Genomic DNA, 72089 nt, shown 5'->3' with positions numbered 1-72089 from the left:
CTAATAGGAGATGAAGTACACTGTGTAACTGCGACTGGTACCACAATTTCAAGGCTGGGGTAAGAGTCCTCTTTTTTTAATTTTTTTATGCGAATATGGTCACCCTAGTGTAACACATAGTATCAGTATTAAAAATGTCATTGTTATGATAGATTAATAGTGAACAAATCTGAAGAAAACAAAAAAGCATATACTCACCATGACTCATTCCATGTGTTTCATCATCATCATTCTCTTCATGGCAAGCACGGAAATGCCTCAGCATAGACGATGTGTTGTTTTTGTATGACAATTGCTTAGCGCACAACAAACATTTCAACTTGCAATGCAAATGACGTGAATTTTTACGCGTGTCATTCCATACTTGTATATTGTGTGGAATACCTTATTCACAGAGATCTGCTCATAGTGATGCCAAACCGGGGATAACCTTGTTTTTCTAGCAGGCTCCATGACAAAAGAAAGCGTGTTAGTTACGGGAAAAATTTCGTCACGCAAAATACCCACTGACACGCAACTTTTGTAGAGAAGTATTGAGCTTTAAATACTGTGCGAAACTTTGCAAAAGTCGAACCACTTCCTGAACCCCTGAAGTGTCACACGTCATTGGTGACGTCATTTGCCTGGAATGAATCATGCTTCGACACGCACTTTTCTTCCTGGATTACTCGCCGCATGCTCCGAAGCCTTGCGACATTATGTCTCATCACTACGTAGAAGAAGAGCGAAGCCATGAAGGCTCCGAAAGTTGCTTCGTCTCAACCTTCCATGACAGCCCGTCTCCATGGCAACGAGGGTCAGATTTTAGAAGGCTGGATTTTAAGGCCGCTTGAATTTGGACAACGCCAAGCGGTCGCCATATTTGCTGTGTCGGAGGACGCAGCATATTAATTTGTACACAGCTGTTCAAATTCGCCAGGGTTTACGTGGTCCGCGGAGGCTACATAAAGAGGAGCCTTCGAGGGCTTTGGAGGACACGGCCTGCAAATTGACTTTCGGAGGACCCAGCCTATGAATGTGGACACACCTAGTGTGTAACTAGTTATTAGTTGATTGAAAACAGGTGCTGTGTGGCTTGGCGTGTGCAGGTACTAGTGGGAGCGTGGGAAAAAACACTACTCAGGCAAAAAGTGTTCTTAAGCCTTCATTGGCAACCGAGGAGATCGGCCAAACATCAACTCATAAGGTGTGAATCCGGTCACTTAGTTTTTGGTACAAACGTACACATGCACTAAAGGTTTGACATTGTCCCTCCATTCCAATTTTTGTTTAGTCTCCAGCGTTCCCAGCATGTTGAGTAAGGTTCTACTAAAGATGTATTTATTTATTTATTTTAAATACATCTGCAAAACTACAGTAAGTTATGGCCCAGCCAGGAGGTGAACCCGCTACTGCCTGCACCTTATTCAAGCTAGGTAACCACCGCACCACCCACAAGTCATGTTTTAATCAGTGACGCTTTGACCTTTGGTTGAATGTAAATGCAATATAATTTTGTCCAGCAGATGTCACCACAATGAAATGTGTCAAATGCCTCGAAGCACTGAACCATTTCAGCACATTTGCTTCAGTGGTAGAGAGAGTAGTGGTGAAGCAGTGCCGTGACTCACCACACTGATTTGTGGCAAATGCTTCATAACACTGAACCATTTCGACACATTGCTTCATATTAAATCACTGCTTAAGAAAACTTTGGTTTCTCCATCACTAACAGCTAGTGATGGCAGTGCGACACTGAAGCTTCGATACAAGCTTCAAACCCTGAACTACAATTCCATAGAACCACTGCTTCAAAGCTTCTTTTGGTGCGGAAAAAATCACGTGACATATGTCGTCCGAAGCAGCGACTGATTCGTTGCCCGAATGAATCACATGCCTGGTTCGCGGTCCAATCACGTGATTCTCGATTCTGACAGGTTGAAACCGTTTTGAATTTGAGGGTCAACCCTTTATAACCGCTCTAAACAATGTACTATTCGTGGGTTGTCTGTGTGTTGTTGGTGCTGTTGAATTGTCATTGCCTTGCGTTGTTACATTAGGTCATTCATGGAGCCAGCCAGGAAGAGAGGTCGTTCTGAAATGTGGGAACATTTCATCAAGACATGCACTTTGCTTTGCCCATTCTCTAAATTTAGTGGTGAAGAAGTCCCTTGATTTAACTCTTGGCCTGCAAGACCTTCGCACAAGGGCACGGAAAATTGTCACTTTGTTTAGAACCAGCACAACAGCAAAAGAGAAGCTCACAGATGTGCAGGAGCAGATGCAGCGTCCAGTGATGAAGCTTATCCAGGAGGTGGACACACGCTGGAACAGCACCTTCCTCATGTTACAGCGCCTTTTTGAGGAGAGACAGTCAGTAGGGGCTGCTCTTGCAACGCTGAAAACAGAAGTAAGACCTCTGTCCTCTGAGGACTATGAAACAGTTGCTGCATGCCTCCAATTGCTTGCCCCCTTTTACCAGGCAACAGTAGAATTGTCAGAGGAGAAAAGAGTCTCGGGGTCAAAGGTCATCCCAATGACAAAAATGTTGAGGCTATACTTCAATGAAACAATTGGTACAATAAGCCACAACACTGCTGCAATACTGGGACAGAACTTACTGTCAGGGATGCAAAAGAGGTTTGACCCTACAGAAACCCAAACAGCACTGACGCTTTCAACGCTGCTGGATCCAAGATTCAAAACAATTGGATTCTACAATTAAGTACAGGCACAAGCATCAATAAAACGACTGACCGCACAATGCTCACAACTGATGAGATACACACCACCTGACACACTTACAGAAGAACAGCCCTCCACATCAGCTCTACCAGCACCAGCAAATCCATCATCCACTTGTATTTTTTTTTAATTAGTTAATTGATTAAATGCAGGAAAAATAAGTACAAGTAAAAAAGGATATGGATTGAAACCTTACAGTACTGATGGTTACTGTCATGTTTGTCTTTCAGATATTAACCTTTGGCACACACTGGACAGAGATGCTTATGAAGCAAGGAAGGCAAGGAATGCTACAGCAGACGCTATAGTGGAGGTGCAGCGTTATTTGACTGAGCCACCCCTGGACCGATCAGAGGGTCCACTGGTTTACTGGCTGAACCACCAAAATGTGTACCCTCATCTGTTTCAGCTTGCAAAACAATTTTTATGCACGCCAGCATCGTCGGTCCCATGTGAGCGAGTTTTCTCTAAATGTGGAGAAGTTGTGAGCAAAAAAAGAAACCGGCTCAATCCAAAAACAGTGGAAAAAATAATGTACCTCAATAAAAATCTTTGAGTGTCCCCCATGACCCCCTGTCAGTTACACAAGCACACCCAACCTATGCCATATTTTACCAGCACTTTCTCCTCAATAACAAAATACACACATTCATCAGTCTTTATTTGTCAATAGAACATGCTATTCGGTCTTAGTGTGAGTCCATCAAAGAATTTTCAAAGCAAAGATGCTTTAAATTCACTGCAGCCTTGCAGTTTACCAGTAGAGGTCACTGTAACTGAAGCTTCGAGTAATTAACCTATTTTCAAAACAATTGGCTCAAGTGGTTCAGTGCTTCACAAAAGCTTCATTTGCCCATCACTAACCCTGTTACTAACAGGGTTAGCTTTCACTAGGTACGCTGGCATTACAACCAGGACCTTTCCCCGCCAGGCCTGGGGTTCAGGGCTGCCGCCCATCTCCCGGTAATTACAAATAGTACAGTACTGTCATACTGTGTTAATTAGGGGTGTAACGTTTCACAGAAGTCATGGTTTGGTACGTGCCTCGGTTTTGGGGCCACGGTTCGGTACGAATTCGGTATCACAGGAAGAATGACAAAAAATCCAAAAAGCTGATATCTCAGTTTCTTTTCATTTATTTTTTAGCAGACAGTAGAGCAAGGTAACAGTTTGTCCAATATAGCGTCATTTCGAATTTTAAAGTTTAAACTTGGTATAAAGATGCAAATTACCACTTACTCAAGCTTTATTTAAAATGTTTTCCTTCAGAAACAATCAAAAACAAACAAATCAAAACAAAACTCATCTTCATTGTCAGAGATGGCTTTCAGTGGCATGGGAAGATCATCTCATCATCGTTCATCCATCCACCCATTATCTACCGCTTTTCTGTGATTGGGTCAGGGAGGTAGCAGCTTTAGCAGAGAAACCCAGACTTCCCTCTCCGCAGGCACTTCAACCAGTTCCTCCAGCGGGATCCCAAGGCGTTCCCAGGCCAGCCGAGAGACATAGTCTCTCCAGCGTGTCCTGGGTCTTATCTTGGGCCTCCCACTGCTGGAACACGACCGGAACACCTCTCCAGGGAGGCATCAAAGAGGCATCCGAACCAGATTCAGAAAAAAATGTGTCTTAAATGTGATGTCTGGATGTGGCCATGTTCTTGGAACTTTTTCTGGGTTTAGGAAGCATTTAAACACCAAATTGACTGACAGTACTGACAAGTTTACAACGACAATGTCAGTGCAAGCACCTCAGACCATGGTGATTCAGGAGACCTGGTGGCAGCAAATTTAGAGGAAACGGCTACATCTGCACCACTGTCCAAAAGCACTTTAGATACTGTATGTGTGCTCCTGCTGTCGCACAACTCAAAGCAGCCGGATTGAGTCAGTCTAATGTTAAAAAGTTTGTCTCTTCCATGCAAGAAGTGATTTTTCTCGGTCCACAGTCAGGCTTAGAATGCAATTTTACTGTTTCCCTCAACATGATTCAGAAAATTGGAACAAAATTGAACAGTCCTTCCAAATGTTTCAAAATCAATTTACATTGTTAAATTCAACGGGGACTTGTTAAGCCGGTTCAGAAAGTACTTGGCATCGGATTCGACAGCAGAAGAAATAAAACTGTATTTCCAAGTAATTTGTTACAGATACGTTTGAAATCCCCTGGAACCTAAAAAGTCCTAACTTAAATTGGGTGCTATGTATTTTACTCTCAGAAACTTCCCCCTAATTTTTAATTCCTCTTTAATCAATATTAATTTGTGTGCTCTTTTTCATGTGCAGGATATCGAGCAATACAGCTTTGATTTGATACTTGAGCCTCTTGTTAATGATTTGAAAGTTTTTGAGACAGAGAGACTTCAAGTTTCAAATTTTGAACATGCCATTTAGCCATTCGTAATTCAGGTGACCGGACCATCTTGGTTTGCATGGTCTGTTTGGTTTTGTGGAGGCCTTCAGGACTCAGTATTGTTTCTGCCTGCTTGAAAAACACAGTTTTCAAACAGTTTCTGTGGAGATTATGCTGAAGTTGTTTTAAGATCTTTTGATACACATACACAGCACTGTTGGACTGTACAAACAGATCCTTGACTGCCTCATGTAAAGGGAGTGAAGCATACTTGTCTGTTGAATTCACTATTATTATACATAGTATTTCAACATGGCCAACAACTCTGTCAACATTATGCATGATTCTAAAACATGCTGTTGGTCAGTTTGAAATGAAACTCATTCTGAAGTACATTCAAGTCAACTTCCTAAGAGTTGAATAAGCGGTTGGTCGAATACATGCCTTTGACTATGGTTTAAATCAGCAGCGAAACCGTCCATCTCTGACAACAGATAAATTGCTATATGGAAGTAAAGATTTGGGGATGAATGACATACAAGCTTGGTGCTTGTTACGCAACATGCCTTTGCTATTTGGTGATTTCATCAAGACAGACAATAAACACTGGCATCTCCTGCTTTTGCTTCTGCATATTGTGTTTTCACCAATCCTGTCAGAAGGCATGATAGTATACCTCAAACATTTAATCATTGATCATCATTGGATGTTCAAACAATTATTTCCTGAAATTAATCTTCTGCCCAAAGCATCACTTCTTGATACACTATCCTCGTAGTATAAGGCCACATTAACCCACACCACTTTGCGGTAGGAAGCCAAAAAAAAAAAAACAATTAAAAAACTTATTTGAAAAGGTCAATGCACATTAATGAACAACAAATTAAGTTGTAAATATGCCAGATTCTAGCAGCTAATTTGCATCTGTAGTCCACTATACATAAATACATTAAAATTCACATCACAAAAAACACAAAGTAAATATAAAACAAATAAGAACATTGCAATGAGCCACAAAGCACCAAAGTTGTATGGCAATGTATCAGGAATCCTCGAGTAATCAAAGATTATTTTTAGGTCCAGGGAAAATGGTCACACTCAGTGAGGTAAATCAGGGCACGGTGGTTGCTGCACAATTTGGAATTGTATTGTCGACAAATGTGTATTGTGCCTAGTAGATAAAATATCAAGGTACAGAGTACCGTCGTGATATTGTTATCTGTACTGAGGTAGCAACTATGCCTGCATTTTGTAAGATTGGGACAATTGCTGTAAAAGATTACTTTGTTTTGCTCTGTGCAAAAATAGTGGAAACCATGTGTATTGATTAGTGCTGTCAGGTGATTAAAAAAATATTTTAATTAACTGCAGGATTTTTAATTAATTAATTTAATTAATCTATTTCAATCTCAAGGTCCCCAAATAAATAATTTGAATTCTAGGATATTACAAAATTGTTTTGCGTGACTTATCTATTGAATACACCAAGAAGAGAAGATTTGAAAGACACATTTTTATTGTTGAAGTGTGCTTCATAAATGAAATTAAAAAATAATAAGTTTAAGCACATTAACAAACCAATTAGGCCAGGCATTATTTAAAAAAATAATGTAAACTTCAATTTTGTTCAAAAAAAGCTTGAAATAATGGATTGACAATGACAAAATGGTGTTAGGCCATCGGCTACCTCTCAGAAAGTGCTTAGAAAATGACTTTCGTTCCAGCGTCTGGGAAATACTTTTTTTCTTTTATTATCTTTTAGTATCAGCTTTCAAACGTAGTCTCTTTGGTGAAGGACCGGCAGTATCTGGAAATGAAATTGCGTTACAAGTTTAATTTAAACTCAAATTAAAATAGTTACATTTTAAACAATCCGGAAGTATCTCGACTTGTTAGAATAGAACTACTGGTAATCAAACATTATTATCAGCCCATTATCAGCTGATATTGTAAGGATCACCTTTTAGAGCAGAGGTGGGCAATCTCGGTCCTCGAGGGCCGGAGTCCTGCAGGTTTTGGAGGTTTCTCACTTCCAACACAAGCTGATTCGAATCAGCAGGATCGTTATCAGGCTTATGCAGAGCTTGCTGATGAGCTGATCATATATCAGCTGTGTTGGAGAAGGGCAACATGCAAAACCTGCAGGACTCCGACCCTCGATGCCCACCTCTGTTTTGGAGTGTCACAGGTAGTCAGCAAAATGTGTAACATTTAGTAACTCTTGTAATTACTGAATTAGATCATGGATGACTACCAAATTACTACCACCCATCCAACCAGCAACCAACCCACAGGTTTTTACCAATATTTGGGTTAGCGTACGAGTGATGACTCGTTTACATCACTTTTTCTTCTTTTTTTTTTTACCAGGTTTGGTGAATGGTAGGCAAACAGCTGAGGCATGTAACGCTGTTTGTTTTATATTGCAAATCTGCTACAGAGCAAAGGGATGCATTGCTATGTTGGCAAATTTTTTTTGCCTATTACAAACTATAATAATCAAAATAATGTTGCCTATCACAGCCCCAGGACGTGACAACATTGCAAACGCTCGTATTTGTCTGGTCAACTATATACGGTCACAAATAAGAATGTATTCACCAGTAAGAGATGAAGGTCGTTGATCTTTCTGTTTTTGGAGTCTTTGCTTTGCATAAAACAGCTGATGTTAATGGTCAGTGATACGCTTGTAACAAGACGGATGGTAGCTTGGGATGTTTCCAGCTCACTGTAATCATTGTCCAACTTGTTGAGCAGTGGCACCAACACATTATACTCTCTCCCTTTCAGCGCTATCCACTCTTTCGCGACCTTCCTGAATGTGTCCAATCTCACTTTAGTCAAAACACATATAAATATAAATACAGCATTCCATTTTTACGCACGAACGCATAACACTGTGGGCTAAAGAAAAATCTTTCATGTTTTACAAAGGAGAACCAACAGGAAATTAAATAGCCCTCGTTGGAAAGATAAATACAGAACGTGAGCAGGAAAAAATCAACAGTGTAGCAGGGGATACACTTCATCTCCTAGAGCTATGTGGTCAGGGCACCATATCATATCTACCTCCTTTCTTATTTGTGCATGTGCACGCAATATACTATATCTGCAGGGCCCTGGTGGGACTCAACTGCGTCGACAAGAGGATTTTTATTTATTTTTTACCTGTCCAGCTTGCCTACTTATAAAATGCTGTCATCCCTTTTAGGGCAAAAGATTAAAAGGAAGCTTTCAGGGTGAGCACTAGATCTAATTTGTAATGTCATTGGAAAAAATGCCTACAGCTTGACTGCACAAATTTATACACAAATATAGATAACAAAATGGTAGGATATAAATATAGTTGAACAAGGGCAATTCTTGGATCCATGGAATAGGGATGCTGAGCTCATGGCCATGCAAGATAGATTTCACTGTTGGGTACATTTTAACACTAAATCATTACCACTTCTATGAAAGAGTACACTTTAGCGATTAAACTATCACATTTTATATAGATGATTTAAATGTTGAGCCACAGCAAAAGAGATATGGATTTGATTTGTAAAGCAATGCAGAAAATGTATTTTGATAGAGCAGCAAGTATATATATGCACACACGCGCGCGCACGCGTGTGTGCACGCACACACACACAACTAGCTCCTTATATTGAGTACCAATGTCACGGTTCAACTTGCTTCCGGATATAACTGGCTAACGTTTCCAGCTGGCGCCTTAGATGCAATGTTGTTGTTTTTTGTCTGCAAATTCGTCACACAGCTACAAATGTGGGATGTTTTAATATACATAAGAGGCAGTGAGCTGTATAATAAAATGTTTGGAATGGATCACTTTTGATTGTAATTTGTCAGGCGGAGAGACATTTATTTTACTTTTTTATCTTTTAGGGTATGTTGAGGATGATATTTGAGAATTGAAAAACAGGAAGCCCATGATTATTTTCCTGCTAATTTTTCCATGTGTCAGGATACACCATGCAAAATTTAAAGTTTTCTGACCATTTACGCAATTGCTGTACCTTGACATTTGCAATTACACAATTTTGCCAGAGGCTTTTCCCAAAAGGTGTGTTTTTTGGCCGCTGTGACCAAACGGCCCCGAGTTGGGGGTGGTCCCTATCAACTTGTGATGGCCCAAGAAGCGGGTTCTTCTTGGGGCATAAGATAAAGTGACGTAGGAGCTGCCTCGCCAATGTGGCAGTAATGCACTTTTTTTAATATATGTATATATGTTTAATTAGTAACTCAGAATATACAAATAAAACTGTAACAAATATAGAGGCAAAGAAATATATTGCAGAAATATGTGATAAAGCGTCACACTTTATCACATATTTTAACAGCCACCGAAGGACCCCCGATACAATCTTTCACATTTGGTACCCACACCACCCCTTTCCTTCATTATTTGAACATGCACACATCACTCCGCCAGTGTTTAGCACTATTTTCGACTGCGGTGTAACATCGGCTAACTTCTGTTACAACTCATTTATCATGCGTATATCACTCCGCCTATCCCAAACTTTTTGTCTCATGAAGGGACAGGCTCTTGTGCAGCTGGAAAATATCTCCACAGCAGTTTTGCCGTGATTGTCTTTATTACTGCAGTATTTTTGGTAAGTAAGAAATATTCTCACATTTTTGTATCGGCTTGTGGTTTTGCATTCAAAAGGCAGGGTATCTAGTGTTTTGCCTTTTATTTTGCAAAGCGCACTTTGTAACGCTCTTATCTTGACATTCAGTTTGACGGGAAGTAGTCCGGCAGCCATTTTAGACTTGCAGTTCACGAGTCCTCCTCATAGTTAAAGCAGCATAGAATACATTCTGCTTGCCACCCGTTATCAGCTATGTGTTTTTTGTACCTTCGAAAGCATCGTCTGTGAGTGCTATATTCATGATAGAAGGTCATTTAGCAGTGTGAATTTGTACTCTGACATGTTGTAACAAATTGTGAAGTTTGTAAACTTTATTGTAACCACTTAGAGTTAGCTTTATGTTTCATGTTTATCCAGAACTTTCAAGGAGCTTGTGCTGTAACTAATTTGCATAATAAGATGTTTACAGTTATTGTGCTCGTTTGCATATAATATGCTTATACTTTGATTTAATTAATAATTATGCAGTCATTTATTGATGCATATTTGTTTATTTTCTTTAGTTTCACTCTGGTTCATACTGTATATGCTGCTCAATAAAGCACTTGGAGTTTGGACGCTACAGATGCTCCCCTACTTACGAACATTCGAGTTACGAACAACGGTACATAAGAACATGTCTGCGCGCATGCGCGCATGTCAAAAAATGTTTGGAAAGAGATGCTGTAAGTTAGATTTTGTATTGCGCACCTTTTTCCGAGTACTGTAGTGCTTCTTTCCGCCGCTAATACCGACGCTTGGCGCTGTGAGAGCTCACCCAGCATTGGAGGCTCAGCAACGTGTCGAGGAGGAGGAAGAAGAAGAAACGCCTGTCGCTCATAGATAAAGCCATCGCACTCTTCGAGCAGCAAGACCCAAATATTGAACGTTGCACAAAGGTTGCAAATCAATTGAATGATGCCATATAGTGCTACCGCATCATTTATGATGAAAAAAGAAGAAAACTGTGCAATCGTCGTTAGATCGCTTTTTTCGGCCAGTTTCTAGTAAATCCTCCAAGGAAAATACTCATCAACCCTCATCTTCTTCTCCTCGACCCTCAACTTCTTCCTACATTGAAGTTACGGAGGAGGAAGTAACTTTTGAAGCCCATTCCAGCGACGACGAAGAACCTCTCATGATATAAAATCCTCCTCTTCCTCCTCCTCCATCAAATCCTTAAGCATCGAGTACATCTTCCAAAAGTAAGTTAAACTTCATTTTATTTATCTTATTACGTACATGTACATACTGTGTGTGTCTCTCGCTCTCTCTCTCTAACATACGTAGTACAGTACTGTACGTATTCTCTTTAAACATAAATTATAATACAAAATATAGCACTGAAGCAACTTACGAACAAATTCACCTTACGAACGATCGCTCGGAACGTAACTCGTTCGTAAGTTGGGGAGCGTCTGTACTTCCTGACTCCTGTATTCATTTTGAATGGAGTTTGGCTTGCTGTTGACTTATGTCCACCTACACACGCAATAGCCTGGACAGGCGTCCATAAACAGCGATTCGGCACCGGCCGAAAACAGGCCGGGCCAATCTAATTTGTCTATTTGCATGATGTCGGCTTCGTGAGCAACGTCACTCTTCACTCTTCAAGTTTTTCCCGCAACAACAACATAAGCCATTAATACTGTCACTCGCGGCCGTATGTTGGATTTTTACTAAAAAAAACATTAAACGAGTCGCTTTTCTGATGTCACTCCGCTCTTCGCTCATTGGTTCATTCCAGCTCAGGTTTTCCCCGCCTTAGAAATGCGACTGATAGGACAGTTGACCAGACTCACTCTCCGGCAAAGCTGCAAGTGAGTCTGGATTTCCAGGCTACACACGCAAGGGCAACGGTACACTTAGCTTAATTGTCACATTAGCTACCCGACGTTAGGCTATTTTTGCAACCTCACTATATATTAGCAAAAAGATCCTCCGCTACAGTGGGAGACTGAGGTGCCCTATGAAGAAATGCCAGTCTAAAGCGTATGTCCGGCTGGACAAACACCTCATTTCTTTCCATGGAAAAACACTGGTATATACACTTTACACAACAACTTTGTAAAACACACACTGTGATCTTACTTGATATTTCATTCAATCATTTCATTATTATTCTACAGGGAAAGAGGTTGACCAAAATTATGGACAAGGCCAAAAAAGTGGCTATTATGGGCCAACTAATGAACTTAACCAGAACACCACCATCGTCACCACCTGTGCAAACACCCCCATATGTTCCAATGACACCTCCTCATAGAGCATCTCCATCCATACAAGCTCCACCGACACCAGGGAGGAACTTCTTCCTACTGTTGGAATTTATTTCTATATTAATATAAACTTAAGTTAATAATCTGACTCCAATTTGTGACCTTACCAAACTATCACTCATCCAACAATAGCATGCTCGTTCTGCAATAGAAAGGTATCAGGAAGCCGGCATTTTCACACACGAGTGGATTTATTCCTAACATTCAAATCTAATACAAACAGCTGGGGTCCCGGGTCCCTATCAATACAATTCTATACGCCTCTGTCTCAAGCAGCAGACGTAAACTCATCTGAGACGCCCCAGCAATGAATCGAAACACAATATGCAAATCACACAAGACAAAGACATCCTACCATAATTCTATTGGCTATGTGTTACTGCAGTTTTAACTTTAGCTCTCTATGATTGGACGTCCTTTCTTCGCCAAGTTGTTTTCGGGCTGCTTCTGGCTGGAATCTCCCCCAGACTTCTGGCCTTCGGTCTTATCTCGTCCTTGAAGCTGGCTCCTGTTTACTCTGAAGCACTGCATTCTTGTACACCCTTACTCAAACCCTTATTTCCTTTATTCCCATCTTTACAAACTCTTATATTCCTTTAATCCCTCTCATGACCTCAGACGACTGAGGTCATCACTCACATACCTTATTTTATTATTAAAGACGAGCTAAAAAAACACTAGCCATTAAGCTAAAAATCTATTAAACACGAGCTAAAAAAACACTAAACAATCAAAAATGAATAAACATCAATAAAGATTTCACTCTTATAAAAAATCTATAAAAAACTTCACTTCTAATAAAAAATTACTACAAAACTTTCACTTCTAATAAAAAATTTATATAAAACTTTCACTCTCTCTCATGGCCGCAGGTCCCTGAGACCACCTTCACATACTTACATTCCGGACTCCCGGAGGGCGACAGCTGTTTCCTGGGGGTCCATCTGGGGGATCATCATATACTGACCACCCGGGGGAAGTGGCCCCAACGTGCGTTCGATTGTCCTAACAGTTAATGATCTGATACATGGAATAAAACAACAGCCGCATAACACCATAATAGCGGAAAACATCGCGATAGACATCAATACTGATGCAATCAAGCTTTTATATTTGCCAAAGACGTTTAACCAGTCAGAGTACCAACTGGTGTCCACGCCTGAATGCTCTTTCATTTTATTACTTAGCGTGCGCAGACCCTCCAATGCCTTAGTCAGGCGACCATCAGGAGATGTATTGTTGGGAATCAGAGTACAACACTGCTCCCCAAAAATACCACACACTCCTCCTCTTTCAGCTAACACCATATCTAAGCTCATTCTATTTTGGAATGCCATAAGGGACGTGGCTGCTAATTGCTCGTGCACTGCCTGAAATGCCGAGGTGGTAAAGTTCGCCAATCGTTGGACATTGTAGTGGACATAATTTATTCGGTCCACATTTTTGTTTACTGTAATGAACAGGAAAATGCTCTCAAATCCTGCTGCAACTTGATCCGCCAATTTATATTCATCAGGGACCCCTCTCGGAACTCCAATTGCATCGATATACGTGGGGTCTCCTGCACTCAACCATTCTTGCATGTCCCTTTTCTTTCTCCCAAGGACGGGGATTTTTCCCCACTGTCTAACGCCTTCCCAATTTATTCTGGCCATGTCTAATGCTGTCACACTAATTGGCATGATCAGCGTTACTAGGGCGCACTTACCTGAGGCATTGGGGGGAAGCCTATCATACAACACTTTCGTCCCACACCACAGCCACACGTCAGCCCGAGCGAGTGGGATTCCTGCTGGCAAAAACACATTTTGATTACACCATGACTCCTGGATGTTTCCAATCCCAGGGCCGTTCCCATGTAACTTTAGGCAGGTGAAATTTTGTTGTGCAACATGGACGTCAAAAATGGGCTTTTGCTTTTTCATATTTGTCAGTGGAAAGGCCGAATCCAATTGGCTGCACTTTCCTTGGAGAGTTTTGTTATACAGGAAACCAAAGAGACAGGTTTTGGGTACAGCAGTTGCTGCCATGATTTTCAAAATTGGTCTTGCACCTAAACATACTAAACAATCCTCGTTAGTATTATTAGCGGCCTGTTCAGCCATCAGGAGCCAATTATTAGTGACCATAGAGATACCTGTGTCGGTTGTTTACACTTCAGATTTAACAGTAATTGTTGTGTCTGTGTCAGCGTCTTACCACCATCTTGCTCTGCTTCATACCATACCGTTCCATTACAGGAATGATACACCATCACTCGTTCTCCTTTCGTTCCATCACTTCTATCATCCCGCACCATATGTTCAAACGCTAACATAGTCCACACAAAGCACAAGCCTGCAAACAAAATAGTCAATAAAGTTAAACATTTGCATCGTCGTCGATTTTGTTCAGACACTTCCGAGTCCGATTTAGTCCGATTTTGATCCAATTCTTGCCATCGTTACATTCCCTCTCTTGACCTGCCCGTCCGGGCAGTCAATCTTTAAGCTCACCATTGGCAGGCACAAAGTCTGGGGCCGGGCGCAACTGTAAGTAATGGTACCACTTTTGTCCTTTAGTCTCAATTCACATAATCGCTTGCACCTCATTTGGGAGGCCGTTCAGCATCGCCGTCCTGAACATCATCTCAGCTTCAGGGTAGCTGCCTGGGTGTTTACCTGTGGTCTCAATCCACAGCTCCCATGCCTGAGCATAATGTTGCTCTTTGTCGTACATCAAATTTCTGTATTTTTAACGCTGGTTTCTTATTATAGCAGTGTAAATCATTTAACAACAACATCATCTTAACTCAGAACTATTCATGTCCGGCCGGGCCATGAACAGTCTGAGAAGAGATTTATACTTATACCTTAAATAAACACTGCAGTTCATTTTTAACAACTTGTCTCATTAAAAAATGTCACCCAGGTGTGTCAATGTTCCTTCCACACCTAAATGGCATATACCATGGGCTCTAGAAATTATACTTTTCAATTGTTTCTGAGATGGAACATACTTACCGTATTTCTGCTATAAGGGTCGTCTTTTGTCATCTTTGTAGAACTTATTTTTCCAACTCCCATCTTCTTCATTCGCTGCCTGTAAATTCCTCACACCAAACTTCATTCTCACATCAGACTTCCTTTTCAACCATACACAGACAGACCAGTCATTCTCACATCAAACTTCCTTTTCAACCATACACAGACAGACCAGTCATTCCCCCATCTGATAAAGATAAATTTTGATCATTTCAGACCTGAATGTGAAAACTGCAGCCGCTTCCAAATTGCTGCTTCAAAGAGGAAAAACAGACACCTTGTGTCCTGTAGATTAAAAAACAACCAAATTGTGACAATTTGGCCAACACCAGAACTATAAAAAGATCTCCAGCTGAGCTAGCCAGGAGCCATAAAAACAAAAGCCTTTGAGGCAAGAGTTTGTAATGTAAATTTGAATCCTGTAGATTAGAAAAACAACCAACTTAAGCAGATGTAAATTAAGATACTGCAGCGGAGGACTTTTAGGGTCAGGAAGAGATAAGAAAAAGATTTAAAATAACCCCATTAATCTATTGCAGGTCACGAATCTTCCAAATATCTGCCATCTCAACCAATAAAAGAAATGAGTTATAATCAGAAAAACAAAACAAAATCCCTACTTTACACCAACCAAAAAGTATTCTTAAAATGCTAACTAACCTCACCTCTTCTACAGAGTAGTGGGGGCTTTGTAAAAACACAGCAGGGAACTTTGCCTTTGTGCATTCCCCGTGGAATCCAAAGATCAGTGCTGTTGAGCTTAATCAAAATTAAAAATTTAACCAGCAAATTCGCCGTAAGTGTTCCATATCTGAGTGAGTCCACTCTGAGAAGCCAAAATTATAAAAGAGAAATGGGAAAAAAATAGAAGGCCAAATTCAACAAGCATCGAACAACGGAAAATATAGTATTTAAGGATTAGAATGAATTTTGTACTACCCTAATTCACATAAGCTGTTCTCAATTTCCGAAACTGCGTTGCTATAGATCACATTTCCTTTCTGACATAGTACAGAGTGCAAATGTCCACAAACAGAATACAACATACGACCTCAGGCACCAAACTCAGATGATTCCAGAACTTTGAGTCCACAACTGTAGTTCATATTCCTTCCTGTCCTTGTCGATAGCAGTTTATGCAGGGCAAAGTTCAAAGCGGGCACTGGGCTTTGTGTACTGGAGTTCTCAGGAAAAGTTCATCATGGCAGAATCGATAATAATCCTGTCTGCTCAAAAAGTTGCTGGACATTATGCTCAAACAATGCATAAGAGTCATTGAACAGTCACAGGACGAGCGGATTTACAGTGTACCATCCTTTTTGCAGTCCGTGTGGTCACTTCCCCCCCGAAAGTGACCATTGTTCAGTTCGCCGTCCACTCTGAACATCAAGCATAGCAGGAGAATGCTGTTCATTCCATTTCCAGCACTTTTTGGTCGAGTCACCCAAGTGAAACACCTTTCAGTCAAAGATTGAACCTGCCTGAAACACTTATACACTCGGAACAGACAGAGGGAGATGAGATCATAGCAAGAGAACACTGCTTGTTGTCATTCAATTTCCAAGACAAAATAAAATAAAAAATTCCCCCAAAATATTTTGTTTTTCAAACCCCTAATTTATTCATTTTGTGGTTTTATTTGAATTTGATCACTACACTATAGCAAGTAGTAGTACTATATTTACGCATATGTCTACCATAGACATCTTCATTACGTGTTACCTCAAATTTAAGAAACATGTGACAGCTGTCAGTCACCCTGGCCACTTGGATGGAAGTACTTTCCAGACTTCTAGAATGGGACTCAGATAAAGACAAAGGTTAAATCATTTTCACACCTATGAATAAGTTATCAGAGATGCAGGGGAAATATAAAAATCAAAAATGAAAAGTCTATTTCAATTAAAATTTGGTTTTATTACTTATTCAACTATATTACACAGATCTGATTTTAAAAATAATATGATAGTGGCCTGTAGTTAACACCTAGACCTCTATGTCCTTCCGCATAACAGGAACAATTTGATTTAGCCTTAGACGACCCCTGCTATTCACACACACAACAGACTACAAGTCTCCCAAATGGAGACAATGGGAGAGAGGACTAAACTTATCACACCCCCTTTCATTTTTCTTTAGTTTAATTTAATTTTAACAGACAACAGTACAAATCACCACCTTCTTAAAACAGCAGCTCACGGCCCCCATCCTCACAGACCTTTAGTCCCTAATCAAACATGGGGGGAAGAGCTTTAAAAATTGTCACAGACAAAGGCAGAATTCTCCCCTACTTTCAAAATATGCAGATTTCCTGCTTACCATTCTTTTTCACCCTTTTTTGAGGACAAAGAATTTTGGAGGGAAAAAATTACTTTCCACCCATCTTTTCTTTCTTTCCTACACTTAAAAATCACTGTCTCAAACAAACTTACACTTCCATTCACTTAACTTCTGCACTTTCCTCATCTCCACAAAGGCAGTGAGGAGAAACAGACCAAACGGCCATTTTGATTTCTAAAATCTCGCTAGAACATCACACAACACACCTTTCCCATTGTCAGAGTCACACAAACAGTCACAAACTCCCTGCAGGCACACAAACAAGGAAAAAAATCACACAATCCACACATGCTCCAAACATTTCACCAACTGGGCTCAACAAACACTCACACACAACCTCCTCAACTTAATTCAGTGTCGTCTCAGTTGTTGAACCACAGACGAACACAAACCTCTCCGAAGTGCGCACTCATTTGTAAAATACACCATTTATTCGTCTAATAATAACTTCACCACGTACTTATAGCTCAAAGGTCGACTTATTCGCGCACAATCCATCGCAACGTTACGGCTGCGACACAGACACGTCGCGCACAATTTAAAACAAACAACGAAAAACGCGTGGCCACAACACACCATGGAGCTTAACAAACAAACAAACGCGTACACTCAACAATTCATTTCTAAGCCAAGAGCTCTCGCTTGGTTCAAATTTTCCCCGCGGGTCATCTTTCACAGTCAACACTTCATCCAATTTATGTTCCAATTTCTTAACAGATGCGGCTGCCCGCAGCTAACTCATCCTTAGCCTTAAAAACAGATTCGCACAGTAGCATCTTACCAAAAACTCCTCTCCTGCGCAAAACTTGTACGCTGGCAGAGCCGCTAGCTTAGCATCAGTTTCCTCATTCTCAAAATCACAATCATCTGCGCAACTTTCACAGAGCTATCCAACGCTAACATTCTAGCACAAACCAACATTTGTCTCACGACCCCACACGTCTAACTTTTCTTCCATTCGAAGAAACTTATAGAAGTGTTTTTCACGGAGGTAATCAGCGTCTGGCGCTGTTTACACAATCAAGTTCCACAAACACACCACATTTTACAACGGTGAGAACCAACCACTATCACAATTCGTGCGCATTCATACATTTAAAAGAGTTTCATACTTATGTTGACGCTGTGGTGGAAATGCGTCCAGCATCATGACCTCACTGTTCGCTTAGCGACCAATTCTGACTCTCGACCGGAAGTCTATGCAAACCTCCTTAGTTACGGTCAATTTTTTCGTCCATAATATGTAGTAATTAGTCGTTTTTAATATTTATAAAGTCAGTGACGTCTCACTTATGATACTACGATATAACAGATCAAAACTATTCTCATTAATCCCCCCAGAAAAATATTTTTCTTTTTTTTTTCAGACAAACACAAACAAGACGAAAACGAAACAGATATTAAATACCTTTTGCGTGACTTCAACAAATATATCCTGGATCTTCACGGCGGCTTCTAACACACAGCCCTCGAACGTAAAAAATTCACGGACGGCTAATATCACACCACGCACCGTCAATAAACGGGCGTTTAACACAGCAGACGTCTTGTGTGTTCAACACAGACCGCTGATAGCACACCACACACAACAGCACTCACTTAAGTGTGATCAACACTTAGCGGCTAATAACACACCTACAATCAACCCAAAAGCCAATCCCCCGTGGTACTCAACCTCTTTCTTTTCCTCTCTTATCGCTGCCAGCGCAGTCGCAATAGTCGCCAATTGGTGAATGCCCCGTCTATCATTCTCTACATCTTCAACTTCTTTTCTGAGTTTATGACGCTTTCGCCATCCAACTCGGCTCTGTTCCTCCTCCATATCTTGAATATTTGCCAACATTCTGCTCTCCTTTTCCTGTAACTGCCACGCTAACTTCGACATATCCCATGTTCCAGGTTCTCCGCGAAACAATTCATCCTTCTTTAATTTCCGAAACAACTTCTGACACCGTTCTCTTTCCTTCTTAATTCTCTTACTTTCTATTCCACTAATCAACTGTGATTCCATCCTACCGTAATGACCATTAATCTCCGACCAGACTCCAGGGGACCCGAGACCCTCATCACACTTTCTCTTCTCTGCCATCCTTAAATCCACTCGCACGTGTCCTAATCACTTCTCTTGCAGTTTAATTTTAGTTTTTACATTCACACCGCTTCCACACTGATACGTAAATCCCAGATTTTAAACCGTATCGATACGTAAATCCCAGATTTTACACCGTATCTAACCACGAATAGTTGCGACCTATTCTAGTAGGTAAATCCCAGATTTTATACCCTTGTAATGTCCACACTTTATACGTAAATCCCAGATTTTAAACCGTATCAAACCACGAACAGTTCCAAACTTATTCGAGTAGGTAAATCCCAGATTTTATACCCTACTGACACGTCCCACATTCCTTCCTCTCATAATTTAGCGTTGCCAATGTGCAGAATTTAAACAAAAGGAATCTGCTCACCTTGTTTGAGTATGGGCCCAAGAGGAAAGCCGATCGGACGTGTGGCTTTTTCAGGTCGTCACCTGGTGTGGACTTGGATCCCAGATCCTCGAGTCCCAGACTCTTGTGGTTTTCTCGAAGTCCCAGACTTCTTTTTTACCTCTCTTGCATCACGTCGGGGTCACCATAAATTGTTGGAATTTATTTCTATATTAATATAAACTTAAGTTAATAATCTGACTCCAATTTGTGACCTTACCAAACTATCACTCATCCAACAATAGCATGCTCGTTCTGCAATAGAAAGGTATCAGGAAGCCGGCATTTTCACACACGAGTGGATTTATTCCTAACATTCAAATCTAATACAAACAGCTGGGGTCCCGGGTCCCTATCAATACAATTCTATACGCCTCTGTCTCAAGCAGCAGACGTAAACTCATCTGAGACGCCCCAGCAATGAATCGAAACACAATATGCAAATCACACAAGACAAAGACATCCTACCATAATTCTATTGGCTATGTGTTACTGCAGTTTTAACTTAAGCTCTCTATGATTGGACGTCCTTTCTTCGCCAAGTTGTTTTCGGGCTGCTTCTGGCTGGAATCTCCCCCAGACTTCTGGCCTTCGGTCTTATCTCGTCCTTGAAGCTGGCTCCTGTTTACTCTGAAGCACTGCATTCTTGTACATCCTTACTCAAACCCTTATTTCCTTTATTCCCATCTTTACAAACTCTTATATTCCTTTACTACCATCACCTCCAAGACAAATGATTCATACTGGAGCAACAGAGCAACAAGCAACATTGACCTACATGGTCAATGGTTTAGCTTCGGTCCCTCAAAAATTAAAAATGCTGTTCGAGGAAGTTGAGGGTCTGCAGCATTTGGCCCAATCTCTACTTCATCAACATGCTGCACCTCATGCAGCAACACGAACCTCAACTAGGGTTAGTACTACTAGTACTACTCAGTACCTCATCAGCTGCTGCCATCTGCACTTCATACAATAAACACAACACCTCGGCACGAAAAACCCTCACACCCAACTTAGGTGAGTATTACTGTTTTTTACAAGATGAACATCCTTAACAGGAGGGTTAAGATACTACCTGTCATTTTTGCTTTTAAACAACATGTTGGACGCATTTCGGGCCCATCTGACAGAGCCAATCCAGACCGCCCGAATGCGTGAAAACATCAACCAAAGAAGGTCATATGCCAAGAATTTCCTCGTTCATATGTCTGGGGCGGAAGGGGGCACAGATATCAATAAAAGTCTCACATTTTTTAATGACACGAAGAGGCTTCAAGAGTATGTAGCTCTGCTTTGTTATCTACAAATCGTAGTCATTGCATTCATTACCATATTTATGCTGCTTATTATTTCCACCGTTTGTTCATCAGGTTTCTATATCATCTCAGTGAGTCCCACAAGCCAAAAACATGTCATTCTTGGCGTGGAGGCCTTCCTCAACTTTGTTGCCATTTTCAGCCTACCAAAAGTCAGGGCTACAAAGCACCACATTAATAATATTTTACCAAAACTGGCCAGTTTGAAAAAAGGCCTTTGGGGCACCCATAGTAAAACAAAGACTGGAATATATATATATATATATATATATATATATTTATATATATTTTAAATAAGAAAAGTGCATTTCAATACAAACAGGTTAGGATGTTTCTTTCACTTAAACTCTGATGTTGCTGAGTAATTTACCATTTTTTCTACAGAAAAACTGGTCAGATCTCACCACATGCTCCTTCATGAAGGGGGCACCCACAGAAGAAAAGGGGAAGAAGACCCTCACAACACCGATGTATTAAACCACATGATAAGACTGCTTGTAGGCGTCATGGTTGTAATGTCGGGGCACCGTAAGTGTGTCTTCCTGGCCATGACACCAAAAGATGTCCTACAAGCGCAGACCTACAAGGAAACACACACAATCAGGGTGAGTGTTAATGATGGAGATTTTTGTGTGGTACATGCAACTGGTACTTACACTGTTTTCAAGTTTCATAAAAATGTATGACGCTCTGCATAACCTTTTCTTCTACTTTGGACTTCCCCAGGTAACAGATCACAAGACCGTACAAACATTTGGGCCAGGCATGGTCACCGTCAACAAACTCACTATGGAGTGCCTCATGGACTTCCTCATTTTAAGGCCACCTCTTCCCGGGTTAAAATAAGAACCCCAAACAGTTTTCTTCAACAGCCGAGGCAGTGAATTTGTTAAATGGGGGAACACTTTACAAAGGTGTGGGGAAAATTGGGTCTGTCTGGGGCCCCGACCCTACGTGACATGGGTGTGTTACTTTTATTACCATTTCCATTTCTAATAACATGATTTTGCCATTGTTAAAAATGCTCACCTACTCTCCTACAGGCTGATTGCGGTCTCTCAGAACATTAGACACGAGACCTAAATAACAGCAGGTGCCACGACCCCAAAACCGCCAAGCGGTTCTATGTGCTGGGGCCAGAGAGCTACCAAATTCGGAAGAATATCATGCGCTCCTTGGTCGACTCTTCTAATCAGCAAGGTAAGTCTCTTACAACGTATAATGATAGCCCTTTATCCATTGCATATTCTTGCTTGCTAGTCGAAAAATAAACATACCTAACTAATTTCTTTCAAAATCATCACAAGTAGAGGGCCAAGAGGATGAGGACAACAACGACGACTGACAGACCGAGGAGGACAACGACAAGGCATATTTGGAGGAGAACGACAACGACATACAGTCCAGCTCATATGAAGAATTGGAGAGCTATTAGGACAGCAGCAACCTCTAAAGAGGTGTGGAGGGCCCAATAAAAAAAACTGAGAACAATTTTCAAACCCGAAACCAAGGGGGTGAGCAAATGGAGACAGACAATGAAGAACAAAAACAACTGGTCGTGGATGCTGTGAACACTGACAATGGGATGCACATGGGTGAATAATAACAACAAAGTATAGTCACAATTATTGTGTGTGTATATATGTAATATATTTACAGTATATATCTATTATGTTTATATTTCTCCTTATGTTGAATGTTTGTTTTAGTTAACTATAATAAAGTTTGATTACAATACTGAATTTGTTCATTTCTAATAAAATATATGTTTGAACAGAAAATACATTACATCCATACATCCAAATCCCGGAACTAGCTCTAACCCACTGTTCAATCGTAGCATTTGAAATCGATTTAGCAGGAGAAATCCTGGAACTGGACCCCAGGCACCGCTCACTCCCAGGAAAGGAAAGACAGTCACACCAAATTCCATTGTGAGTTATGTGACTTTGTGGGGCCTTGTACTGCATCCAAATCAAGACACCATTTCAAACCTGATTGTTTTTTTTCAGAGAACGATATTGATGAACCTCTCATTGATAAGGTTTATCAACCCGAGGACAATGTCCTTGATGCCGAAGATTCAGAATTTGAGTTTACTAACCTGGATGGTAATATGGAAGACTTGGAGGATCAGTTGGAATGTAATATAGCTGCCCTTTTTCCAAAAATCAAAATTCTGAACATCTCAGAAAGTGCCATACAAGAAACCATTGACCAAATATGTTAATTGCCACAGCGATTGATCTATTATTCACTTCATCAAATACTACATCAGTATGATGACTCTTTAGCGAGAGAGCTAGCCAACATTTTTCCAAGAACAACCCTCTCCTGAAATTAAGATTTGTAGGAGGACCATTGTCTACTGCTCACAAGCAAAATAACATACATTTTAAGAGAATTTCTTGTCGTCATACCCATTGAGTTCGTCTTGAAGAAAACACAGATGGTTGTGTATGTCCCTATATTAAAAATGATTCAGACTTCGCTTAACAATAGGGACATTTTGGACAAGGCCATGACAGTTGAGCCTAATCTGTCACAGGGTTACAAGTCTTACAGGGATGGATCCCGCTTCAAATGTAATTCTCTCGACAGAAGAAGAGTTCAGAGTTGCTCTTAATTTGTACATTGATGACTTTGAGGTGGCCAACCCCTTGGGAACCTCAAGGAAGAAACATCTGTCTGTGCCATCTATTTGGCACTTGGAAATCTGCACCAAGATATCACTCTTCCCTTCATTTTATTCAGCCCGCCTTGCTTTTGCAAGGTCAGTATCATCAAAGACTGTGGTTATCAGGAAGTTCTTCACCCTCTCCTGCAGGACCATACTTCTCTTAAGGAGTGTGTGTGGAACAGCTTGGAGTAAGCATAAAAAGGACTGTTTTGTTTGTTGCAGCAGAACACCTCGCTGCACATTCATTGTGTTGGAATTTATTTCTAAATCAACATAAACTCAAGTTAGTAATCTGACTCCAATTTGTGACCTTACCCAACTGCCACTCATCCAACAATATGCGCGCTCGTTCTGCAATAGAAAGGTATCAGGAAGCCGGCATTTTCACACACGAGTGGATTTATTCCTAACACACAGATCTAATACAAGCACCTGGGTCTCGGGTCCCTCTCAATACAGCTCTGTACGTCTCTGTTGCCACCATCAGACATACTCCACATCCGAGTTGCCCAGCAATGAGTTATACTACACAATATGCAAATGGCACAGCAACAAAGGCATCCTGGCATTATTCTATTGGCTATGTGTATACTGCAGTTAACTTTAGCTTGCTCTCATTGGTCTTTCTTCCCCTGCAGAATCGTTTGCTTGCTCCTCCTGGTTGTAGTTTCCTCACAGTATTTTTCCACCAGCTGCCTCCGTGTTATCTGTCTCCATCCTCTCCGCGACTGGCACTGTTTGTTCTGAAACATTCCATTCTTGCACACCCTTGCCTCCCACATACACAGGATGCAATGAACTACTTCAAGCTCAAACTCTTATGTTCCTTCAATTGGGAGAATTTTTTGAAAGCTTCACAGTAAGTCAACTGTGTTGATTTTGTATGGCTACAAAGGATCAAATACAACATAAAGAAGTATAAACAGTCTCATTCCAACCCTGAACAAAATAAAGTCACAACAGACAGGTGCAAGATGTCCTGTAAGATTCTAGCACGGCACAGAAACATGGTGTCAAAGGAGTCTGTCCTCTGACTTAAAGTTTGGAACATTTTCATGTGGCTGAAGGCTACCCACCAGATCTTTTGCACAATCTTCTGGAGGGCATTGTTCGGATTTAGCTGGCCTTGTGCTTAAAAAAAATGATATCAAAGATATATATTTCCCTTAAAATTATAAATAAGGCCATTGAACAGTTTCAATATACATTTTTCTAACAAAACAAATCAACCTCAACTCCTCACAAAGAACGCCACCACCAAGGGAATGATTGGAGTGAACGCCAATGAAAATTGAGCACTTCTCAGACTTTAGCCTCTACTGATTGGTCATCACATCCCTGGTGAGGATGAAATCTGGAAAGTTTTGACGATCTTGAAAGGACGTGGTGGAACTGTCCCTTTCTGTCTGTTTCAATTCTTGACTGCAGAATTGCAGACCATAGGGATCTTTTTCACAAACTATGTCCAAAGCACCACTATCTCCAACATTACCCGGACTTGATAAGAACTTTTCAGGCTGTGCAAACACTGCAGGAAGTTTCCCTTGTCTTTTGCATGCTCCACATACCAGTATGAATGAACGAAGTGAACACGAGAATCAAGCATCTTGCTTTTCCTACAATGACATGGAAGCACAAATAATAATTTCACAACGATCTCTCTTTGATGACAGCCAAATGGATATTTTGACAGTGAGTCTGACAAATGAGAAGTCAAAGATGATATATTTAGAGAAAAAAGAAATTTGCCTCAAATTGCATAGCATTGTCCGAATATTGGCACAACAAACAAATCCCTAGAGGCTTGAGAATCAATAAAAGACCAACTTGGTGCAAACAAGATCCTGAATTTAAGAAAAAAAAGGTGGGACCAGATTCTGAACAAGTGCTCTCTTGACTTGACTTATCATTGATCAAATGAAGCAAGAGACTCAGAAAGTTAGCATTGATTTACAAGAAATAAAAAATACATTATAGCATATGTGCCAGTGGCGAGTGGTCATAATAAGCTATCAATGCAGTGCATGCCCAAGCCCTTCAATAAAATCATGTGTCCTCTATTATACAATACCTTAGTTCTACCGTTTCAGTCTTGAATTCCTGTGTAATTTGTCCTGTTTTCCTCACGGAAAGCTGAAAAGCCGACAGCTTGTTTTGCGCATGTGCAATGATAAATCAAGTTGTGTTAGTTTCGAGAGGTTGTTTCTGTACGTCCGCCTTTTGAATGGCAAAAAAAACTGTCAGTAAAGCAGCTTATCTGACAATGCGCATGCGCAAAATAGACTTACTTGACTTGTTCTGTAGTAAACAGTCAGGGATTTAGTTCATCGCCGAGTCACAAAGAGTGCCGTTTTCCCAGAGAACTTTTGAGGAAAAAAAGAATATAATTTCAAGTGGTCGTCCTACTCCTGAAGTTGTCATGATGAAAACCGGGAAGGATTTCGTCCGTCACTTTCAAGCCAGGACGTACGAGAAACGAATATGGCTAGCTCCCGGGTTGAACCCACTTTGTGGGCACGAACCAGTTCAGAATACTGTAAATTCCAATGTCGTGGCAAAATTGTGCGCATCTGATTGTGTCATTTCCCTCACCACGGAGCTGGTTACATTACAGTGTGTGTGCATCAACCTGAGTCAGTCCTGAATATTTCTGCACACTACACAGTGGTATAAAATAATAATTAAATAATATTTAATTTTAAAATTATTTAAAATATACCCCAAAATGTTTCCACTCGCGCCCTTATGGCCACTCGCATATGTGTCACTACAGCATGCTCACTCTAAAAGGTCAACGCTCACCACTGATATGTGCACAGATCACTTGTCAACTATCCATCCATCCATCCATTTTCTTGGCCGCTTTTCCTCACTAGGGTCGCGGGGGTGCTGGAGCCTATCCCAGCTGGCTTCGGGCAGTAGGCGGGGTACACCCTGAACTGGTTGCCAGCCAATCGCAGGGCACACAGAGACGAACAACCACACTCACATTCACACCTAGGGACAATTTGGAGTGTTCAATTAACCTGCCATGCATGTTTTTGGAATGTGGGAGGAAACCGGAGTACCCGGTGAAAACCCACGCAAGCACGGGGAGAACATGCAAACTCCACCCAGGAAGGCCGAAGCCCGGACTCGATCTCACGTCCTCTGCACTGGGAGGCGGACGTGCTAACCAGTCAGCCACCGTGCTGCCCACTTGTCAACTATGGAAGCTGAAATAAAATAATTGAAGTTTGAAAATGAACTGAAAGCCTACAAAATAAAGAAGTATGAACATAATGTGGAAGATTGTAAATGAGGAACTGTCTTTAAATGGACGCTTGGTGCACAGCGCACTGAGCACAGCTGGAGCTGTGCACCCAGAAGAAAATCAGGAAGGGGCAGAGAAAGGGGCGCACACCCATCATCCAGGAAAGGAGTACAGCATAGTTAAGCATAGTAACCTCGCAAGATGAATTCTCGTGGGATAGCTCACAAACTCCAGAGAATACATCTTTTATTGGGTCGGTTGATTTCCACCGACCAATTACAGAGCAACATTGCATTTGGAGGGTGATATGCAGCTGTGACGAAACCAGGAAGCAAGAGCCGACGCTGGGGCAAAAAATCAAACCTAAAATGGACAAATGGAAGCTGCAATTAATTCTGTTCTCGCAGAATTACTCACCGTTTCCTTGTTCAATGTTGAGCAGCATGAGGCGCTTTGTGTATTTTTAGATGGTAAAGATGTTTGTTCTTTTCCCCCCCTTCGACGAAAACGAAGGTTTTGACAATTGGTCAAAACAAATGTGTACAAGATGCCGCATTGTTCAATCAGCTCGAAGTATTGTACAGAATGTCCCGCTTTTCCCGAGCAAATCACTGTGGAGCAGTTCCAGAATGATATTGTGGAGAACTGTGGATTATGCTATTGCCAGACAATATAAAGATAAAAATTATGGTTCTGCAGCTCCCCTCAGATTTATTGGTATTGAAAGAGTAGGGTCTAAGAGAGACAATAGGTGGTGACATCAAACAATTTCTGAGAAAAGAAGCTCACAAACTATTCACTGTTGAACCTCTTGGAATTAATTAATCACAGGATTTGAGTTCTTTCCTGTAATGTTTTCACTTGTGAATGAGAGCTCTTGTTGGTGCTTATTTTTGTGTATTGTTTTAATGTGATCTGCATTTAAGCACACCTTTGAATGATTGTGTCAGATTTGAGTTTGAGTTTTTTTGAGTTAAGTCCTGTCAGTGTGCAGAAATTCTTTATTATGGTTGCAAAGACCTTTTGTCCCTTTACCAAATGTCTATGTATTAGGCATTGTCATTACTCGTCAGTGTTTCAGGCCGTCACAGAGAATGTACTTTTTGCAGCACCACTTTATTGGTCTTGAGCAAAGTAAAATACTTACACATCAGCCAGTTTAATTATTTCGGTAACACGTGCTGCCATTGTCAAAATTCAAATGAAGCATTTTAATCTAGATTAATCTTTTTTTTTTCTTCTTCTTTTTTTTCTGGAGAGCTCAGTATTGTTCATTTGACATGTCATCATCATTGCTCTCTTTTTTTTTTGTATGTGGGTGTGTGTTTGTGCGTGTGTGTGTGTGTGTGTGTGTGTGTGCGTGCGTGCGTGCGTGTATTCATTAGTGCACCTAAAACCTATTAAAAAAATCCCATACCGTTCACCTAAACCGAAAACTTCAGAATCCAGCCAGAGTCGTGGGGCCGTCAGGAGACCCGAAGAAGGACCAAAGAAAAGAAAGGAAAGTGAAGTCCAGCACCGACCAGACATCACCCACCAGGCCACCAGCCAGAGTCCTTCACCAACCCCAGAGACATCTGAATTCCAACAAATCAGGGACACCTCAAGGGCCCAAAGGAGAGACTGAGGAAAGGTAGGAAGGACAGACGAAGCAGAGTGAGATCCACAGACACCAGCCTCCACCGATTCAATGACCTGAGGAAGAAGCAGATTGTGTCTGAGTTTCGGTAGATGCTGGTGTGGTGGATCTGGCATGCATGAAAATCTCCACCAAAGAGGGGAGCCGTCGACCCCCGCCAGGACAGAGCAAGCGCAACACCTCAGGGCCCCCCAGGCCGCGGCAGCGCCAAAGGACGACCCCCGGGCCCCGCAGGGGCCACCGGCCGGAGAGCAAACCCAGGAGCAGGAGCACCCCCCACCCCAACGCGGCCCGCGCCCCCAACCCAACGCAGCAGGACGGGGCACTGCAGGCCCGCCAGGCACCCCACCGGTCCACAGCCCCCGCTCCCCCCACGACCCCCACCCACCCCCGCCATGCACCCCAACCCAGCCCCAGCCGCCCCCAGGCCCCCAAACCCCCAGACACCCCCCACCCAACCACCCCACCACCACCACCCCCCAACCCCACCAACCGGCAGCTCCCCAGCTCCCGACCCCCAGATCCCGGGGACATCCCGCACCCAGGCACCGGCGCCGAAGAGGGGCCGGGCAGCGGAGCGGAGAGGGCATCCGTGCCCACCCCACCCCCCACCACGTGGAGGGACGGAACACCGGGGGCAGAAGGGGGCACCGGAGGACGGGCGGCACACCCGAACCCCAGGCCCAGCGGGGAGAGGCCCCGGTCGTCACCCCAACGTTCTAAGTGAAAACTAACCCTGTTACTGAGTTTGCCGACTGGCGAACTCTATCCCTAAACCTTGAGTGTGACCCCACCCAGTTTATATACATAAGTGTGTGTGTGTGTGGTGCATTAAAATTGGGAGCAGGTGAACCGGAGCAGAGGGAAATGATATCCCCATGCTCCGATCCACCCGCCTCCCAGGCATGTCAATGAGCGTATGTGGTGCATTAAAAAAAATTAATGGGGGGGGGGGGAGACACACACGGACAGGGGACCGCAGCACTGCTCCATACTGCGGTCTGCCCCAACCGATGGCGCCCCCCCACCTCCCCAAGTTGTGTGGTGCATTAAAATTGGAGGGGAGTTGTAGGGCGAAGACGGTGTTTCCACCCTACCCCACTCCCCCCCAAAGTGTGTTATGCTCCCTATATGTCTATAAAAGTGCATTGTGCAAAACTAGTGCAGTGAGTTAAGAGGAGCGAACAGCTGGGCCTCCCCCCAACCGGGCGGAGGTGGGAGGCGCACCCGCCCACCAAACCCCCATCCACCCCACCGGGACCCCGGCGGGCATATGGGACCAGCCCGGTGGGGCGATAGGGCTCGCCCCCCGGATACTGGGGCCCGCCCGAAGTGCCAGGAGGTCCACCGGAGCGGGGCGGGCACAACACCAAACCAACCACCCTCCCGGCCCCCAGAGCGCCGAGACCCGGGCCAAGGATGGAGCCCCCGGCCCAGGGGAGGGGGAGGAAGGCGGACAGGGGAGGGGGAGGGGACGGGGGAAGGAGACGACAAGAAGGGCAGGAGGCAGCGGCAGGGCCGCAGAGAGAGGGGGAGAGGACGAGGAAGGGTGACGAGGGAGAAGGGACAGGGAGGCGGAGGACGGGCGGGGAGAGGAAGCAAGGGGGAGGAAGGGGGAGGGGAGAGGGAACCACGGGGCACCCCGGCGGCCCACAGGCCCCGAACCGCGTCGCCGGGCCCAGAGCGACGGACCGCGCCGGGGCGGCGCCGCCCCGAACACCAGGGAGAGCCCCACAACGCAGCACCCCCCAAGAGACCCAGGGAACGGCCAAGACGCAGCTGCCACCCAGCAGCCAGCAGAGGGGCAGACCCACCCACGCCCAGCCAGGGGGGTACAGCACCTGTAGAATTAGCCCCTTGGCATGCAGTGAATCCGAATATTAACCCTTAGTACCCATTGGAGGTGAATCTACTCGATCCTGTTGGCAGCAACTGGGTTCCTGACTATAAAAACACAACCATTAGTTACAAACTGCCAAATACAGAAACATCAATGTAAGTTATCACGATGTGGTGGCTCTCGCTAACAGGCAGAATTAAATAACCATAATTAGGTTAAAATATTCTATATACTGTACGTAGACCATATTTCTATGAATTTTGATATTTGGTTTTTATTTGAGGCCGATATTTTTTCCATTAAAATGTGATTTATGAGGAGGTTAGACCATTGGTCGATATTCAGAGTTTGTTTATTTTTCCAGTTAACAAGAATTGTTTTTTTTTTGCGATAGTAAGGGCTACAAGTGTAGATTGAAATTGATATCAGAAATATGAATCAGCTGTGTTGAACGTGGAAAACCTCTGAAACATGCAGGACCCAGGCCCTCGAGGACCGGACTTTGACACCACTGATCTAGATTTTTGCACCGATTTGATGTAAACTGTAGGAGTAGTGTTACTCTTATGTGCCAGGCTTGATTTTAAATTGATTTGAACAGAATTTATGTTATGGCGCGTGAGTAACAAACAAGGTATACTGGTGAACCACAAGGGCAGGGCACGACACAACGAAACACACTATATCTCAACCCAGAAACTAAACAGAACAGAGCCAAGTCAGCCAACTCTCCTGAATGTCGGACCATTTTCCCGACCTTCCAGACTGCCCTAGTGCAACAACGGATGGATAATGGATTGATGACTAAATAGACAAACTTATGGCAAAGTCATACAAATAAATAGTGGAATGACTGACCGGACGGATTTATGGCTAACATGCACTAAAAACAAAAGGACAGCGGAACACAAAACACACACACACGAGAGGTATAGGGGCTGGCTACAAAACTGATTTTGGAACTTGGTGCACACAAAAGGCGCCTCTCATTATTAGGCATTCCGTCAATTATTTTTTTAAAATTTAAGACTTTTAAGTGCGCCTTATGATCGTGAAAATACAGTAATAGTTAAGAAAATGTTTGGGTTTACTTCCCCTTTAAAGATTTTGCCTTTCATGTTAAAACTACATGATTCAAAAATGTTTAACCACTAAACATGAATAAAATAGAAGTACTTTTGTTGTTATAAAAAAAAGAAGACACCCATGTTTTTTTGTTTTTTTATGTATCTTTATGTCATAGTACCTTAACCTGAACCAAGACCTGTTGTTACATCCAACCACAATCATTGCATCTGCGCTAAATTTGGCTACCACCAAAGCAAAGCACAATTATTATTATTATTTTTTTTTTTAAAGCATTTTAACCTTGCCTTATGTTGACACCACCACTTGCATATATTTGGCTGTGAGTGTGTTCTCTGGTCTGTATGTGCTCGGTTGCATGTGTGTCAGTATATGAGCCTGAAGGAGGGTCATGTTGGTTTAAGCATATCCTTGGGGGGACCAGTCAAAGGGCTAGGGTCTGCTGAGCCGCAGAAGCCTCAGTTTTAGCTCCCTAGAACTGAATAATTCAGTAAATATCATTCGATGCTTTTTGCTTCGCTAGTATGAAGCAGCGGAAGAAAAAAAAAGAGTCTTAGTGGAACGCAACAGATTCTCAAGTGGCAGATTAGTATTTTCAGGATTTTCAAGATGCTAAATGTATTCACATCCAGCTAGCCCCGTTTGGGCTGATGTTTCTTGGCATTATCTGTCAGGTGGATAAAGGCCAATCACATTAAGTCATTCTGAAACCCCTTTTCTAAAAACACAAACTGATTAATCAAAAAAAACAGTCGTAGATGTGAATATGCACTTGAGCTTTGGTAAAATAAAATAAAAAATAAAATAAAAATGTATTGGTTCTTTCAGAGTGCGTAGCTTTCTGGAAATAAAATGGAAACATATGGAAACATATGATGTGATTACTAGTTGCAATTCGCAATCTAGTGTTACTTAATGTTGTCACAAAAAGATCCAGAGCAAGCAAAGACCTAGTTACAGCAAAATCACCTGTAAATACTGCAATAGACAAGGCTAACCATTATAATCCTGTTCTTCAGACTCATTTGACCCTTGGACCTCTTTAACTATGAGAAAGAGATTAAGTAATGGAGTAGCCTACCTGATATGAAATAAAACACTTAAGCAAGAGTCGATCATCAGGGATGTACACCCACACCCAGTGTGGATTACCCATCCATCCGTCCATTTACTTTCGCTTATCCGGGGTTGGGTCATGGGGGCAGAAGCTTTAGCAGAGAAGGCCAGATTTCCCTCTCCCTAAGGCACTTTTTGAGCCACGGCACACTTTTTTCATCAAAAAATCTCGAGGCACACCACCCATATGAAACGTTAAAAAAAAGGGTTAGGGAATAAAGAAGCAACATATTGTGCTGCAAAAGCATAAACAAGCTAAGGAGGCTATGTAGAATGACTACAACACGGCTATCCGCCAAGGTTGTTGACAGATTGACGGTTCGCGCGCAGTCACACGAGAATTGGCGCATACGTCATCAATCTGCGACAATGCGTCGTCATCGAGCTGCAATTATTACGTCATCACTGGAGGAGTATCCTGCTTATGGTGACCAGATGGACGCGAACGGGCGCGTTTTGAAATCTTTCCACTCTGGAGCCCGGTTTCAAAAGTGATCAGTTTCAAACTCCAAAACCGCGCCATCGTGTAAACGAACGGCCTGAACGATAAAGAACCATGTGAGGATACATTGAAACTGGCTTTCATGTGGACGTGGCCTAAGAAAACAACACTTTCCACACACTCCAAAACTTTTTGGGAATGTGTCAAATCATCAAATTTAAAATAAGTGAATATTTGCAAAACAACTAAAAACTTTGTGTTAACTATCTTGTCTTTGTATAATCATTGAAAAGTTTTGCAAATCATTGCATTTTGTTTTTATTTACATTTTACACAATTTCAAAACGTTAATGGTGTAATGACTAGAGGTGTGTGGCAGAGGCGATTCTAGGATTAGAGGTTTAGGGGTGTATGTATGAGATACAGCAGTTTACCAATAACTCATTCACTCCCAGCCATTTTTACTGAAGCAACACCCATTCGCTCTGTTTGACTGGATTTTGCAAGGTCCACGGAATTTTGTTTTCTATTGCTATTAAAACATGGAACCTACCCAAAAGAAAGATTAGAGTCTCTTTTTTCCTCGGAAAAAAAAAGTACATTTGTTTCTGTTTCCGTTTTGCAGCAAAGCTTCATCATTTATCCCAAACTTGTTGAAAACACTGGGAAAAGAGCTTGTTGCAACATGGCCCTGGCAACCTCTTCATGTCGGAAGCTGTATCAAAACCTTCTGTATGCTCTAGTATTAAAAACAAAACATAAAAAAATCTTATAAATACATTTTTGGGAGTGCAGGACAAAGTATATGTATAAATATATAAATATATGTATACATTTTGGGGTTTGAAAGAGTTACCATGTTATTTATATGTGCCTTTCTAGAATTAAGAAGTAAGCAGGGAAGATCGAACTGATGTGTTTTAAGTTTGGATTTTGAAGATGAGAAAGAGTCTGTATTGCGCAGGTCAGAGATTTCCAGAGTTGGGGAGCAGAGCGGCTGAAAGTTCTGCTCTACCTTTCTCCTAATCATCATGTCAACCAACTCTCTCAAAGTTCCTACTTTCACGTATAGTCTTTGTGCTTTCCTCTTCTCTTTCTATCTATGAACCCACATTTCCACCGGCTCCCTGTAGGTTAATGATGCCGACATAACATATTTTGATAAGACTGCCACAACAAAATGGTAGCAGTAATGTAAAAGATAAAAATGTGACGATGACTATAGACCCAGAAGTAAAATACACACCCTAGTCCCAGTGGCTTGATATAAAAGTAGTTTTTAGTTTAAGACTGCCACAACAAAATGGTAGCAGTAATGTAAAAGATAAAAATGTGATGATGACTATAGACCCAGAAGTAAAATACACACCCTAGTCCCAGTGGCTTGATATAAAAGTAGTTTACAGTAGTATTGAAAGAATACAAATAATTCACCACCCAAGCCATTTATTTTAATGCAACCTTTATTTAACCAAATTTTATTCAGAATTTTATTACCTCTTAATGCACTTTTTTTTTTTAAAGATGTTAGAGAATGAGAGAGAGAAGCAAGATCTTGTGCTGTTTGTTCGACTATCATTCAAGTCTCCTGCTGTAATTTCCCCCTCCAAAACTAACCATGGAATTGGTCAGCTGGACTGTCAACTCAATCGACAGAATTTTCTCAATGAGACAAACAAGTAAGGGGAAGCCTACTTACCCTCCAGGGACATTTCTTCCTTGGTGCACCTTAGATTCCTGGAACAAGTAGAAAATAGTGTACCTATCAATTATGCCATTGAGGATGTGGAGGACATCTACATTATTGGAACCCTGAAAACAGGCATCCTGCTGATTGGTGCTGGTGTGTTCCTGATCTATCGCAAAACTCAACCGACAGGAGCAACTTCAATGGGAGCGACCAAGCTGCCGGTCTTTCTATATGCGATAAGAGCGAGAGCTGTCAAAATTAATCAGTTAATCGACAAGAAATCGATAATCAAATTAATCATCAACTATTTTAACAATCAAGTAATCGTTGGGAGCAATTTTTTTAATTTAAAATTGTCCAAATCCTCTGATTTCAGCATATCAACAGAATTGTTCACTGATTTCTGTAGACCTTTATGAAAGAAGACTGATTATCTTCTGTGTTCAATCAAAATAAGACATTTGTAAAAAAAATTTTTTTTACCGGTAACACAGTACAACATCAATCCAACTTTTATTTAGTCACTATGCGACTATGAAGTACAAAATAAACACCAATCACTGGTTAATAAACAGTAACCATTTGTACCTTTTGTAAAACACTTTAAGGCAAAACTCAAATTAATCCTATTAATCGTTTCTAAAAATAAATAAAATCTGTCATGTCAAGGAAGCTGAAACATACTCAGCCTAACTTCAAAATAAAGTTGACCAAAACAGTAATACATTAACGGCAACGCAAATAGCCTTAGTACACTTTTACTTTGACGTTGGCCCACGCCGCGGCGTGATGGTTAGCTTGACTTCCCTTTTAGACGTTTAGGATTTCTTTATTGTAGTTGATTGACATTGTAGTTGCGACCAACTTGTTCAATTGCTAATTTAGGACGCTAAAAAAACACTAATTAATTACGCCATCATCTATGATACGGCACAAGTCTCCAACTTAAGTGCTAGCGGCTAGCTGTTAGCATTACCAACAATTCTCTGGCTGGTAGCTGTAAATGTGTTTGACAGCTGGTACCTTGCTTACTTAAATTATTTGTCAATATTCTGGACCAAGGCTACTTTGTAATTCACTCTCCATGTTATAATGGAAGGTAATGTGAACTAAATTGCACGTTGAGGTATTTTCATTAAAAAAAAAGATAAGTAGAGCTTTGTCTTTATTTTATAAAACACTTTTGCCCATTAAAAAAGAAAAATATTGTATTAAAAATGTTTAGATTAAAGGAACACAACTTTAAGCCAATACCCAGTTATTTAACACATGGACCTTGTATAAAGTAAGAATGTTTCTGCCTTCTTCCTATTGCACTTAAAGTTGTGTTCCTAAATCCTAAACGGCTATATTAGACATTTTTATATGGAAAAAGCGTTTTACAAAATAAATGAAGACAAGGCACTATTTATCTCTCTTTTTTTCTGATCTGAAAAATGATCCGATCCGAACCGTGACTTTTGTGATCCGTGATCCACTCCTGTATAGGAGCCCCATGTCTCATTTGTTTTTACCTCCAACCACTGGGGGGCAGTGTGTTTTTGTTTGTTTGCATGAGCAATGAGCAGGTGGCCAGATACCATTTAATTAGGGTTCCACGGGGAGACAGGTGTCACTGATTGGGGAAGAAAACAATTTTCGAGGGGTGTTTCTTGTATTATGTTGTTATTTTGAGAATTATATTGTTGTAAATTAAGATTTAAATGTCAGCCATTTTTCCAACTAAGACAGAATTTTGTGGGTTTTATTTAGTTTTCTTTCTTCGCCTTTTTATACAAGAACGTCAAAATTAAACAACAATCAGTAACCACAAGTGTAGCGGACAAGTGGTGATGAACAATCCCCTACATTTAGGTCGAAAATTGCTTCGTTATTTTTAGGTGGGGGGAGCAAACTCGGACGTGTTCCACAGCAAGTACGCTGTTCACACCGGCTATTGGAGCCTTTGGAACGTCGTGCGGCCTGCTTGACACTGCTTCGCAGCCGGCTACTGGAGCCACCCGGACATCGTGGCATGCTTGAAGTGCGTCGCTGGGGGCTACTGGAGCCTTTTGGAACGCTGTGCACGCAGCTTTAAGTTAAGTCCCAGCTGGCTACTAGAGCCAACGGGAGACCGCACGACGTGGAAGGAGCTGCATTGCGGCAGGCTTTTGGAGCCGCCCACACAGACAAGTAGTCTTTTCGTGGGTTGATGCTACATCGTAGCGGGCTACTGTAGCCGCCAGGCGCCGGCACATCGCACGCCGTGGAAGGAGCTGCACAGCAGCGGGTTATTGGAGCCTTGTGCACGGCATGCACCCAGCAGGAAGCTGCAAACCAGCCAGCTATTGGTGCCGCCGGGAGACCGCACGAGGTGAAGGAGCTGCATCGTGGCAGGCTTTTGGAGCCGCCAAAACAGAGAAGTGGGCTTTTCATGGGTTTTATTTTATTTTCTTTCTTTGCCTTTTTATACAAGAACGTCAAAATTAAACAACAATCAGTAACCACAAGTGTAGCGGAGAAGTGGTGGTGGACAATCCACTACAATGACTGAATGCTGGGCTCCCTTACAACCCTCCTCCGAGTTTTTTTCTACAATTGACAATTCAAGGTGGTCTCCACAACGAGACAATATGCTGGGCGCATCTGCGGGGGACACTGATACACATACACATTAACAATAGCACACGCGCACACAATCCTGTTTTTAACTGCCTGTGCTACGGAGCGCTCGCAAACTGAGCTGCTTGTTCATCTTGGTTCCATCACGACCCCGCACACTCTATCATCCCCGTCACCTAACTAGTGCAACATAACAAGCGTCAATACTCTCCTTGAATGAAGTTTGCAGCAAAAATCATCCAAAGCAGTCTACAATGCATCAGCATCAACAGGGGGGCTCTCCCCCTCTCTCTGCGGCCCTGCCGCTGCCCCTGCCCCTTGCCCTTCTTGTCGTCTCCTTCCCCTGTCCATTCCCCCTCCCCTGGGCTGAGGGTTCCATCCATGGCCCGGGGCTCCAGGGAACTGGTGTTGTGCCTACCCCGCTCCGGTAGGCCTCCTGGCACCTCAGGCGGGCCCCAGTATCCGGGGGATGAGTCCTATCACCCCGCCGGGCTGGTCCTATATGCCCGCCGGGGTCCCGGTGCGGTGGGTGGGGGTTTAGTGGGCGGGTGCACCTCCTGCCCCCGCACGGTTGAGGAGGGCCCCGCTGGTCGCTCCTCTTAACTCACTGCACTAGTTTTGCACAATACACTTTGTTTATAAACACATAGGGCACATAACACATTTTGGGGGGGTGGGGTATGGTGGAGACACTGTCTTCGCCCTACAACTCCCCTCCAATTTTAATGCACCATACAACTGTGTGTGTGTGTGTGGGGGGGGGGGGGGGTTGCCATCGGTTGGGGCAGACCACAGTATTGAGCAGTACTGTGGTCCCCAAGCCTTACCCCCACCGCGCCACCATGCCCCCCCTATTTTTTTAATGCACCACATACACTCACTGACATGACAGGTGGATCGGAGCGGTGGGATATCATTTCCCTCTGCTCCATCTCACTAGCTCCCAATTCTAATGCACCACACACACACACACTTGTATAAACACTGGGTGGGGTCACATTCACGGTGTAGGGGGTAGAGTTCGCCAGTGGGTGAGCTGGCGAACTCAGTAACAGGGTTAGCTTTCACTAAGAATGCTGGCGTGATGACCGGGGCCTTTCCCCGCTGGGCCTGGGGTTCGGGGGTGCCGCCCGTCCCCTGGTGCCCCCATCTCCGCCTCTGCCCCCGGTGTTCCGTCCCTCCACACGGCGGTAGGTGGGGTGGGCGCGGGTGCCCTCTACGCTCCGCTGTTCGGCCCCTCTCCGGCACCAATGCCTGGTTACGGGGGGTCCCCGGGGTTTGGGGGTCGGGGGGGCTTGTTTGTGGTGGATGGCAGGGGTGGATGGGGGGCAGAGGGGTCGTGGGGGGAGCGGAGGCTGTGGGCCAGTGGTGTGCCAGGCGGGCCTGCCGTGCCCTGTCCTGCTGCGTTGGGTTGGGGGCACGGGCCGTGTTGGGGTGAGGGGCGTTCCTGGCTCCTGGGTTTGCTTGCTCCCCTCTTTGGTGGAGGTTTTCATGCATGCCAGATCCACCACACCAGCATCTATCGAAATTCAAACACAATCTGCTTCCTCCTCTGGTCGTTGAATTGGTTGAGGCTGATGTCTGTGGATTTTACTCTGCTTCATCTATCCTTCCTTCCTTTCCTCAGTCTCTTTTTGGTCTCTTGAGGTCTCCCTAATTTGTTGGACTTTAGATTTTTCTGGGGTTGGTGAAAGACTCTGGTTGGTAACCTGGTGGGTAGTAGGTAATGTCTGGTCGGTGCTGGATTTCAGTTTCCTTTCTTTTCTTTGATCCTTCCTCGGGTCTCCTGACAACCTTACGACTCTAGCTGGATTCCGAAGTATTCAGTTTAGGTGGATGGTATGGGATTTTTAATAGGTTTTAGGTGAACTAATGAGTACACACTGTTGACATTTAACTGTTTCAATTTATATTTTAACTGTTTTGAATTTAGTTATATATGTGTAGAAATAGATATTACTATGGTAACTCAATCACCAGATGTATAAGGATGTGATAATGATTTCTTTGAACTCTGTTTGAACTCTATCCTCTCTCTTTCCGTAAGAAAGGAGTGGGCTAAAAGGTTTCTGTTGACTCATCTGAAGAGGATGTTTAAAATACTGTCAGCGTTTCTGGTCATCAGGTCATCCTGTCGTAAAATCTAATAGGGTTCAGAGGGCAAGAGCCTGTCTATATCAAAACTTCCAAAGTCGGGAAGTAACTAAGATATGGACTGTACCTGTTTTATATCACAACTCTGCTAAGGATTCAAAGGAGGGCGGGGGCAGGTCCCAATGTAAGACCTTTTGTATAAAGATGCTGAAGATTCACAATCAAACACACACTTGGAGCTTTTCACCAACTTTTGAGTAAGCTTGATTCTGTGTCTTTTAAAAGCTTTTAAAACAAAAACTTGCAAGGAACTTCTTCATCGAATCATCATATATCATCATATCAGATTTATTTGAACACGCAAAAGATTACAAAAATTCATGTAATCTTACAACACTCACACGCACGCACACACTCACCCACAAACAAAATATTTTTTTAAAAAAAAAGAGAGCAACGATGACATGTCAAATCGGTAAAATTACCGAATGAACAAAAATTTGCTCTTAAAAAAAACTGTGGGTGCTGTGATCCTCCATTTGCACTTTCGGTATTTTTTTTATTTTGTTTTTTTTGTGTGTGTGTGTGGGGGGGGGGGGGGGGTCGTCTGAGTGCTGATTAACTAAATTTGTCTCACATACTGATAAGCTAGTCATCTGAATAGTAAGAATTTGCAGAGGTCTCTCATGACTTGATTGGCCCAATCCTTCACCCTGGACAAAGCGGCACATTCAATCACACAAGGTTTAGAAGTGACATCCATCAGGTATAAAAAGGGTTAGGGTTAGGGTTGTATTTCAATGAGCTTGTCACTAATTGCTTGATTGACATTTTGCACTACATGTCTATAGTCTTTTTTAGCTGCTGACGGTTACCACTCAAAATAGACATGTTACTTGTCTAATAATAGCACGGCTCAAACAAATCAAAACCAAGTTGGTTGATATATTTGTCACAGTTGATTGGTGTGTCTTGACAGTTGATAACAGAAGCTGTGAATTAAAATTGTGTTTGAACATTCCTGACAATCATATATATTTTTTCTCCTTTGAAGTGAAACTTGAAACAAAATATTTTCAAGCACTACGAATGAGTTTAACTCATTCACTCCTAGCCATTTTCACTGAAGCAACCCCCTTTGCTCCCGGCTGCTTAACTGGATTTTGATTGATTTTGCAAGGTCCACATAATATTCTGTTCTATTGCTATAAAAACATGGAACCTACCCTAAGAAAGATTTGAGTCCCTTCTTTTATTAGGGGAAAAAATGTATATTTGTATCCATTTCCGTTTTGCAGCAATTAGCAATAGAATATAGCAAAATTTCATCAATATTTACATTCCTGGCAAAAAGAGCTTGTTGCAACATGGCCCTGGCTGATATCCTATACTCTGCTGCCACCTGATGGCCATTTTTTTTTTTTTAATAACTACCATTTCTTTAAGCCACCTCTTCATATTAGAAGCTACACCAAAGCCTTTCTCTATGTTATTGCATAAAAAACATGTAACACGTTTTTGGAAGTGAAGGACAATGTATTTAAAGTAGGCGGAGAAAGTGGGTGGGTAGATCCAATAGATACCAAGTCGGTATCTGTATTGGATCGATACTCGCGCCATTAGATCGATAGTCGTTTTTAAGTTTGCTCTTGTATGCGTCGCTGCAGTTTCATCAATCGGGACAACCAAGTTGCTAGACTTGCCGCTTCTGTCAGCAGACAGTTGTTGTTTTTTTACCCCACCAGCACCCTCCCCACCCCTTGTATTGTGCTGTCTGCCATGTGACTTAGAAGCCCAAACAAGCAAGCCATTGCTTCGGCTCTACCTACCCACAAGCTCACATGCAATTACAAAAGGGAGCAGCTCACAAGAACCGTTCTGTACAGGGCGGAAGGGCTTTGTTTAATTGTTTGTCTAATTTATTATATTTTTGCCAGTTGACCAATTTATTTGGAATGCGTTTGGTGTCACTTGACTAATCTACATGCACGCACATTGTCTCAATTTGACTCATTTCATTGACTCACTCATTTCATTGACTCCATGGGGCTAATTTGTAGCAGCCACATTCCTAGCTACCACCCTGATCCATACCTACAAGAAAGCAGACTGCCTACTCACCCTTGGCCCCGATTTCTGTGCTTTGCTAGCATGGGAACGGTGGAATGCCTACTACACATTAGCTTTGTTGCACTCATCGTCACCTGTTGTGGCCATTCTGCATGCCCGTTGTGCATGCCTGTTGTGGCCGCATGCCCGCGCCACAAGTACAGCTGCACACCTGACATGGTCTGTCGTGCTGGTGTTTGCGTCTGCAGTCCTCCAGGTTGTGTGGCATGTGTGGGCGGAGCGTTACCAGCATCTGACGCACAATGTGCAAAAGCCCCAGGAGATGAAGTGCTGGTCGAATACGCATTGGCAGGGTGAGTACGTCGCCTTGGTGCCTGTCTTATTTTTTTCAATAAAAAAAATAAAATTAAATTAACTGAAAGCTGCATGTGATAGAGAAGAGATTGCCTACTTATGTTATGATAAACTTAACAATGGATCGACGCAGACAAATGGGGAGACAAGAGACTATATTATATATATTATATACACACTAATTACAAAACGAGACACACCTGGGGCAAGACACGAGTGGCTGAGTGCACTGATTGGTTGACACAAGAAAGGGATTACACTTTACAAGACCAAGGGAGACACACACAGGAAAACAGAACACAACAGATCATGACAGAAACTAAGGTAAGAAAAACTCAAACAAAACCCAAAACATCACACAAATATTATGAGGGGACTTCAATATTCATTCACTAAACCCAAATGGTCATCAAAAAACAACAGACTTTATCAATATAATGCATGGAAATGGTATATTTCTAGAGATGGGAAAATGAAGCCTTGTGACGCTTTTGAGGCTTTCGGCTGATTGCTTTGGAAAAAGAGTCGAAGCTTCAAAGCCCCATAAGATAGATCGTACCGGTGACATCTGGTGGTCAGCTGGAGTCATACCAGCTATAGTCTTCAAAGCCTGATTTTATATTCCAACATAACACCAGTACATTCAGTTTTACATTTGTGTCTGTCTAATGATCATCAGGTACACATGGAAGGTGAACATAAAGTGAACCAAATACCTACATGAGGGAATAGTGCTTGTGCAACAGTGAAAATAAAGCAAATACCAGTATGTACATGAGGGAATTGTGCTTGTGCCCAACTTTTTATATTTATTTGTTTTATAAGTTCTTATTCAAAAACAATATTTGCTCTATTGTGTTCGGCTTCAAGCGGCTTGTTCTCTGGCTGACAATTTCACCAGCCTTTGAGAAAATCCTCTCACAGGGGACTGAAGATGCTGGTGTTGAGAGGTACTGCAGAGCCACTGGATACAGATGTGGGTATGTGGTTTTGTGGAGAAACCAATATTGTAGTGGCTTCTCCGTCCGGGGAAGCAGTTTGTCCTTCAAATATCTAGAAAAGAAAAATATGACAGATAATCATTTTTGCACTGGATTAATAAATCAAAGTAAAGATAGATAGGGAAATTTAGTTTCAGCAGCATAACATTACATTCAATACAACATAACAATAGTGCCACTTTTCATATCATATATGTATACTGTAAGTACCTCACCTCTGATTGTTATGCAATACTGAAACAATAAAGATATTATTATGGTTACCATGGACATACTGCAGGCTGTGATATTTTTAAATGTAGGTAACACAGCCAAGATTCCCAGCGACCTTTAAATCCTTTAAAGTTTTAACATTATTAAAAGTGATACAGTAATATTAATTCATTTTCTGTAAGCATTTATTATTGCAAATGTTGCGGTGAGACATTTAGCAAAACTGTACAATAGTAAATACAACACTACAATGATGATGATAATGCTGATAATATACCATTTAATATTATGCCAAATAATTAAAATCTTACCTTTGTGGGTGACACAACGTCAAAGTGTTGCCAAACACGAGATCGTTTTCTTGCATTGGAATTCTCCATCCTAAAGCTCTCTCAAGTCAGTTTTCTCTAGTAGTAGTAGTAGTAGTGATGGGTCGCTCTCTCTTTTTCACGTAAATTTGTCGTAAATATTTAAAAGAAAAGCTAAAGTTTAAAGACCCGCCTGAGAGCCAAAAAGAGCCGGCTCTTTTCACTGAGCCGATCCAAATGAACCCAAATGATCCAAAATCCCATCACTACGGGGGAGGCAGTGGTTGTTTCGGTGTCTCCTTTTAACAGCTGACACCGCGCCAAAACAATTGAATCAGTTACGTAATTTCCGGTATCTCATTAGCGCGAATGAAGCCCCATACGTCATCAGCACGTGATCACGGAGGTTTCATTGGGGCTTTTGATACATTGTTTCGAGCAGTCTGTCTCACTCGGCTGACACACGCTCCGGAGTCTCAATGTCAAACGTCCCATCTCTATATATTTCCTTTAATAACAAAACCTAGTAGAATGACAATAGACAGCCACATTAATAGACAACATATTTACAAATAGAATTGATCTGAAAATCCAAAGTGGACTCATTATAAATGATAAGTGATCATCTGCCTGTCTTTGCAGCCTTTGAAGATTATATTGATAAAAAAGTGAATAAGAATCGAAGAATAAATAAATATATAAGAATAAGAACACAACATAATATTGCTGCTGTTGTAAATGGCGGATTCTTACCATTTGCGTGTTCATGCCGTTAATTAATAAACATACATGAGATCAGTGAATTCAGGCATTTTCTCTACATTTATTCACGACATCGCCGGACAGGAGAAAATAGCAACCACCCGCGCCATCTTGGATTCTCAACTGTTAAGTTCCTCCCACCGCTTGCTGGCAATATCCCTTGTCCTCCAAAATGTTACCTCCCAAAGTCACATGACTACGCCCCCATTGGTCACTATGATGTCTCAATACATTTGCTTAGTAGGAATTTAAAGTGACAGAGAATTGTCATACAAAACTATACTGAGTAAATCAAAGCAATTTTGTCCAATTCTAAATAGTTATAACAAATCAAAACAGTTATAATTAAATTGAAAGAAATATTCTGTTTCACTGCCTTAAAGATGGATCTAGAAAAACAAAACTGGTATGATGTCTATTTAAATGAAGACCCAAATCTAGCATATGAAGCATTTTTTTCCAACTTTAATTCCAATTTACAATGGGCACTGTCATTAAAAACAGTTACTAGTAAGAAACAATGTTTTAATAAGCCATGGATATCACAGGGGATAGAAAATGCATGCAAAAAAAAAAACTTGTTATCAATGTTTTTTTTAATGCTAAGAACTAAGGATGCTGAACTAAATTATATGTAACCCACCTAAAAAGGATTAACAAATCATCTTTATTTATTTCCAATCATTATTTGCACATACTGTATTTTATAGGGGTGTTAGAAAAAATCAATTCGGCAATATATCGCGATATTGCAGCGCGCAATTCTTGAATGGATTCATTATGTGGCCGAATCGATTTTTAAACATCAATTTTTGGGGGGAATATTCAACAAAACGTCTTACTTAGGGTTAGGATTTACACATTAAGCATGGTAGAACGTTATATTAATGGAACTGTGCTGTCCTCGCTCCGAAGCTTCTAGATTTCACCAGCTAGACAGCGAGTTAACGACGTTCCAAATAACCAGACTTTGTTTTCCTTTTGGGCTGTTTATTTGAACAATGGCCTCTGACCATTACCCTCTTTAGGTCGTCGTAAAACTACAAAAAAAACAATAACAAACAATGTGTATTAGCTAACTGTACACGACACACTCTCATGCTAATAGCTAGTTACATTGCACAAAAGTCTCTTATCTCTAATACTGTCCTAAATTAACTAAAATGAATACACTGTTATTTTCTTAACATCACATGTACTTACGGACAATTCTTGTCTAAAGCAACAACGAAACAGGATCCAACAGTTCGCGTAGCACATAAACGAGTCGGCGTTGCGTGCTGCCACATTGGAATTCTCTCTTCTACCAAAACAATGAACAAAGCAACCCCTGGATGGCGCTCTAAGGTTGCACAAACTCAAACGGTGACCTTCTGAAGGGCAGAATACTCCTTGCCTGGTACAATATACAATTGTACCACTAAAACTTTTACTTAAACATTTCTAGACATTTAACATGAATGACAATCTACTTCTCATCTGGTAAAAGTAAAACCATGTCAACAATGGGTCGCAAAAATACTTTTACATTTCCATCTTTTACAGTTTTCACTTATGCTTTACGCACTTTTTCATCCTGACTCTCAAATGTTTTTACAACTCTTCCAATAGACCAGTCATTTCTGTGTGCATCTTTCAATAGCACAATATCACCAATATTTAGGTTTGGTTTATCATCAGTCCATTTTTTCCTTTGTAGTAAAGTTGAAAGGTATTCACTCTTCCATCATTTCCAAAAAAGAGTCCGCCAGACACTGTACTTGCTTCCATTGCTTGGAGTAAAGATCTGGAGGTGCAAAGACTCCTGATGGTGCAGATACTGTGTTGGTCTTTTGTGTAAGGAGCATTGCGGGAGTGAGAAGGGTTGGCATGTCCGGATCCGTTGAGACTGGTACGAGGGGTCTTGCATTCATCACAGCCATCACTTCTGCCACGAAAGTACTTAGGACTTCATGTGTGAGTTGGATATGTGTTGCTTTCAAAAGAATGCTGTCCAGGATGCGTCTAGCAACTTCAATGAGTCTCTCCCATGACCCACCCATGTGAGAGGAGTGTGGTGAGTTAAACAACCACGTACATCCTTTCTCCTGCAGGTAAGGTTTAGTTCAGAGTCCTTGTGATCGATTTTCAATTCATTGCACGCTCCAATAGAATTGGTGCCTCGATCAGAGCGGAGTGTTTGTGCAGGTCCGCGAATGCTGAAAAACCTTCTCAGCGCGTTGATAAAGCTGGAGGTTGACATTGATTTGATGAGTTCAATGTGCACAGCTTGAAAGAGGCTAATAATTTGTCCTCTTTTGCGTGTTCCAAAAACTTGAAGACAGATTTCTTGTAAGGAAAAACACCTTGCAAGGATGATTTATTAAACAGAGAATTCTCCGGTCAACGGCAACAATTTACATCACGTAAAAGGTGGAATTTAAAAAGTGCCCATGTGCCCCCTCCCTTGGGGAAGAGGGCTTCTTATAGTATCGTTTCGAAAGCAAAACGCCCCTTCTCCTCCTACCAAGAATGAGCAGAACAGATTGGCTCTCACTCAACATGTCACACAATATTACCCTCGTACACAGACTGCACCTGTTTTCATCTCTAGACAAAATATACTCTCAGGGGACCTCTCGTCCCAAAACAAAATCTCACAAACAAGTTGAACCAGATTTAGAGTGGCCGTGAGCGATGGCGCAAACAGAGTCAGTGGTGTGTGTGTGTGTGTGTGTGTGTGTGTGTGTGTGTGTGTGTGGGTGTTTGAAGCAGATTCTGTTCTCACGAACAGAATGTGTGTGCGCAAAGAAAAGAGAAGGAATTTTCGACCAAACAAGGTGTACCAGCTTAGGTTAAGGTCAAATTATACTGAGTTCAACACTATTTCACTGACTTTACATCTATAAAACATTTCAACTTGGTTAATATATGAAATAAAGAATTAAAAATGTTAATAATGTCTAACAAGCTCTTGTAGACATGCAGGTAAAAAGTACAGCCCAGCGCTTACTGTCTGCACTCCCACCTCTGGTGCGACGTGTGGTGACTGTCCAAGGGCCAAAGACGTCCATTCCTACACTAGTGAACGGTGGCATATGTGACAGTCTATCAACGGGTAGATCTGACATCTTTTGAGTTTGCAGTTGTCCTCTAAGCTTACGACAGTGCACACATTTGTGAATGACAGAGGAAACTAACCATTTACTGCTGATGATCCAAAGTCCAGCTCCTCTGAGCGCTCCCTCTGTTAAGTGCCGCCCCTGATGCGCTACCTTCTCATGATAGTATCTGATGAGAAGAACAGCTATATGGTGAGCGTTTGGGATAATGAGTGGATGCTTCTCTTCCATAGTTAGATTGGCAGGTGCCAAGCGTCCTCCTACTCTGAGAAGGCCCGCTTCATCAATGACAGGGTCTAACTTTTTAAGACGGCTCTGTCTTGGGAGTGGCTGCTTTGCTGTTATGCACTTGTACTCTTCTTTGAATGTTTCACTCTGTACTGTGTGAATGATAAACTGGGCTGCTTTTGACAGTTCATCTACAGTGTTCATGTTACTAAAACATTTCCAGCCTATACTTTGTGTGTTTGTTTTCTTGAATGATGCTGCCACACGCTTTAGTGATGCAAATTTCATCCATTGAGAGAATCTTTCGAAGCGATGTGACTAGCTGTGTTGCTGCAGCTTTAGTAATAAAGGTATTTACCTTTGGTTTAATCTCTACATCTGTGTCAGGGTCGATCAGTCTAAAAGTGTCACATAGAAATGTCTCAGTTTTGGGTTGCGTCAAAAAGGAAGGACCACTAAACCAGTTTGTGTGAGCTAGTGTGGAAGCTGCAATAGGTCTAGTGGCATTGTCAGCTGGATTGTTGCTAGTAACTATGTAATTCCACTGTGCAGGATGTGTGGTTTTTCTGATTCTAGCCACTCGATTCGCTAAATATGTGTATAACCTCTTTGTGTTGTTATGTATATAGCCTAGCACGATTTTACTGTCCGTAAAAAATCTGACAGTGTCTACTTCTATGTCAATCTCATCTCTAATGAGTTCGTACATCTCTACAGCTAAAACTGCTGCACACAACTCCAATCTGGGAACAGTGTGCGCGGGTCGGGGGGCTATTTTAGACTTGCCCATGATGAAACCTGTGTGCCACTGACCTTTATTGTCCAGAGCTCTCAGATATGCTACTGCTCCTATGGCCATAGTGGAGGCATCTGTGAATATGCAGTTCTTTATTTCCGGCAGTTGTCTGGGAAAACGTCAAGTAGCATCTTGGTATCTGTAGCTGCTCCAGATCTTTTAAGGAGTTTTTCCATTTGTTCCATTCCTCTTCTTTTTCAATGGGCAGTGGTTCATCCCAGTCCCTTTGCTCAGTCGTTGCATCATGGAGAAAGGCTTTTCCCTGCATCGTAATGGGTGATACGAATCCTAGGGGATCGTATAGGCTGTTTACGGTGGCCAACACACCTCTCCTGGTGTATGGCTTTTGCTCAGCGGAGACATGAAAAGTAAAACAGTCATTTTCAAGGTTCCACAGCATCCCCAAGCTCCTCTGCAGGGGTAAATTGTCCAGTTCTAAATCCAAGTCTTTGAGATCCTTTGCTCTCTCAGCAGAAGGAAAAGCTTCCACAACTTTGTGGTCATTGGAGGTTATTTTATGTAACTTTATGTTCGACATGGCTAACATGTTTTGTGCGTTTGTGAGTATTTCGACAGCTTCTTCTGGTGAAGCTGTGGACGCAAGACCATCGTCCACATAAAAATGTCTCATTATGAACTGCTCGGTGACATGTTCCTGCTCTTCCTCTCCCTCGACTGCAGCACGCCTTAGACAGTAAGTAGCCACCGCTGGGGAGGGACTATTCCCACAGAAGTGGACTTTCATTCTATAGTCACAAATGTCTTTGCTCAGATCATTGTTCTCATACCAAAGGAATCTCAGAAAATCCCTATGATCCTCTCTTACTTCAAAACAATAGAACATGTGTTGAACATCAGCTGAAAATGCTATAGGTTCTTTCCTAAAACGCATGAGAACACCTAGTATTGTTTAAATCAGGCCTGCTCAGTAAGACTTTGTTGAGGGACTGCCCTTGAAACTCTGCACTTGAGTCAAAAACCACTCTGAGCTGGTCAGGCTTTTGGGGGTGATACACACCAAAGGACGGTAAGTACCAATGTTCTTTGTTTGAGTCCAGGGGTGGAGCAATCTCCGCGTGGTCTCTGTCCAACATGTTTTGTATGAACTCTGTGTATTGTCTTTTCATTTTAGAGTTTCATTCCAGTGTTTTTCTGAGGCTTTTGAGACGCTTCAACGCTTGTTCTCTGTTACTTGGAAGCTGCAGTCTGGGAGAGCGGAATGGCAACGGTGCCACCCAGCTATTATCTTCGCTTTGGAACACTTCCTTTTCCATTATGTCAATAAAGTCTCTATCCTCTAATGACAGTGCTGGTTTGTCATCATCTTTTGTTTTGGCAAAAACTGTTTTTCCCAATTTATCGTTGTGATTGTTTTCACTGTACATCCTGAAGGCACATGTGGTGTTTGGCTGGTAGTTATTTTGGAATATGTTCGGGCATGGGCTCATGTAAGAAGCACGGCCGTTTTCAAGCACATGTGTTTTTAAGACGTTTACAGTAGGGGGCTTATGCGTCTTCCCTAGGCAGGCTTCTCCAACTATAACCCACCCTAGGTCTAAACGCTGTGCATAAGGCATACTGTGTGGTCCATTAATTCTCTCTCTGACTTTATGTACTTGTTTAAGTTATCTTCCCAAAAGTAGAAGGATAGGTACTTGCTCTTCGACAGGAGGTATTTTGTCTGCTACCTTCTGTAAGTGTGGGAACTGCATAGCAACTTGCGGAGACGGGATCTCTCTCCTATCGTCTGGAATCATGTCACATTCAATTACGTTTGGGAGTGGGAGCTTGACTCTACCATCCAACAATTCAATCATAAAGTTTACTGCTGTCCTGCCGACATTATCTGACAGTCCTGAGCATGTTCTGAGCTTGAAAGTGTCTGAGCGTGTCTTAATGTTAAAGAGCTCAAAAAACTGTGACTTAACCAGTGACTTGTCACTTTGTTCATCTTGCACCGCGTACAGCTTTCTTGCCTGGTCTCTTTTGCCAACTGGATAGACGAACACAGGGCTTATTTTTGAGCATGAATGTGGGCTATCTGCATCACCACATATTTCTGTGCATTTAGAAACAACTGATACACTTTCACTATTCTGTCTCCCCGCCATCATCTTTGTCAGCTTCAGAACTTTCAGCTGGAGCAGGAAGTGGATCTGAATGTAACACTGATAAATGTCTGTCACTACCACAGTCGGTACACTTGATTTGCACGCTGCAGTCTTTTGCAAAATGTTGCGTTGAGCCACAACACTTAAAACCAATTCTGTTCTCTTTTATAAATGACTTCCTTTCATCTATGGGTTTCGCTCTAAAGCTTTTACACTTTTTAAGCGGGTGAGGCTTCTTATGTATTGGACATAGCTTGTCGGGACTCTCTACTAGCTTGCTGTAGTCATTTTGGGTTGAACGAGCATCTCAAGGGACATCTGTTTTGTGCACGCTTATCACTTGCCTGTTGTTTCCTTTGAAGCTTTTCTCTTTCTTGAAGCTTGTGCTGGCAGGTGAAATGATGCTGAAGCTTGGGTCGTTCCTTATTTTTGCTTGTTGACTCACAAATGCTGAAAAGATACTGAAAGGGGGAAAAGTCACTTTATGTTCCTCCTTGTATTTCGCTCCTGTAGCAATCCATTTTTCTTGTAATCCATAGGGAAGTTTCTCCACGATGGGGTTCACTCCACGAGCTGTGTCCAAATATGAGAGACCTGAAAGATATCCTCCATCCTTTGCACATTCTATTTCCTGTATAATGTCACCTAGTTCTCTTAACTTTGTGTTTTCTTTGTTGCTGAATTTGGGAAACAGTTCTATCTTTTCTAACAGTGCATTTTCTATCATTTCAGGAGATCTGTAACATTCTTCAAGTCTTTGCCCACACAAGGTCAAGCGCTACAGTTGGTTTGAAGACGTATGCTGAACGGATTCTTTTGGCTTGTTGACTTGACTCCTCTCCGAGCCATTTTATCATAAAATTTAGTTCTTCTTGGGCTGTAACATTCAAATCTGTTATAGCATTTTTAAATGACGCCTTCCATGCCTAATAATTTTCTGGGCGGTCATCATACTGCAAAAGTCCTGTACTTAACATTTCCCTACGTGTCAAGTACCTTGAAATGTCTTTTACACCTTGTACATCTGACGGTGTGTGAGGGACATTGCACGGATACAGTTTGGGGGGATTTGGTGTCACGGTGTGTCTTGTTTCATGCTTCTTTACAACACTGTGTGTGCTTTCATTACTCTCTGCGTACATGGCCATTTCAAGTTGTTCCCGTGCAGCTTTGTGACAAGCGAGTGGATCAACTTGCAATATGAATCCCTCATGGCGACTTTCTGTGTGTTTTTGTACATACTCTGCTGTGCGTTGCATTGGATTATCCGGTGGTTCCACTAACATCTGGCTCGGTTTAGTTTTTATGAGTTCTTCCTCCTCTTCATAAACCGCAGCTTCTGCTTCTGCAACTGCAACAGCCTTCTGACAACTCAAAACGTGTAAATTAACTTCTAATTCAGTCTTCTGTTTCATTATGGCGGCTTCTTTTTCCAAGAAAGCTAGCTGCGCCCGTGCAGCCACTGCTTTAGCTCTTGCTTTTAGTGCTGCAGAACTTATTGATGAAGAATTGGATGATTGCGAGCGTATAGACTCCACCTTGTAGCCTGTGTTGCTGGCATCATCCTTGAACTTCATGTCGTCTGCTTCATCCAGCGTTACTGACCGTAGGCTCATGGTTGAAATGCTGAATCCTCGTGGTTATGCTCGCTGCGCTGCTTGTCCTTTTACTGTGCTGTCCTCACTCCGAAGCTTCTAGATTTCACCAGCTAGACAGCGAGTTGACAACATTCCAAATAACCAGACTTTGTTTTTCTTTTGGGCTGTTTATTTGAACAATGGCCTCTGACCATTACCCTCTTTAGGTCGTCGTAAAACTACAAAAAAAACAATAACAAACAATGTGTATTAGCTAACTGTACACGACACACTCTCATGCTAATAGCTAGTTATATTGCACAAAAGTCTCTTATCTCTTGAAGACATTTAACATTTTCTATGCATATTTTTACTGTTTATGAATTAACTTATAGTATATAGATGCCATATAACTGTGATAATGTTTGTGTGAAATATATTGGACATATAACTGTAGTGTAATGAATAACACTTTTCACTCCCTTCCAGCTGGTGAGATAGGAATGCACATGGGAGGCATGTTCTCAAGTTCTCAAGTTGATAACACTGTGGGTCTGAGGGAGTCTAGGTCGCATGGTCGTACCTGTCTAATCATATATTTCCGGCTTTGGACGAAACTGGAGTAAACATGTCAATAAATCACTTGTCTGTCTATTATAATTGCTAACCCTTTGTCCAGCCTCAGAGGAGGAGTATGCTTTTTTCATCTATAAAGCGACTGTGTGTTTTTCATATGGACACACTGGAGGCTTAACATCACCTTTGAATGTAAGCATGTCTTGTGTCTTTTAAGAGCTCTTAAAATAAATTCTTTATAAAGAAGGCTTCTTCATCAGATCTCATTTTTCAATTATTTTGAACACGCAAAGATTACACTTAATATAGTAATCAACTAATACCTTCAATTGGTGACCTCCGACGGCGACAAATTGGGACGTTTTTGCAACAGCTGTGATGATCTTTGACAACTGAATTTCTAAATGCGCAAATATTAACAAGGTGAGTGGACAAATTATCCACGTAGAGAAATTCTGTTTGTTTGGGATTACTCAGAGCTGCATTACGTCCGTACCAAATTGTATTTGAGATCTGTGAACAAGTTAGGGTTTTTTTAAGTCGTATTTGTTACGGAGGGACGCGAAAGTCCTCGATTCTGACAATTACTACGACATTGAACCATGCATGGGAAGCCCGTGGTATACGGAAGTGACGTCAAGTGGGAGCGCTCCGCCGTTCGGAAACGGCATATGAGATTTGTTCCGCGGTGGAATAGGCTGTGTGGATAAGCCGCCTGTGTAATATCATTTACACAGTGTGGGTGCTGGGAGTGTATTAGCCGCTCGTATTGATATAATTCTACGATGTGTGTGCTGTGGATTAGTAGACCGTGGGACATAATTCCTCGGTGTGTGTCTGTTGTGTTGATTTAAAGCCACCCGTATTGATCACACGGAGCGAGAGCTTTTAAACGCCGTATATCGCTACGGTCTGGTGTGATATTGCCCGTCCGTGTATTTTTACGGTTCGGTGATGTGTGAAAAGCCGCCCGCGAAGATCCGGATAAGTATTTTAGTAAGTCGCGCAAAAAAGATATTTGATTTCTGTTTAGTTTTTTCTTTTTCTTTTTCTAAAAATATATATATAATAATTTTTTGGGGGGATTAATGAGAATAGTTTTGATCTGTTGTATTGTAGTATCATAAGTGAGACGTCACTGACTTAATAAATATTATAACGACTGACTTACTACATATAATGGACGACATTTTTGACCGAGACTCAGGGTGGTTTGATTTGCATAAACTTCCGGTCCATACTCAAAGCTTGTCGCTAAGCGAACAAGTCACGGCTGCAACGCTCGTCATGGCTGAAGCGCTGCCACCACGGCGACGGCGAAAGATGAAAAATCTTTTAAATGAATGGATGCGGACTAATTGTGATAAAGGTTGGTTCCCACCGTTAAAATCTGAGACATGTCTGATTGCATTAATGAAGTCTGTAGAGCTTGCTTGTGTAAAACAGCGCCAAATGCTGATTGACTCCATGAAAAACACATCTATATTTTCTTTAAATGGAAAAAAGTGAGACGACAATGTCAGGTCGTGGACCAAATGTTGGTTAACGCTAGAATGCTTGCTTTGGGCAGCTCTGTGAAAGTTGCTCGTAAAGCTGTGTTGAGCGAGTCCGCTAGCCACGGCTCGGCTAACGACAACGTGTTTGATGAACGCATGGCGAATGCTAGGCTAAAATCTCCGCCAGCTTAAAATTGTTAGAAATGAGACATGACCCGGAAAATAGATTAAATAAGGCAAAAGTTTTCGGATTGGAATTGGCTCGGCATGCGGAGATTCCACAGTCTATAGGTTCTAGATGGCGTACTAATCTGGAGCATGTGTGATTTGTGTGATTAGGAGATAATGTTTTTTGTTATAAAATGACTAGGGTCAATTGTGTGATTATAATGGGAATTTTTCTAGTTGGTATGTGTGTGCGTATGTGCCCCAAAATTTTGAAAAAGTTGAGAGAATTGTTGAGTAATTGAATGAGACCTAGATAAGGAAAGTGGAGGCTATCCGGGAGGTTTGGAAGTTAACTGAATCTGTAATTGTGAATAAGAAATGTGTGGGTGGATATTTCATTTGTTGAAAAAATAGGTTTGAATGTGATCTTCCCTCCCCTTTTTTCTGCTCCTTCCCTGTGTCTTAAATGGGACGAGGGGGGATTTGTGTGGAAAATAGGAGTCAGAGGGCAATGTGTCCTGTAATGGGAGCTTTTCTTTTTTCTAGGTAAGAGAAGAATGCGGAAAGATAAAGAGGTCTAGATGATACCTACAGGCCACTATCCATATTATTTTTTTTTTTTAAAAATCAGATCTGTGTTTTTTATAGTTGAATGAGTAATAAAACCAAATTTTAATATAGTTGAATAAGTAATAAAACCAAATTTTAATTGAAATAGACTTTTCCTTTTTGATTTTTTGATTTCCCCTGCATCTCTGATAACTCATTCGTAGGTGTGAAAATGATTTAACCTTTGTCCTTATCTGAGTCCCATTCTAGAAGTCTGGAGAGGACTTTCCTCCAAGTGGCCAGGGTGACTGACAGCTGTCACATTTTCTTAAATTTGAGGTAACATGTAATGAAGAAGAAGTCTATGGTAGACATATGCGTAAATATAGTAATACTACTTGCTATAATGTAGAACACATTTAGATGAAACTACAAAATACATATTTTTTGAGAAAATTATAATTTTTTTAATTATAACAAGCATATAAATCTCTTGCTGTGATCTCATCTCCCTCTGTCTGTTCCGAGTGTATAAGTGTTTCAGGCAGGTTCAATCTTTGACGAGAGGTGTTGTTCTTGGGTGTCTCCAACGTGCTGGAAAAACCTGGCTGTTGGGCACAGAGTGGACGGCGAACTGAACAATGGTCACTTTCGGGGGGGGGAAGTGATCACACGGACTGCGAAAAGGATGGTATACTGCAAATCCGCTCGCCATGAGACTGTTCAATGACTCTTATGAATTATCTGAGCAAAATGTCCATCAACTCTTTGAGCAGACATCTCAAACTCTCATCACAACCGTCCTGATGAAACTGTCAGGGGTCTCCAGTGACAGCTAAGGCCTGCTTTGAACTTTGCCCTGCATAAACTGCTATCAACAAGGACAGGAAGGAATATGAACTCCAGTGTGGACTCAAAGTTCGAGTCATCTGAGATCGGCCTTTGAGTCATATTTTGGTCTGTTTAGAGTACAGTTTGCACTCTGTACTGTGTCGGAAAAGGAGATGTGATCTATAGCAACGCAGTTTCGGAAATTGAGAACGGCTTATGTGAATTAGGGTAGTATAAAATGTATTCTAATCTTTAATACTATATTTTCCGTTGTTTGATGCTTGTTGAATTTGGTCTTCTAATTTTTTGCCCATTTTCCTTTTAAATTTTAGCTTCTGGATTGGACTCAGATGTGGAACACTTACGGCAAAATTGCTGGTTAAAATTTTTTAATTTTTGATTAAGGTCGCAGCACTGATTTTAATTGGGTCATGATCTGCAAAGTTGCCTACTGTGTTGTACAAGCCCCGCTACTCTGTAGAAGAGGGGAGGATAATTAGCATTTTAAGATTACTTTTTGGTTTATTTGAAGTAGGTATTTTGATCTTTTATCTTATTTTACAGTTAGTTTGTTTTTTCCTCACCCTGTGTTGCCTGGACAGAATTCAAATTTGCGCCTCCAAGGGTTTTGTTTTTAGGAATTGTTGCAAGACTAAGCAGGATCTGCTCCTGTAGTCTTGGTGTTGGCCAAATTGCCCCAATTTGGTTTTTATTATCAACAGGACACAAGGTGTCAGTTTTTTTCCCTTTTTGAAGCAGCAATTTGTAAGCGGCTGCAGTTTTCACATTCAGGTCTGAAATGATCAAAATTGATCTTTATCAGATGAGGGAGTCAGTTACTGGTCTGTCTGTGTGTGTCACGAAGGAAGGTATGCACACAAACAGTTCATGTTGAATTAAATCAATATAGGACTATAAGTTAGTCTGAATAAGGTGATACTTCTATAGTATGTGAGTGAATTAATTCACAGATGGAGAATGGAGAGGATTTGACTTGGAGGAAAGTAAGTTCTACAAAGATGACAAAAGACAACCCGAATAGCAGAAATACGGTAAGTATATTCAATTTCAGAAACAATTAAAAAGTATAATTTCTAGAGCCTATGGAATTTGCCATTTAGGTGTGGAAGGAACATTGGGACACCTGGTGGACATTATTTTATGAGACAAGTTGTAAAAATGAACTGCAGGACTGCAGTGTTTATTAAAGGTATAAATATATATAAATCTCTTCTCAGACTGTTTATGGCCCGGCCGGACATGAATAGTTCTGAGTTAAGATGATGTTGTTTTTAAATGATTTACACTGCTATAATAAAAACCAGCGTAAAAAATACAGAAATTTGATGTATGATAAAAAGTACATTTATGCTAAATCTACAACAGTAAATATCATGGTAAAATATTTGATTAATCATTATCTACTATTATAAGGGCTTCTTAGGAATATTGGATTAGACGAACCCATTTGAAAAAACAAAAACTTCATAAGATATAAAAAGGCTGGACTCCTTTTGAGGGTCATAAAAACAGGCCGTTTCCCACCCCCAATGTTCCGCTGGGGGAGTCACACGTTGAGAGGCCCCCAGTAATTAAGGAGATAGTGTCTACATTCTCTAAGCTAAACAGATGTTCCTTCAAAAATAAATGATTGTGAATATGTGTGGTTGAAAGTAACTAAACCGAAATGGTCTTGTCCTCATTGGCTAGGTCCATTTAAGGTCAAGGAGCGTACATCCTGTGCGGTGCGCTTGTATCGGAAAGGAGATACTTGGTATCATCTCTCATCTACAAGGCCGGCTGTTTCTGGTTCAACAATGCCACCAAGGGCAACCATCTGATGATCTACGCCCACACCAGTTGGAGCCATCTCACCGAGCCCCACCACACCGTTTCCAGTGTCTACCTGACAAGCTGTCCAAGGAGGGAAGCTGCAGCGTAGGAGGTCCTGGAAGGAGATTCATTGTAGTGCCTTTTCCATGGGCAAAGCTGACCAAGTGTCAATCTGCTGTTTGAAAGGGGGAAATCACTCAATGGTGATTTGAGTCACATGCCCCTTTTCATCAATTCACAAGGATAGAGTCACACTGGGAATGAAGTCCCGTGACCTTTCCTGCGATCTCTGGCAGTGAGCCAGGGTTCGGAAAAAGGCTGACAACGCCTCTTAAAAAAAAAAAAAAAATATCATCAACCAACGACTGACGAACATCCTTCTCCTTCGACAAAATAACTTCTTCTCAAGATGGCTTCGATGAAGAACTCTGCTACTAATTGCTGCATTGTGACGGTTTTTCTCTTGTTAATTGTTGTGCCATTTTGGTTTTTCATGAAACCCCTTGACGTGAGTTTGAATACAACACACCGTGATAAAAGAAATGTTATTTCTACCCAAATTCCAATGGATAATGAACTGGGCGTATAATAACTCAATTGTCCTGACCGTTGCTCACTCTAATACTGTCCTAAATTAACTAAAATGAATACACTGTTATTTTCTTAACATCACATGTACTTACGGACAATTATTGTCTAAAGCAACAACGAAACGGGATCCAACAGTTCGTGTAGCACATAAACGAGTCGGCGTTGCGTGCTGCCACATTGGAATTCTCTCTTCTACCAAAACAATGAACAAAGCAACCCCTGGAGGGCGCTCTAAGGTTGCACAAACTCAAACGGTGACCTTCTGAAGGGCAGAATAGGAACATTAAGCCTTAATATTTTATTTCAGTGTTGTTCAAACATGAAATTGAATTTTCTGGTAAATAAATACATTTTCATACAAATCTTACAGTGTACATGTACAAGTTTACTGATTAGTATTTTCTAAATTTTAGTTTTAAAAAATCCCAATAATCAATTTATACATTCGTATCGGGATTAATCGGTATCAAATCGAATCGTGACCTATGAATTGTGAATAGAATAGAATCGCCAGGTACTAGGCAATTCACACCCCTAGTATTTTACTTTTGAGTCGTATCTATTTTTATTTTGAAAAACGGAAGTTTATTTTGTAAAGAAACCAGAAGTAGTGCTTTGAAATACTTACTCTAGCTTAAAATCGCAAATACAACCGAGCACTGGCTTCTGATTTCTTTCGTTTGAACTGTGAATGTAAACCAAGGGAAACAGTATGGAAACTTAAAACTTAATTTCTTTGGCTCCTAACATTTATTTGTCTGTGATTGTAAAACCATGTAAATATCAATTCAGACGTTCGAGAACTCACAAGGAGGCCTTTTACTGCCCAGGCTTTTTGGGTGGAAAAAAACCTTGTTTGGTAAGCTAGTTCTAGAAAGTTCTCTTGTGATTGTGTGTGAAGGACACCACAAAGTGAATGAGCTAGCGGCTCTCTAGATACATTTTTGCACCTTTTATGTTGTTTCTGAAGAATGCATTTTATTTTGTGACCTAAAGGGGAAATTTATACTGATTGTTCACAAACAAAATAATTTACTTGTGAGATTTTGACAGTGAAGTACTCACACTTTATTTTTCTTCCTGATTGTGATTTGAGATTAAAGCTACTCACGATAGAAGATTTTATAAGATTTATAATTTTATTTATGTGCTGTTCAAACTAAAAGTTATAATTTTGCAACGTTAAACCTGTGTCACTCCGTTATTGCTTCAACTCTGAAGTGGGTTACATATAGTAAAAGCATAAAAATAAATGTGTAAATATTATAAAAGTAAGAGATGATATTACCATGCATTATTAGAACAGAATAGGAGTAACACACAAGAACCATTGAGAGTATTAAACAGCATAATAAATAATGGTTTTAAAATAATTTTAAAAATCACTTTGAACATTTTATAAATGATAAAAGTATTATTGATAATATTATAAATGAATTCAATGAATATTATATTAATGTTGGTTTCAAATTATCAATAGATATCCCCGAGCCAAAAAATAGATATGAAATAAATACATGTATTAAGAACAATTCCTCCACCATATTTCTTAGTGTAGTAAATTATATAGAAATATTACCGGTAAATGTTGCTAAATCATAAAAAAAAATAAAAAAAATAAAAAGGCTTTAAACTGCTTCAATATTGATATGGCATTAATAAAAAGTATTATATGATATGTAGCCCAACCGTTTATGTACGTCTGTAACTTATCCTTCAAAACTGGTATTTTCCCAACAAAAATTAAAACTGCAAAAGTTTTTGATTTATAAAAGTGGAGATAAACATCTATTTACCAACAATAGACCCATTTCATTACTTCCAGAGTTCTCAAAAATCCTAGAAAAACTATTTTCACATAGACTAGATACATTTATTGAGAAACATAATTTGCTAACTGACAGTCAATATGTTTTTTGAGAAGAAAGATCCACTACTATGGCAGTAATGGAGCTTGTGGAAAAAATTGCCACGAGTAGCCTATAGATAACAAAGAATTTACATTTGGGATTTTTATATACTTTAAGCCTTTGATACGATAGCTCATAACATATTAATGGAAAAACTGAAACGATATGGCTTAAGAGGTCTGTCATGAAAATGGATTAAGAGTTACCTAGAAGATAGATATCAATGTGGGCAGCTTAACAATTTTAAATCAAATCAGTTTAAGATTAGTCATGGTGTCCCCCAAGGGTCTGGGCTTAGTCCCAAATTATTTATATTATATACTAATGATATTTGCTGTGTATGTAAAGCTTTAAAAAATAATAATAATAATAAAAAAAAGTAATATTTGCTGATGACACAACTCTATTGTTCTGGAGAAAATACCGAACAGCTTCTGAGTACTGTGGAAAAAGAGCTAAATATACTAAAAACTGGTTTGACACAAACAAATTATCTTTGAATCTAGATTAAACAAAGTTTATAATCTTCGGTACTAGACAAATTAAACATCAAGTCAAAATTACTGTAAATTAAATACAATTTCTCGGCATTGAAATAGATGCAAAATCGTGCTGGAAATCTCATATAGAAAATGTTAAAAGAAAAATATCCAAAACCAAAGATTAAAAAAAATATAATAATTATATACATTATATACATTATATTGTGCATTATTAATGCCATACCTGACTTATTGTGCGGAAATATGGGGAAATACATATATAACTAAGACACAATCTGTCTTTATGCTACAAAAAAGAGCCATACGAGTTATTAATCACTCGCATTACATTGAACCAACAAATCCGTTATTCATTCAATTAAATATTCTCAAATTGTATGACCTAGTCGAACTTAAAACAGCACAAAGTGTACAAAAAACAACTTTGCCACAGTATTCAGAAGTTGTTTGAAATCAAAGTAGGTTGTTGCTATGGGTAAAGGGGCACAAGTGACTTTAAAAAAATAAATGATACGAACAAACATAAAGCAAATGTGTGTTTCTGTTAAAGTTAAATCTGTGGAACAATTATGAAACTGAATTGAAAAACTTTGAATCACTTGCTATGTTCAACACGAGGTTTAAAAATATAGTGCTCCAAAAATAAATGAATCGGGAATAAATATAAAATGAATCTGAGTGTATATGCATAATAAGTTTAGTTAAGTTATGGATTAATTGTATACGGAGGGCTTTATTTTTTCTTTTACTTTTTTTGCGGAAGCAATGGATAATGGTTTATAACTAATATATGATATAATATAACACTAATATTTGTGCATTTAAGTAAAGTGCATTTTCTGTTTATTTTCCATTCTGTTTTTCCTCCTTCATTTGCTTCTTTTTTTTTTATTTTAATGTTATATTATTAAATATAATAACTAGTACATTATCATGATATAAATTAATGGGGGTAGGACTAGATAAGTTCTTGTACCTCTTCCTACTCCCTTTGAACAAGTGAATTCTGACTTTGCTTGTAATTCTTTTCCTTTTTGACTTTTATTTTCTTTCTTTCTTTCACTTTTATTATAAATAAACCAAACCAATACGATACAAATTGTATTTATTTTAATCAAGTGCAACCAATTTACATGTCCAAATTAATTAAATCTAAATTATTACGTATCGTGTACTAATTGTGTAGATATACTGTATGCAATTATGATCTGTTTTACTTTTAATTTTTTGGGTAATTCAAAACAGTTTTGTAACACAAAATATGGTGCTTGTATTTCATAACAGGAAAGAGGAGGTTTAAACGCTGTGCTGGAGGGAAGGAAAATGAGATAGAAGACCATCAGCTCTATGCTGGACTCCATAAATAAAAAAACTTGATGTCCTCTCCCTAATCAGCGAGGACGTCAAAGAATTAAGGGTAAGTTTGGAATTCGTCAGCCAACAGGTAAGTGACCTCCAACGCGATAATGCCGAGTTACGCTCTTCTCTCGCAGCTGTTTCAGCCGAGTTGGAAACCATTAAAAAGGAGAATAAAACGCTAAAAGAAACTGTTCTGGATGTCCAATCCCGTAGCATGCAGAATAATTTAATATTCTCAGGTATATCCGAGAATACCTCTGACAATCCAGAGGTTGAGATAAAAAAAATTATGACGACGTCGTTGAAAATTCCTCAGGAGACGGTAAATAACATCTCTTTTCACCGGGTACATCGGCTTGGAGCCCGTAGGGGCAACAAACCCCGTCCTATTATCGCCAAGTTTGAGCATTTTAAACAGAAATTTGTTAGAAGTAAAGGACGGGAGCTTAAAGGGACCTCATTTGGAATGAATGGCCAATTCCCAAGAGAGATTAATGAGCGGCGAAAGGTACTGTTTCCTATAATGAAACAAAATAGGCAGGAAGGTAAACGGACTACGATGGTCGTTGATAAGCTATACATCGATGGCCAACTATTCCGGAACCCCAACTCCACTCCCTGGCTGTTCTAATTGGCATTGGAGGAACTAAACTTTGTTTGATTACTAGATGTATACATATACTGTATATAAGTTTATAAAACCTAAAATATGATTACTCATTATCCGTCCGTCCGTCCGTCTTCTTCCGCTTATCCGGGGTCGGGTCGCGGGGGCAGCAGCTTTAGCAGGGAAGCCCAGACTTCCCTCTCCCCAGCCACTTCAGCCAGCTCATCCGACGGGACCCCAAGGCGTTCCCAGGACAGCCGAGAGACATAGTCTCTCCAGCGTGTCCTGGGTCGTCCCCGGGGCCTCCTGCCGGTAGGACATGCCCGGAACACCTCCCCAGGGAGGCGTCCAGGAGGCATCCGAACCAGATGCCCGAGCCACCTCAACTGGTTCCTCTCAACGTGGAGGAGCAGCGACTCGACGCTGAGTCCCTCCCGGATGACCGAGCTTCTCACCCTATCTCTAAGGGAGAGCCCGGCTACCCTGCGGAGGAAACCCATTTCGGCCGCTTGTATCCGGGATCTTGTTCTTTCGGTCACGACCCACAGCTCGTGACCATAGGTGAGGGTAGGAACGTAGATCGACCGGTAAATCGAGAGCTTTGCCTTTCGGCTCAGCTCCTTCTTCACCACAACGGACCGATACAGCGTCCGCATCACTGCAGACGCTGCACCGATCCGCCTGTCGATCTCCCACTCTAACCCACCCTCACTCGTGAACAAGACCACCAAACCAGAACCCCTCAACGCCTCGGCTACGCCTAGAAATTCTGTCCATAAAAGTTATGAACAGAATCGGTGACAAAGGGCAACCTTGGCGGAGTCCAACCCTCACCGGAAACAAAATTTGACTTACTGCCGGCAATGCGGACCAGACTCTGACATCGGTCGTACAGGGACCGAATGGCCCGTATCAGGGGGCTCGGTAACCCATACTCCTGAAGCACCCCCCACAGAACTCCCCGAGGTACACGGTCAAACGCCTTCTCCAAGTCCACAAAGCACATGTGGACTGGTTGGGCGAATTCCCACGCACCCTCGAGGACCCTGCTGAGGGTGTAGAGCTGGTCCACTGTTCCACGGCCGGGACGAAAACCACACTGCTCCTCCTGGATCCGAGATTCGACCTCCCGACGGACCCTCCTCTCCAGCACCCCTGAATAGACCTTACCTGGGAGGCTGAGGAGTGTGATCCCTCTAAAGTTGGAACACACCCTCCGGTCCCCCTTCTTAAAAAGGGGAACCACCACCCCGGTCTGCCAATCCAGAGGCACCGTCCCCGATGTCCACGCGATGTTGCAGAGACGTGTCAACCACGACCGCCCCACAACATCCAGAGCCTTCAGGAACTCCGGGCGGATCTCATCCACCCCCGAGGCCCTGCCACCGAGAAGCTTTCCAACCACCTCGGCGACTTCGACCCCAAAGATAGGGGAGCCCACCTCAGAGTCCCCAGACCCTGCTTCCTCAAAGGAAGGCGTGTTGGTGGAATTGAGGAGGTCTTCGAAGTACTCTCCCCACCGGTTCACGATGTCCCGAGTCGAGGTCAACAGCACTCCGTCTCCACTATACACAGTGTTAACGGTGCACTGCTTTCCTCTCCTGAGACGCCGGATGGTGGACCAGAATTTCCTCGAAGCCGTCCGGAAGTCGTTTTCCATGGCCTCACCGAACTCCTCCCATGCCCGAGTTTTTGCCTCAGCGACCGCCAAAGCCGCATTCCGCTTGGCCAGCCGGTACCCGTCAGCAGCCTCCGGAGTCCCACAGGCCAAAAAGGCCCGATAGGACTCCTTCTTCAGCTTGACGGCATCCCTTACCGCTGGTGTCCACCAGCGGGTTCGAGGATTGCCGCCACGACAGGCACCAACCACCTTACGGCCACAGCTCCGATCGGCCGCCTCAACGATTGAAGCGCGGAACATGGTCCACTCGGACTCAATGTCCCCCGCCTCCCCCGGGACAATGGAGAAGCTCTGCCGGAGATGGGCGTTGAAACTCTTTCTGACAGGGGATTCTGCCAGACGTTCCCAGCAGACCCTCACAGTACGTTTGGGCCTGCCTGGTCAGACCGGCATCTTACCCCGCCATCGGAGCCAACACACCACCAGGTGGTGATCAGTTGACAGCTCCGCCCCTCTCTTAACCCGAGTGTCCAACACATACGGCCGCAAGTCCGATGACACGACTACAAAGTCGATCATCGAACTACGGCCTAGGGTGTCCTGGTGCCAGGTGCACATATGGACACTCTTGTGCTTGAACATGGTGTTCGTTATGGACAGTCCGTGGCGAGCACAGAAGTCCAATAACAAAACACCACTCGGGTTTCGATCGGGGGGGCAATTCCTCCCAATCACGCCCCTCCAGGTCTCACTGTCATTACCCACGATTACTCATTATGTTTAGGCTATATTATAAATATAATATTAATACATAACTATATCTTAAGTATATTTAAACAATAAATCTCGCTTAGGTTACCAGTTACTGGTGTATTTTTATGTTTAAACCCCCGCTAACTTCCTTCACTTTCACCTCCCTACCCGTTTTTTCACTGTTATATTTACTTACACGTTACCTCATATTTTACACAAAATACATAAATCACCTAACCACTTTGATTCTATCCTATAACATGCCAATATTGACAAATGGCCTATACAGATATATACACAGGACTAAGTCTATATTGTTTGTATGCATAAACTAGTTCTGGTTTCCTGGAATGTTTGTGGCGCTCGCTCACAGGCAAAAAGAATAAAAACTTAAGCCTAACCATCTCTTAAAATTAAAAGCAGATATTTGCCTCTTACAAGAAACCCACCTACAAAAATCTGAAGAAAAATTACTTATTGATAAGAATTTTATTATAACAGTACACAAAGAGGAGTATGTATACTCATACATAAGAATTTACTCTTTACTCTAAATAATACAATAACAGACCTAGAGGGCCGATACATTATTATTCAGGTGACTATATTTAATAAAATATATACATTTGGTAATTGATATGCCCCTAATAATGATGATCCAGCCTTTTTCCATGAATTTTTCTCTCAGCTGTTTGACTTAGCGACAACTATTATTATTGGAGGAGACTTTAATACAGTCTTAAATCCATTAATAGACCGTTCTAATAATACAACATGTAGGCGATTACAATCTACTAAAGTAATAGGGGAATATATGGATGATTTTGGCCTCGTCGACAGCTGGAGACTTAAAAACCCAAATAAGAAGGAATTGACCTTATTTTCCTCTGTGCACCGGTCTTTTTCAAGAATTTATTATTTTCTTACAAATAGCTCTATTGCTGATAAAACTGTTACAAAAATACATCCTATTATTATTAGCGACCATGCACCAGTCTCCCTTTCTCTGCAAGTTGATTATAACTTTAAACCACCACCGACATGGCAGACTTTTTGGAAATAAATGACTCTCCAGACCTATCGCCATCTCTTCTCTGGGAAGCTGGGAAAGCAGTAATTAGAGGTAAAATTATATCATATTCATCTTATAAAAAGAAACAGGATCAAAAATTAGAAAAAGACTTGGAAGATATAATTAAACAACTGACGGATGAGTACGCAATAAACCCAAATAACCAAATATGGACGGACTTACAAAATACAAAAATACAGTTAGACGATATGCTAACTAAAAAGACAGAGTTTATAATACAACAATTGAGATACAACAACTTTGAATATAATAACAAATCAGGTAAATTTTTTGCAAACCAACTTCAACGCAATCGGGAAAAATCTCTTATAACGGCTATTAAAGGGACAACTGGTGAATGCACACAATCACCAGAAGAAATTAATCAAATTTTTTATAACTATTATCGTAACCTATACTCAGAAACTAACAAGCCTGACCCTGAGCATGTTGAGGCATTCCTCAGTAGCTTAAATATACCTCAGTTAACTACTGAATATAAAGATATGTTAGATGCGCCACTCACTATAAACGAGTTGTACAGTGCTCTAGATAGTATGCCTAATGGCAAAGCACCTGACCCAGATGGTTATCCGGCTATATTTTTTAAGCACTTCTGGTTAATGCTTGCTCCACTATTCTTAAGAGTAGTAACAGAAATCAAAACTAATGGTTACTGAAGAGATGATTACTTACTTTTCCCGTGTTCATGATGTTGATTATCAAAACTTACAATGAGATCAGTGAATTCAGGCATTTCCTAAGGATTTTATTCACAAATTTGTGGACAGTGAGAATATGCAGCTACCCGCGCCATTTTGCTGACGCCCCTCCCTCTGCTCGTCCCTAATATTCTTTGTCCTTGCAAAAAACCCTCCCAGTTAGTCACATGGTACACAGAAAATCAGATAAGAGAGTTGAGTTGTTTTTCAGAAGAGACAGAGAGACTGGGTAGCCGTAGTATAAACAAAGGGATCTAATCAACACATTTGCTTGCCCCCATCACATGTTCTCAGGAGAGCACAAAGAGAAAACCACCCCCCTGACATTTGAACCCACACACAGAACTATACTAAGTAAATCAAAGCAATTTTGTCCAATTCTAAATAGTTATAACTAAATCAAAACAGTTATAATTAAATTGAAACAGAAGATTCACTTCATTACATATGCCCATACATGAATACAGCAGCAATTAAACTTTTATTAAAGCCAGAAAAAGACCCCACCCTTCCATCAAGTTACCGTCCGATTTCACTAATTAACACTGATATTAAAATTATCACTAAGGCTTTCAAATCTAGACTAGAAACAGTAATCTCGACAATCATTCATAGCGACGAAACAGGCTTTATTAAAGATCGTCACTCTACTAATAATATTAGGAGGCTCTTTAACCTTATTAGCATGTCACAGCGGCATGATAAAAAGGCAGTTATTATATCATTGGATGCAGAAAAAGCTTCCGACAAAGTTAACTGGTCCTTCCTCTTTGCTGTTTTAAATAAATTTGGCTTTGGGAAATCATTTATCCACTGGGTGTCAGTATTATATGATTCTCCTAAAGCTACAGTTATTACTAATGGGATTATATCTCAGAGTTTTACTCTACAGAGAGGCACAAGACAGGGATGCCCACTGTCCCCTTTATTATTTGCAATATTTATTGAGCCACTTGCATTAGCCATACGCCAGGAAAGAAGGATTCAAGGAATTCACTCTGGGGTAACAACATAAAATGTATCTATATGCCGATGATATTTTACTTTATTTAGAAAAGCCTGCTATTTTGTTAGGGGAAGTATTTAACTTAATAACTAAATTATCACAGTTATCAGATTATTCTATTAACTGGACAAAATCAACAATTCTACCTATTACAGAAAATTCATGGAACACTGCAAGCCAGGACCCACACTACTCATTTCCTGTAGGTAATTTAAAATACTTAGGCATAAAAATTTCACCTAAATTAACTGATTTAATTCATTTAAACTTTTCTCCACTTCTGGATAACGCTGGAATAATCTTCCTATTTCTCTAATAGGACGAATAGCCACCATTAAAATGAAAGTTTTACCCAAAATAAACAATTTTTTCTCAATGATTCCATTTAAACCTACGGCTAACTGGTTCCAGTTGTTGGACTCAGCCGTTACAAAATTTTACTGGAATAAAAAAAAAAGCAAAGATTAGTCTATCTACTCTTCAGAAAAGTAAATCCAAAGGTGGTCTAGAGGCACCAAACTTTATGAACTACTATATAGCTAACCAGCTACAATATACCATTCTATGGGCACAACCCAACAGAGATACTAACTGTTGGCTGGAACTAGAACAGAAGGATTGTAATAACCTCAGACTTCTAGATTTACTCTTTATTATAACATCGATTAAGCGACATATTTGTTTTAAAAACTTAATGATTTCCGCCACTCCGACTGCCTGGTGGAAGGCACTAGAAATTACAAAAGTGGAGCCCTGTGGGCTCTCTCCCCTATGGCATAACCCGACTTTCAACTTAACAAGCAGTCGTTTTATTTAGGTGTGTGGGAGCAGAAAGGAATTGCACATCTCCACCATCTCTTCTCAGATAATAGGTTTATATCACATACATCCTTGCTCCAAAAATATAAAATAAAAAACGGAAACTTTTTACATTATCTACAAGTTAAAAATATGATAAAGAAACTAATTCCAACACTTCGGGGTACGCTCCAACCGCCTGTTTTAGCTAAAGATATTACCAAGCTTTCTCCGATAACAACAAAAAAACTTTCAAAAATATATAAGTTACTTTCATATACTGATAAAATGTATTTACCTATCTCAAAATGGGAGACACACTTGTCTATAGCTACGGAATCTGACTTTTGGATTCAAGTTTGTGAAAACGCATTTAAAATGACAAAACACACAAATTTACAACTTATCCAATATAAAATTATTCATAGAACACACATTACTCAATATATGATGAAGAAAATGGGACTCTCAGACTCCGACATTTGTCTCCAGTGTTTACAAAACACTACAGACACTTATTTTCATGCTTTATGGTTATGTATTTCTGGACTAAAATCTTCTAAGCTATCTTGGACTATAGGATACCTTTATCTCCAAACTTGTGTTTGCTAGGCGACTTAACGACAACTGACTTACCACATAAACAATTTCAATCTACACTTTTAGCCCTTACTATCGCAAAAATCAATCCTTGTTAACTGGAAAAATAAACAAACTCTGAATATCGACCAATGGTCTAACCTCCTCATAAATCACATTTTAATGGAAAAAAATATCTGCCTCAAATAAAAAACAAATATTAAAATTTATAGAAACATGGTCTACGTATATAGAATATTTTAACCTAATTCTGGTTCCTTAATTCTGCCTGTTAGCGAGAGCCACCGCATCGTGTTAACTTACATTGATGTTTCTGTATTTGGCAATTTGTAACTAATGGTTGTGTTTTTATAGTCAGGAAACCAGTTGCTGCCAACAGGATCGAGCAGGTTCACCTCCAATGGGCACTAAGGGTTAATATTCGGATTCACTGCATGCCAGGGGGTTAATTCTATAGGTGCTGTCCCCCCCTGGCTGGGCGTGGGCGGGTCTGCCCCTCTGTTAGCTGCTGGGTGGCGGCTGCGTCTTGTCCATTCCCTGGGTCTCTTGGGGGGTGCTGCGTTGCAGGGCTCTCCCTGGTGTTCGGGGCGTGGCGCCGCCCCGGCGCGGACCGTCGCGGACCGTCGCGGACCGTCGCTCTGGGCCCGGCGACGCGGTTCGGGGCCTGTGGGCCGCCGGGGTGCCCCGTGGTTCCCTCTCCCCTCCCCCTTCCTCCCCCTTGCTGCCTCTCCCTCCTCGCTGCCTCTCCCTCCTCGCCTCTCCCCGCTCGTCCTCCGCCTCCCTGTCCCTTCTCCCTCGTCACCCTTCCTCCTCCTCTCCCCCTCTCTCTGCGGCCCTGCCGCTGCCTCCTGCCCTTCTTGTCATCTCCTTCCCCCGTCCCTTCCCCCGTCCCTTCCCCCTCCCCTGTCCTCCTTCCTCCCCCTCCCCTGGGCCGGGGGCTCCATCCGTGGCCCAGGTCTCGGCACTCCGGGAGCCGGGAGGGCGGGTGGCTTGGTGTTGTGCCCGCCCCACCCCGGTGGACCTCCTGGCACCTCGGGCGGGCCCAGTATGCGGGGGGCGAGCCCTATTGCCCCGCTGGGCTGGTCCCATATGCCCGCCGGGGCCCCGGTGGGGTGGATGGGGGTTTGGTTGGGGGGGGGTCGCTCCTCTTAACTCACTGCACTAGTTTTGCACAATACACTTTTATAGACATATAGGGCACATAACACACTTTGGGGGGTGTGGGGTAGGGTGGAAACACCGTCTTCGCCCTACAACTCCCCTCCAATTTTTAATGCACCACACAACTGTGTGTGAGGGGGGGCATTGGTTGTGGCAGACCGCAGTATAGAGCAGTACTGCGGTCCCCTGTCCATGTCCGCCGCCCCCTATTTTTTTTTTTTAAGGCACCACATACACTCACTGATATGCCTGGGAGGCGGGTGGATCGGAGCAGAGGGGGATATCATTTCCCTCTGCTCCGATTCACCTGCTCCCAATTGTAATGCACCACACACACACACTTGTATATACACTGGGTGGGGTCACATTCAAGGTTTAGGGGTAGAGTTCGCCAGTCGGCGAGCTGGCGAACTCAGTAACAGGGTTAACTCTCACTAAGAACGCTGGAGTGACGACCGGGGCCTTTCCCCACTGGGCCTGGGGTTCGGGGGTGCCGCCCGTCTTCCGGTGCCCCCATCTCCCCCTCTGCCCTCGCGTGGGGGATGGGGTGGGCGCGGATGCCCTCTCCGCTCCGCTGCCCGGCCCCTCTTCGGCGCCGGTGCCTGGGTGGGGGGCTGCTGGTTGGTGGGGGCGAGGTCGGGGGGAGGGGCGGCTCGTTTAGGGGGTGGTGGTGGTGGGGGTGGCTGGGTGGGTAGAGTGCTGGGGCTGGGAGGGTGTCTGGGGGTTTGGGGGCGGCTGGGGCCTGCAGTGCCCCGTCTTGCTGCGTTGGGTTGGGAGCGCGGACCGCGTTGGGGTGGGGGGCGCTCCTGCTCCTGGGTTTGCTCTCCGGCCGGTGGTCCCTGCGGGGCCCGGTGGTCGTCCTTTGGCGCTGCCGCGGCCTGGGGGGCCCTGAGGTGTTGCGCTTGCTCTGTCCTGGCGGGGGTTGACGGCTCCCCTCTTTGGTGGAGATTTTCATGCACCCTAGATCCACCACACCAGCATCTATCGAAACTCAGACACAATCTTCCTCAGGTCATTGAATCGGTGGAGGCTGGTGTCTGTGGATCTCACTCTGCTTCGTCTGTCCTTCCTTCCTTTCCTCAGTCTCTCCTTTGGTCTCTTGAGGTCTCCCTGATTTGTTGAAATTTAGATGTCTTTGGGGTTGGTGAAGGACTCTGGTTGGTGGCCTGGTGGGTGGTGTATGGTCGGTGCTGGATTTCACTTTCCTTTCTTTTCTTTGGTCCTTTCTCGGGTTTACTGATGGCCTCACGACTCTGGCTGGAAGTGTTCGGTTTAGGGGAACGGTATGAGATTTTTTTTCTAATAGGTTTTAGGTGAACTAATGAATACACACACACTCGCACACACGCCCATACACATTTTCACCCACATACAAAAAAAAATAAAAAATACAAAAAAATAAATAAATGTATAAAAAAATAAACAAAAGGAGAGCAATGATGATGACATGTCAAATCGGTAAAATTACCGAATGAACAATACTGAGCTCTCCAGCAAAAAAAAAAAAAAGGTTCTCCGGGAAAACAGCACTCATTGTGACTCTGCGACGAACTGAACCACTGACTGTTTACCGCAGAACATTTCAAATAAGCCAATTAGGCGCATGCACATTGGGCGTTGGCAGAAAAACTGCATCACTTAGAGCTTTTTTGCAATTCACAACGCGCACGTACAGTCAACAGCCTCTTGGAACTGACACAACCTAATATCTCATTGCGCATGCGCGAAACAAGCTGTCGGCTTTTCAGCTTTCCGCGATGAAAACAGGACTAATTACACAGGAATTTAGGACCAAAACAATAGACCTAAGT

At 41.9% G+C, this 72089-nt stretch overlaps 4 long non-coding RNA genes across 4 annotated transcripts; 2 read left to right on the top strand and 2 right to left on the bottom strand.

The window, feature by feature from the left end:
* Nucleotides 1-12167: 12167 nt before the first annotated feature.
* On the bottom strand, nucleotides 12168-18745 carry LOC144059273 (uncharacterized). The gene is made up of 2 exons (XR_013295618.1): nucleotides 14998-18745; nucleotides 12168-14332 (listed from the first exon to the last, which is right to left on the bottom strand). It is a non-coding gene; the product is annotated as an uncharacterized LOC144059273 (long non-coding RNA).
* Nucleotides 18746-21502: 2757 nt separating this feature from the next.
* LOC144059655 (uncharacterized) lies at nucleotides 21503-22326 on the top strand. Its single transcript, XR_013295710.1, has 3 exons — nucleotides 21503-21765; nucleotides 21887-22123; nucleotides 22204-22326. It is a non-coding gene; the product is annotated as an uncharacterized LOC144059655 (long non-coding RNA).
* A 20470-nt stretch (nucleotides 22327-42796) lies between these two features.
* LOC144059420 (uncharacterized) lies at nucleotides 42797-44302 on the bottom strand. Its single transcript, XR_013295659.1, has 2 exons — nucleotides 43551-44302; nucleotides 42797-43078 (listed from the first exon to the last, which is right to left on the bottom strand). It is a non-coding gene; the product is annotated as an uncharacterized LOC144059420 (long non-coding RNA).
* Nucleotides 44303-53982: 9680 nt separating this feature from the next.
* On the top strand, nucleotides 53983-57624 carry LOC144059175 (uncharacterized). Its single transcript, XR_013295581.1, has 3 exons — nucleotides 53983-54067; nucleotides 56714-56794; nucleotides 57453-57624. It is a non-coding gene; the product is annotated as an uncharacterized LOC144059175 (long non-coding RNA).
* The last annotated feature ends 14465 nt before the right edge of the window (nucleotides 57625-72089 follow it).

This window comes from Vanacampus margaritifer, chromosome 10 (genome assembly GCF_051991255.1).
Source record: "Vanacampus margaritifer isolate UIUO_Vmar chromosome 10, RoL_Vmar_1.0, whole genome shotgun sequence".
Taxonomy (NCBI): domain Eukaryota; kingdom Metazoa; phylum Chordata; class Actinopteri; order Syngnathiformes; family Syngnathidae; genus Vanacampus; species Vanacampus margaritifer.
This window is presented reverse-complemented; position numbering and strand designations above follow the sequence as displayed.